A 72,089-nucleotide genomic window follows, 5' to 3' on the forward strand; every position below is an offset into this window, starting at 1 on the left:
TTTCCAAAACGGTTCCCTCTTAAAGGACTCTAGTAATGGGCAGAGACACATCTCCATGGAAACCACCTAATCAAGAGGTCACACGCACAATGTATGGGTCACATCTCCATGGAAACCATCTAATCAACAGGTCTCACTCTGAACAATAGGTCTGCCCCCACAAGATTGAACTAGGAAAAAGAACATGTCTCTTCTAGGGTACATGACAGTTTCAAACCAGCACAGAGTGCATGTGTTTTTCGAAATTTAAAAGATACTCCCTTCTGCTCTCTGCAAAGGGCATTTACACTCCCTTCAGCAATGTGTCTGTTTTCCCCCATATTCACTAATACTGGATGTTCCAGTTTTAAAAAATGTTTTCCAATCCACTGCTACTTGTGATGGGACTTACAGAGAAGCCTTCGTTCTTCTGGAGTCTTGTGGCCTAAGAACAGGAGGACGAACTCCTCCATTTTCTGACTTTACAGAAGGAAAACAAACCCAAAGTGGGTGGAACCACCGATTTACTTTGCAGCACAGTTCATGCAGCTGAGTATTGAGTCACTACAATTTTCTGAGCACTGCTTAGAACTTCCATCTAAATGAGTGCAATCCGATAATGGCAGCAGATGGACATTTGGCAGAAATGCTTAAAAATGGGCACTGAGTTTAGTGTAAGCCATGTCAGGAGAGCTGTGGTATTACATTCTCACTGATGGCTTTACTTAATAGCATTAAGAGGACAAACTTGAGAGCTGCATCCAAGCTGTAGGCTCATTGGAGGAGCAGATGGAATGGAGAGGAATTGAGTTCTGAAAATCAAAAGCGATGGAACAAAGGTTAAATTGTCCCTATAAATTTTTCTTAGGGATTTTGAAGATATCGCAGATGTTTGCTCATGCCTCAATGACCCATTATTTCTAACTTCTTCCTTTTCAAACAGATCTTGCATCTAAATCTTTCCTAAACTGAAAGTGATAAAGGTAGCAACTTGGCAATGTGTCATGTAGTTCTGGGAAAGGCTGTAGAAAGAGAAGTTCTGAAATTTTGCTCTTTTCATATTTACCTTTAGAGTTCAGCTACCTCATCTTCAGAGGCCTTGTGGGGGCATTTGGCTGATGTGACTGGGGTTGGGTTGGAATAGATTAGTTCATCATACTTCTGTTATCCAGGTACCATTATATAATTTTTGCCTTACTGCAAGACTTCATTTTAATATGTTAATATTTTACTATTTACTAATATGTTAATATTTACTAATATGTTAATATTTACTAATGATTTTTCTTTAAATCAATTTACAGCTAAATCTAAGATTTTCATAAAAATATTATATTTTGAAATTCTGGTTTTGAGAAATTTGCTTTATATATATACATGGAAGAGAGACAGAGAGAATTTTCTAACTCATATTGAAATACAAGCAACCATTAGCATGAACATCCATATATGTATATGTCAAACCATCTTGTTATCACTGTGCTCACTCGGCGCTTTGGGTGACAATGGCTTGGAGAGAAGGAAGGGAGAAAGGGAAAGAGAGCGGGAAGAAGCTGACGGCACCGACACCCGCCAGGCAGTGGTCCAAGTGCTTTCCCAGTTCTAACCTGTGAAGTGGCCGCTCTTATTGTTGCCATTTCACAGAAGGGGAAACTGAGGCGCAGTAAGATAGGTTACGTAACTTTGTAAGGGTCACAGAGCTCAACTTGAAACCGAGGCAAACCTTGCTCCAGAAGGTTTACTAACCAACGGGGGCTTTCTTGGTTCCTTGACTGTCACAGCGTCCCTGGGAAGTAGGTCTCATTGCACCACTATCCGAGGAGAAGTAAACTGAAGTTCACAATGGTTGGAGTTACTAAGAAATGGAGGAGCCGAGTGATCAACCCCAATCAGTCTGACTCTACAGTCCACAGGTCAGTGATGAAACCATGTAGAATGCTGTGTGCGTTTCATAAAGGGGATGTTTTTCAATTTGTAAGTACTGCCTTTTATCCTGAGATGGTGCTCTTTTCACATTTTTTTTTTCTTTTAAAATGAAATGATAGTAATAGAGAAATTGTACTCGTAATGGTCATGAGAGCAAGCTCAGGAATCAAGCTGTATCAGGTAGAATTAAATTCCAGCATGTGGCAAGTTATTTAAATGCTTCTAAACCTCAATTTTTTTTCATCTGTAAAATGAGGACAAAATCTCTACCCAGCTCATTACTTATATAAATAATAGAAATATACAAGTCAACATAAAAAATTCCCATTAAAAAATTTAAATAAGTATAATTCAGTGATAAATAAGTTACATATGGTTGAGTCCTGTAATTATTAAAAATAAAAGGAAAAATTCTAAGCTTTTCAAACTTAATTTAAATGATTATTTGCATTTCTTTTTATAAATCATTAATGTATTCATTGAAAAAGTAAATAAAGAATGAGATGTCTTGTTATTCTTTTTTATTTTTTATCTTGTTATTTTTAACGAATGATTACATATGTCTTTTAAACACTTCAGATTGACATGGCCTATCTCCAGAGTCTCTCTTTTGTTTTTTGACTTAATAGCAGGTATTTATTGGCTCAGGGGTTCAGAGGCCAGAAGGCCTACTTCCTCCCGCTAGCTTCCGGCCCCTGGCAAGCTTGGGGTTCCCTGGCTTTACCCTGTTATGGCTAATCGCACGGCGGCATCTTCCTTCTCTTCTGGGCGCTCCTGGCTCCCTGCTCCCCTGGCTCCTTGTGCACCAGTTTCCTTTGCTTGGAAGGGCTTCAGCCTCACTGGACTAAGGCCACCTTCAAAAGAGCTAATACATCTTCAAAGCTCCTATTTACAAGTGAGTTCACACCCCCAGGATCAGAGGTTGGGACCTGGACATGCCTTTTGTGGGGGACACGATTCAATCTCTAACAGGAAGCAGAGTAAAGAAGTGCAGGGCCCACCTCGCAGCAGCTGTCACCCTGGGCAGGGGCTGAGAGTGCCGTCTTCTTACCCACGTCCTCATGCGCCTTACTGACAGAACCCCTACGTGCGTAAGGGTGGCAGTGTGCACAGGTAAAAACTACTTTTCCAGCCTCCCTATGGATGGGGTGACAGCTGGGACGTAAGGGTGGGGATTCTAGGGAAGTTCTTTTAAGGGGGCTGACTCAGTTGGTAGCCTCCATTTTTCCAACCTTTTTCTCCTTCCTGGGATGTGAGATGATGGCTGGAGCTCTGGCAGCTAGAAGGGAAGCCAGAGAGTAGGATTTGCCAGTTCCTTAATTGTCCAGTTTTAAAGGCCAAATCTTAAAAATTATGCTTCCTGTATCAATGAAATGCTTGCCATTGCTAGGGAGCCTTATTTAAACTGGCTAGATCAATAAATGAATTTAATTGTCTCATGTAATTGAAAATTTGATACATTAGTTTTGGCTTCAGATGTGGCTTCAACCAGGAGCTCGGGTTTGAGTCCTCTCAGAAAGAATTCCACCTTTTCCTAGATGTGTGGCTTTAGCCAAGCAAGTAATTAAATGTTCTCTTTGCCTTAGATTCCTCATAGGTAAGATGGGGTTAAAATTAGTATCTACCTAATGGGAATATTGACGTGTCTGGCACATAGTAAATGCTCAATAAAAATTAGTCATCATTATTATTTGCTACTTATTGAAAAGCCACATGGGTTTTTTCTGAAACATTTTAAACTTTATTTCCATCTTACGTTTCAACATAAATTTTTTCTTTGCAGGCATCAGGAATTGAACCCAGGTCTCCAGCATGGCAGGTGAGAATTCTGCCACTGAGCCATGGTCACACCACCCCCACCATAAATTTTATATGATGATATCAGAGATGCTTTTCTCTCCAGCACATACACATGCCTCTGTGCAAACTCTTGATGCTGCCTGTTCTGCCTGTGGTGCCATCCCTCACTGAGAAAGAGTGTGACATTTGGACAGGCCACCTGGGTTTGAAGCGCAGCCTTCCTTCCTACTTTGCAGCAGCCGCGAAACTTCCACTGGGGATGCTGGGACACTTAGAGTTACAGGAACAAAGGGCCTGGCACAAAGGAGATGATCAACAATTGGCACAGTTGCCATCGCTCCTCCCGAGCTGGGTTCGGCAGGAGCAGACACGGGCAACCTGGGGTGTGGGCGCTTCACCCCCTCACACGCTGCTGAGAAAAGTCTCCTTCGGGAAGCAATGAGGTTTGGCAACAGCCTGAAGATGGCAAGTAGACCTGTCAAGTAATTTCTGAGGAAAAAGAAGTCCCATCCACAAGAGAGAGGTTTAAGAACACAAACTGGGTCGACCTCCTCAAACTATATGCCTTCATCATCATCATACCTGCCCTCAGATGTTAAACAACAAAGACAAAGCAATTGCAACTGAGACTAATGGTATGCGACTAGAGATGAGAAGAGCTAATTTCCTGGATCCATTTCCCTCTCATTCTGGGGATCTGCAAGCACATTTTCCTAGTCACAGATTTACATAAGCCAGAAGCCTCTTCATATTCTGGTGTGTGGGATTCCTAGGGTGGAGCAGGGGAGGAGCCAAATCATGGAAACTTCTAGAGCTATGACTTCCTTGCCTGCAGGAGAGGGAAAGTGAAACACCCCTGAAAGCTTCTTGCTGGTCCTTCAGTTTGAAAATGCTGAGCTACATAAATAAAAATAAATCCACCCTTAGCTATGTGAACCTGTAGAGCATCAAAGATTAGGAGAAAAGCAGAAAAGCTATTAGAGAGGAAAGATAAATTACGTAGAAATTATGACAATCAGATTCCAGCAGATTTTGCATCAGTAACACAAGATAACAGAAAAGATGGAGTAGAATTTTCCAAGTGCAGAGTGAAAGCATCTATCATCCTAGAATTATATAGAAAACCAAGCAACTGTTCAAGAGGGAAAGTAAGGTAATGATATTTTCAGATACACAAACAGTAAAGGAAGTCACAGCTCAAACATAATTGCCTAAAGAGATACAAATTAATAAAATTCATCATGAAGGGAACATGGATGGAAGACATAAGATGCAAGTAAGGAGAAACTTACATATACAGCCAATTGATTTTCTACCAAGACACCAAGCCAATTCAGTGAAAAAAGGAATTGGTGCTGGATCAACTGTAAATCTGTGAAAATAAACACTTAATCTCAATCCCTATCTAACACTATTCACAAAAATGAATTTGAGACTGATCATTGACTTAAATATGAAAACTAGAACCATAAAGTTTCTAGAAGAGTAGATATAAGAAATCTCCAGGATTTTGGAGTAGGTGAAGTTTTTTGAACTAGGTTCAAAAAGCACAACTCATAAAAGGGAAAAGATTGATGTCTGACTTCACCAAAATTAAATTGTCTTCCTATCAAAAGACATTATTAAGAAAACCAATAGGCAAATCACAGACTAGATTATATACCCAGAGCACTAAAAAGTATTGGGCATGCAATAAATACTCAATTAAATATTTGTTGAACAAATTTATAGACGAACTGGATGTTTTCTACCATAACACACTACTACTCCAACAGGCACAGCCAGCAGGGATGTAAAAAAAAAAAAAAAAAAGATGCAAGAAGAAACTGGGAACAAAGAAAAGGGTGAAATATGTAGGTAAATCTAATTAACTATTGAGAGCAAAACCTACGCACACATGTACATACAGACATACGCATACCTTTTTCTATTTAATAAAAAGGTGGAACTAAAACTCTGCAGAACAATTTATCAATTGAAGATGGGAATGGGGAGTTCTAATGGTTTAGAACATGCTGTTTCTTGACTTATTTGGAAGTAGGATAGAAATATTCAATAAATTTAGACTTTTTACCCCAACATAAAGTTCTATCCAACAAGTAGGCCAGTATTTATAAATGTGCTAAAATTTTAAGGTAAATAACTAAAAAATAGAAATAGAATTTTTAACTTTGCAATCAGCAAAGCACAAATTAATCACTATTCAAAACTGGCACACTGTCATTTTCAGAACATTCTCTTTGCCAGAGAAAGTCATAAACTGGCGCAGATTCGGGGATAAGTAAAGAAACTTGAATGGAGCAGCTGCAGGGTCACTTACCAAGGGAGGGGCAAAGAATTGAGCACAGTTTTGAAGTCAATCTATCACATGTAATGTCTTCTCTTACTTCTAATGCTTTTCACTTTTAATTTTATTTTGTCTGATAGTGACATAATATGCTTTATTTTTATTATTTGACTCCTATTGCTTTATCTGGTTTCATTTAAAATGCATTGCAAGTAAGGTGCATATAGCTGGATTTTAAAATCCAATTTGATAGTCTTTATCATTTATCTGGTGAGTTTGATTTATATGCATTTCCCCTGGCCACATATTAGGCCATAAAGAGGGTTTTAACAAATTCCAAAGAAATCACAGAGACAAAATTTCTGTCTAAAATCAACTTACTTTGAAATTTAAAAAATACACATACGTTTGGATAATTAAAAAACACATCTCAAAATTTATGCCATAAAATAATCATGATGAAATTAAAAAGTATTTAGAATTAACTCTTAAGGTTTTCCTACATACAAAAACACATGAGACAAAGTTAAACAGTACTTGGGAATGAATCTGTACTTTAAATACATTTATTTAAAAAGCCAGAACCATGTGAATTATGTCAATTTAAAAAGCCAGAGAGACAATAAATTGTAAAACTCGCAAGGAATAAATAAAGACACCATGAGAGGTAGCAGATAATCAGAAAGCAGATTCAGACATTCGAAGACTGCGAAATCCCCTTTATAAAGATGAAGTGGGTTACTAATAAAAAAAAGCTTATCTTAGAAAAATATAACAATGCCAGGTTTGCGTGTACCTAATTAGTATAGCTTCAAATGATATGAAGCAAATAGTTGAGGAAGTGTAAGAGGCGATCAATCAATGCACTATCATTGACTAACTTTTCTTTGGAGGTCAATCTAATGTAAGAAAAAGAAGAGGGTGTTTAAAATGGTGACAAAGAGACCCAATTATTATTGTTTGAAATGATATGATCATCTACATAGAAAATTCAACAAAATCTTCTGACAAATTATAAAAATGAAATAGGATTTTGTATGGTACTAGAAAGAAGCCACATAAATAAGAATTACACTCAAAGTCAATAACACACACCAGCATGACCAATTAGAAACTTATTAGGAAATAGAATATGTAGCAGGAAATAGAAAGAAAAGTTTGGATTTATAATTATTATAAGAAGGTATTTGAATTAAATTAATGCAAAGCATGAAAGTCCTTTATGGAAAAAGTTACAAAATATTGTTCAAGGACAAAAAAGAAATCTTATGCTGATCTGTTCCCCAAAAGCAACTTTGATAAATGTCTCCCAAATAATTTTATTTTGGGAAAGTAACGAATACAATCCAGCTCCTTAAGGAAGACAAATATAAAATCAGAAATTTGAATTGCCCTTTATAAAGAAAATCAGTTTTAATTAATGTAAAACGATAAAAATAGTCTTGTCATGAAAGTGTTTGGTTTATTCCATCTCTGGCCTTTACCATGTCCTAGTCTCTGCTGCTATAGAAATCCGAAAGGAATAAGCACGCAGTTTTCTTTAAGCGGCCTACTCGGTTTGAAACAAAGCTCTTAATAAGATTCACTGGACCCTGCTCTCCATAAGTTATAGATTTCTCTGAAAAATATAACAAAGATATTATAGAGTGTCCAAAAGTGTGGAAACACTGGGAAAAACTGCATTTGTTTTATATTCTCAGATTGATAATTTGATTCATCGCTTTACATTGAGAGATACTTCACAAGATTAAGTGTTTGAAGGTTGATAAAAATATATTGGGTATATTATTTTAAAAATATAATGATTATATTATTTAAGAACAAATTTATTTTATGTTTCCCAACTGTTCAGATACCTGTAAATGACATAACAGGATGAGGAGTCTATAATTAAATCTCAACATAAAGTTGGGACCTTGATATATGATGGAAGTGAAAACAGAGCGAGAACTACTTAATAAATATTTAATATGTAGGGTTGACACAATTAGCTTGTCAGAGGGAAAAAAATATAATCCTTCCTCACACTATTTATGGAAAATAAATTCTAGAAGTCTTAAAGCTTTTAATGTAAAATGCAAGACTTTACAACCTTTAAAATAAAATTGTAAGGTGCATAGATGGTTCAGTGGTAGAATGCTCACCTTCCATGCGGGAGACTCGGGTTTGTTTTCTGGACTATGCACGCCCCCCAAAAGAAATTATAGGAGAGTAAATTTTGAATTCATTGGGGTGAGCTATTCGGTAAAGGTGAAGTTCTGCTCTGGTGACAAATGAAACATCAGATGTCACAGGCCTAATGCAATGCAATATGTGTGTGTCACTCATGCCGCCATCCCTTGGGGCATTGATGATGTAGGCTTCCATGGGGTGACTTGGGGATTCAGGCTCTTTTCATATAGTTGCTCCCTTATCTTGCAGGGCCTTGGGTTCTTCTTTCTGGATTCTTTGTATTTACCTTACTAATGAGGGAAGAAAGGTCCTGGGGAATCATGTAGGAGGTTTTTGAGGTGAGGCCTGGGGTGGCAAACGTCACTTCCGCCCACACTCCTTAGCCAGCTGCAGAGTGGGGTGCTGGGAATTGTGGTCTAGAAGCATGCCAAGGAAGAGAGAGCATCAATTCTGTTAAACATTTAGCCAGACTCTACCCCAGGTAGAGAATGTTTTCTTAAGTAAGATGCAAAAATCTGAAATTATAAATAAATACTGTGGTAAATTTGACTATAGAAAAGTTAAGCTTATTAATGAGAAAAGCCACATAAGCGAAACTGAAATATAAACTAACAATGGCAACATGTGTAATAGACCAGAGGTGTAGTACACAGGAGACTCACACACACACGCATTCTGAGTCAATAAGAAACTGGCAGCACAATGGAAAGATTCACATAGTTTATGCACACGCATTCACAAAAGAAAATTGAATGTTATAAGTATAAGATGAGATGTTCAACATAACTAGTAATCATAGAGAAGCAAATTAAATAACAAAATAAGATTCTAGTTTACACCCAAAAGCTTGGCAAAATTTAAAAGATCTGAGACTATCAAGCGTTGGCAAAAGTGTGAGGAAGCAAAAACTTTCACATACTCTGAAGAGATTTTAAATTGCTACAACCACTTTGGAAAACAGTTTGGCAACATCTAGAAAAACTGGAATTGTACTTACCATAAGAAAATCCTTGCATTTTCACTTACAGACTTATCCCTTCATGAAACACGCACACCTGTTTACATAGAGAGTCATGTAAGTGGAGTGACTGAGGTAAAGATTTTAATAATGTTTACTAAGAAACGATCTCTCTTCATCAATAGGGGAATGGAAAAATGTATAGTCTTATTCATAGCAGCTAAAATGAATAAAATAGATCTGTATGCATCAGCATGGATAGATTTTAAAAATTTAATGTGGAGTAAAATAAGAAAGTCACAGGATTCGTAGAAGTATCATTGATGTAAATTATAAAAGCAAGCTATTCATATAGATGCTTGGAGTCATTTTTATAACAAAACGTGTGTATATATAGAGAGACCGGAGGGTTGCACATGAAATTCACGACATTTCATGAATGTGGCTGATTTTGGACATCAAGCACTGGAATAGGGAGGATGACATGGAGATTTCAGCTTTACCTATACATTTTTGGATCTTTCATTTCCTATAAAAGTAACTGAAGCTGGAAGCAAATATGATATCATCTGTTAATTCTGGGCGTTTATTGTATTTTATTATTCATTTTACTTTTATGCATTTGCAACTTGCAAAAAGAAATCCTCGCCTCACCCCCAACTACCATATGCTTCACCATGAGTTTTATTTGGTCTCTTGTTAGCGCTGAAATTATTTGATCCCTTTGAGAAAAACATGAACTGGGTGTGTTCACAACATATTAATAAACCGTTGCACACTCATGTCTTGAAAATTCCTCTGTTGGTAAACATTGTCCAAAGATCTTATCTTGAGCAAAGAAGAAAAAAGTAGAGAGTTAAATAAATGTGAAACATATGGACAAAAGAAAACTCCAAATTAGAATGACAGGAATATTCATTAGTTAGGCTTAAAGAAGAATAAAGAAGTAGTTGAAGTTTTCTTGCTCTTCTTGGAAGAAATGGCTCTCTTGGCATTGGAACTGAAACAGTCAGGTAAGGAGCTCTGAATTCTGCTTCTCCAAGTACCAGGTAAACTTGGGATTTTTTTTGGAATATGGAAACTCATATGTAGTCAAGGTTCAATTATAGCCCAAAAAGACTTTGGTGATTTAGATAAGAAAAGAATTGGATGCAGAAAATTACTGCTCAAGGAATTGATACAGCTGGGAGAACCAGCTCTAGTTTGGGTCTCCGAGAATGACTCCCAAAAAAGAACTGCAGGGAACTGTTATGCCTGCTTTAATCTAGAAGCTGGGTATCTTAATTTGGTTTCCCAAATGCAAAACTTGAGACAAGGACTTAGGTGCTGGTAGAAATTTGGGAAGTTATTCCAGAAAGCAAGAGTGAGACTGGGGAGAGGGCAAATCCATAAAACGTACATTAGGGAGCAGGGGACCACATGGGCAACTGGAGCTCAGTTCTTCTGGAGGTCCACTGAGAAACCAAATAGAATGCACATCAGAATTATTCCTCCAATAATGAGAGTTTATGGCATTTATCCACTGACACCTGGTCCCTGGAGGTTGAAGACTGGCTGCAGAAGTGTTAACATCCTTGTACTATGAGGTTTCATCTGTATGGGTTGAGTTGCCATCAATGACTTTGGTGAAAGTCCCGAAGCAGAGAAACAAAGAGACACCATAGCGGGTTCTTGATATGAGATGTGGTTAGCATGCACAGAACTCTCCACCAGAGCTGTCCCTAAAACTGGGTGGGCTGAGGGGATGTAACATAGGACACAGAAAGTATATGCTATTTTGCATAAGCAAATCTCTCTCCCAGCAGTTGGTTCCAAAATCACACTACTTTTATCTTGGACTGAAGTTCAAGAAAATGATGCTGCAACTCTTGGCTCCAGAGCCATGCCACTCTCTCCAGATCTGCTCCAGCAAAATGATGACTTATCCACTGCCTCCTCTTTCCTCACCTAACCCAGTTCTAAATTCATGTCATGAGGGAGCACAACTGGTAGGGGGAACCTGAGACATATCCAGAATCCTAGCTGCAAAGGAGTCTAGAAAGATGGTTTTTAGTTTTCCGGCCTCTGCAGTACTTGAAACGATCCTAGAAAGTTGGAACAGATGTTGAGCCAACTGGATTTAACTATTTCTGCCCCACATACAACTTGATGAGCCATCCCTTCCAGTTCTCTTGCTTTGTCATTTTGGTTCAGCCAGCTTCTTACCTTGAAGCTGTACTTGCTTATCAGCAGATCCTTTCCCTCCATATTGTCCTCGGTGAAGAAAGGAGAGAGAACAGTGTTTCAGGAACTATATTAGAAACCTGTTCAACATTTTTAGGATTCCCTGATTTGTCCTCTGGGCTTTTACCACAATCTTAACTATATAATAATTGAAAAATATTGATTTACTCTCTGCCTGTCTGCTGGATTAGCAATCCAAGGAAAACGGTACCATGTCCCTGACTTGTTCACTGTTAAGTCCCTAGCACCTAGCATATGCCTGACACTCATATATAGGTGTTTGGTATATACTCATTGAATAAATGAATGGAAAAAATGAATTTTAAAAGTTATATTTCCTTTGTTTGTATGGGGGTGTTTATCACTAATTAAGGAAGCAAACTTCTTAAAGCAACATTGCTCCTGAGAGTAAGGGCAGTGTTCTACCTTGCTAGCTGCTGGAATACAATATTCCAGAAATAGAATAGCTTTTAAAAAGGGGAATTTAATAAGTTGCTAGTTTGCAGTTCTAAGGCCAAGAAAATGTTCCAATTAAAACAAGTCTATAGAAATGTCCAATTTAAGGCATCTGGGGAAAGATTCCTTGGTTCAAGAAGACCGATGACGTTTAACATTTGGGGCGTCTGCTGGCTTTCTCGTGGCTCTACCAAAAGGGACTGTCTCCAAAATGTTTCCTCTTTTGAAGGATTCCAGTAAGCAACTCCACCTTCAATGGGTGGAGACACATTTTCATGGAAATAATCAAAATACTCCTAGCCAGCAATATTGCACAAAAATTAAAGGATGTGGCTTTTCTGGGGTCCACCACAGATTCGAACTGGCACAGGCAGTAAAAGAAAAACCTAGTCAGAGCGACTGTTTTTGTTTTCCAGCTGCCAAAACAAATACCCCACAGTGGGTGGGCTACAACAACAGGGATTTATTGATTCATTGCTTTGAGGCTAGAAGTCCAACACTAAAGTATCAGTGAGGTAATGCTATCTTCATGAAGACTGTAGCTGTCTGGGGCATCTTCGGTCCTTGGACTTTCCATCACATGGCAATGCACATGGCAGCATCTTCTTCTTTCTCTTCCAGGCACCATGACTTCCAGGTCTGGCTGCTTCTGTGGCTTCCCTTCCTGTGGCCTCCTCTGTAAGGCCTCCAGTAATAGGATTAAGACCCTTCCTGATTCAGATGAGCCAAAGATGAACTGAAGTAACCTCATCCAAAGGTCCTCTTTACAATGGGTTCATACCCACAGGTCAAGAATAAGGTCAAGAACATATTTTTTCTGGGGTACCTAACTCTAAGCCACCACAGTGACTAAATTATTTCACTGAGAGAATATGATATTTTTGGCTCCTGCTGTTAACTAAGGGCTGCTATTTCCAGTTCTGGGCTGGAACAGACATTAGTGAGCCAGGCAGGTGGTCACAGACAGTATTTTAGAAGAAAAGAAGGATAATTTCCCATTCTGTAGGTCTGGGGAATCTAAAAGCAATACACTATGTGCTATATGAAAATACCAAGAAAGAAAAAATGTCTTGCTTATGGGATCCTGTTGAAGGAAAATTTCAAAGTAACTGAACTTAAAGGAAAAAAATACAATCTTTGAGGTTCAGAGGTATATTGCACTAGATGCCTTCCAAGTTCATTCTTGTTTTAACTTCAGATTCTCTGAAAAATAACAAACCTTGAATATTAGAATTGAGGTTACCATTATGTAATAGCTGTTTTGGTTTGTTAAAGCTGCCAGAATGCAATATACCAGAAATGGAATGGCTTTTAAAAAAGGAGTTTATTAAGTTGCAAGTTTACAGTTCTAAGTAAAATGTCTAAGGCATCCAGGGAAAGGTACGATGACTCAAGAAAGGCTGATGGGTCCAGAACACCTCTGCCACCTGGGAAGGAATGTGGCTGGTGTCTGTTGGTTCTTTGACTTCTGGCTTCAAACAGCTTCCCCAGGGATGTTTGCTTTTTGCATCTTCAGATATCTGGGTCTCAGATTGGCTCTGTCAGCTCTGTTGGCTTTCTCAGCTTCTTGGGTCTCCTGGGGCTTCTGAATTTCCAAACATCTATGTCAGCGTCTGCGTCTGAATTTTCTCCAAAATGATTCCCCTTTTAAAGGACCCCAGTAAACTAATTACGACCCACCTGGAATAGGTGGAATCACATCTTCATCTAATCAAAAGGTTACACCCACAATTGGGCAGCCACATCACCACAGAAGTAATTAATCAAAAGGTTAGACTCACAGCTGAGTGTGTCACATCTCCATGGAAACAATCCAATCAAAGTGCCCACCCCAAACAATAGGTCTGCTCCATAAGATTGGATTAGAAAAGAGAACACAACTTTTCTGGGGACCATAACAATTTCAAACCAGCACAACAGCTAACATTTTCTGAGCTATTGCATGTTCCAAGAAATGTTTCATATGCATTCCCTCCTAGCACCCTTGGAATGATCTCATGAAGTCAGTATTATTATCTTTATTTTATAGAGAAGGACTCTGAGCCTTGCAGAGGTAGTAACCTATCCAAGGTCACTGTGTTGGTTAAGTTCATGTGTTAACTTGGCCAGATTTTGGTGTCCAGCTGTTTGATCAGGGAAACGCTGGCCTGATTGTACTGTGCAGACATTTCCTGGACTTTAATCATCAGTAAGTTGATTGCATCTATGGCTGATTACTTCTAAAATCAACTGAGGAGATTGCAATACAATGAGTTGAAGGCTTTAGAAGGAAAGGTGATGATTTCAGCAGTCAGAAGAGAGAATTTCCATCTCTACTTCAGCTGGCCAGCTTCTCTTGGGGGAATATATTGAAAATATTTATCTGAGTTCCTACCTTGTTGTTTGCCCGATGGGATTTGGACATGCCCATGCCCATGCCCAGAGTTGCATGAGACAATTCTTATACAAATCTCATAATTTGTATAAGAATACTTACAGATATTTCTTGCTGCTTCTGTTTCCCTAGAGAACCCTGAATAAGGTACACTCCCAAAAGTACAGCTTTGGTACTGGGAGTGGTTCTGAGAAACAATCTTCAGAATGAGATTTCTGAATTGGTTCTGGGGTTTTTGCCATTGGTTCTCTCATCTGATTAGACTCAAAAGCACTAATGACTCTATTTCCAATAATCCAAGTGGATTAGGTCACCAGTTCTGTGGATAGCAGTTAGCCTTTTTCTACAGTCACTCCTGACATTGCCTAATGGGCTCATAAACCAAGTGGCCATGGTAATAAGGATGGAGGTTATTCATGGGTTCAGCAACATGGTTTTCCACTCTCAAGGCTGACCTGGCTGTAGTTACTGCTAGGTGCCCCATCTGCCAGCAGCAGAGATTAACCCGAGTGTCCGATATGGCACCATTCTGTGAGGTAATCAGCCTGCTACTTGACAGCTGGTTGATTACATTGGACCACCTCCATCATGGAAGGGACAGCATTTTGTTCTACTTGGAATAAGCATTTACTCTGGATAGGGGTTTACCTTTCCTGCATATAATGCTTCTGCCAAAATGCCACCTGGACTTACAGAACAGAACGCCTTATCCACTGTCATGTTATTCTACACAGCATTGTTTCTGATCAAATTCCACAGCAACTGAATATGGAAATGGGTACATGCCTATGGAATTCACTGATCTTACCATGGTTCCCATCATCCTGAAGCTGCTGAATTGATAGAATGTTGGAATAGCCTTTTGGAGGGTCAATGACAGGGCCAACTAGGTGGAAATACCTTGCAGGCTGGGCAGTGTTCTTCAAGAGGCTGTGTATACTCTAAAGCAGCATCTACTCTATGGTGCTATTTCTCCCATAGCCAGGATTCATGGGTCCAGGAAACAAGGGGTGGAAATGGGAGTGGCATCACTCAGTATTACCCCTAGTGATCCACTGAAAAATTTTTTGGTTTGTGTCTATGCTGGTTTGAAAGGATGTATGTCCCCTAGAAAAGCCATGTTTTAATCTAAATTGCATTTCATATAGGCAGAATAATCCCTATTCAATAGTGTATGTTTGAAGCTATAATCAGATCATCTCCCTGAAGATGTGATTAAATCAAGAGTGGTTATTAAACTGGATTAGGTGACGACATGTCTCCACCCATTTGGGTGGGTCTTGATTAGTTTCTGAAGTCTTATAAAAGAGGAAACATTTTGGAGAATGAGAGATTTGGAGAGAGCAGAGCAGAACAACATAGCCACAAGAAGCAGAGTCCACGAGCCAGCGACTTTTGGAGATGGAGAAGGAAATTGCCTCCTGGGGAGCTTCATGAAACAGGAAGTCAAGAGAAGAAGCTAGCAGATGATGCCATGTTTGTCATGTGCCCTTCCAGATGAGAAAGGAACCCTGACCGTGTTCATCACATGTCCTTCCACTTGAGAAAGAAATGCTGAACTTCATCGGCCTTCTTGAACCAAGGTATCTTTCCCTGGATGCCTTAGATTGGAAATTTCTATAGACTTGTTTTAATTGGGACATTTTCTCGGCCTTAGAATTCTAAACTAGCAACTTATTAAAGTCCCCCTTTTAAAAAGCCTTTCTGTTTCTCGGATATTGCATTCTGGAAGCTAGCAAACTAGAACAGTGTCCCTGCAAATTTAAGCTCTGCTGGTCTGTGGGTCTTAGTTCCAAAAAGAGTACTTCCACCGGGAGATGCAACAATGATTCCAATGAACTGAAAGTTAAGACTGCCACCTAGCCCTTGTGGCTCCTCATGTTTCTGAATCAACAGGAAAGAAGGGAATTACTGTTCTGTCTGAGGTGATTGATCCTGACTGTCAAGGAGAAATAGGATTGAAACTACACAATGGAGGTAAAGAAGAGTTTGCCTGGAATACAAGTAGATCTCCTAGGACATCTCTTAGTACTACTATGTCCTGTGATTAGAGCCAATTGAAAACTGCAACACCCAATCCAGGCAGGACTACCAATGGCCCAGAAAATTCAGGAATGAAGGTTTGGGTCAACTTGCCAGGTAAGAAATGACAGCCAGCTAAGCTGCTTGCTGAGGGTAAAGGGAATATTGAATGGGTAATGGAAGAAAGTAATTATAAATATGAGCTATGGCCACATGATCAGTTACAGAAATGAGGAATGTAATGTTTATTGAGTTATAGGATATCAAGCATAGGAGTGAATATTACTCAAGGACTTGCACCTTATTCTGGGGAGAGGTACCGCATTTCTGGCTCTATGCAGGTCAGTTGAGTATTATTAGGCAAAAATATGACTTACTGTTTCATTTAGAGATTAAGTATGGTTTAAGGAGATGTGTGTGGCTGCCAAGTTGACAAAGGGTGGACTGTAATGGTCAACTTGGTCAGGTTTTGGTGTCCAGTAGTTTGGTCAGGCAAGCACTTGCTTAATTATTACTGTGAAGACATTTCCTGGACTTTAATCATGAGTAGGTTGATTGCATTTATGGCTGATTTCATCTACAATCAACTGAGGAGATACATTCAACAATGAGGAAAGTCTCATCCGATCTGTTGAAGGCTTTAGAGGAAGAAGTGGTGATTTCAGCAGTCAGGAGGGAGAATTTCCATGTTTTTTTCAGTCAACCAGTTTCTCCTAGGGAATCTATCAAAAACCTTCATTGGAGTTCCCAGCTTGTGGCCTGCCCTGTGGAATTTGGACTTGCCCATGCCCAGACTTGCATGAGACAATTCTTATAAAAATCTCATAATATTTACTGATATTTCCATAATTGCTTCTGTTTCTCTAGAGAACCAAGACTAATGCAGTTACACAGCTAACAAGTGAAGACTCCAGCCTCAGCCCACCTGAGTCCAGACTGCATCTTCTTAACCCTGCCTGGTGGAGTGAAGGTTGGCAGACCTGGGTTCAAACCAAAGACTTCCCTTTCCTTACTGATTGGGAAGCTAACACTGATTGAGCCTCCATTCGCTGAGGAGGAGATGGAGTTGACAACACTCTCCTCACAAGATGACTGTCAGAACTGGACACAATGACTGGAGAGCATCTTGTGGTTAGTAAGTACCCAGTAGAAGGCTGCTTTGTGAGGCCCGGTAGGTGAGGCAGTGGAAGGATAGGCTGAGCGGGATCTGGGGTGGCGGCCTGCTAAAGGAGCATGAGGTAGATTCTCAACTGGCTGGGGGTGAGCTTCTTGTCTTTCCCATAATCTGTCTCCCCAGAATTTGCAAAGGGGAGGCCATCTACTTGGAGCCACAACTCTTACCTCAAGGCATTGTGTAGGCCTCAACGACAGGTGTTATATGCACAAGTATTTTTTTATCTTGTACTTTGTGAAAATCATCTCGATCAAGATAATGAACATATTCATCACCCTCTCAATATTTTCCTCATATCCTTTGTGCCCTATCTTTCTGTCTCTCTTCCCTGACCCCTGGTGACCACTGATATGATTTCTGCCAATTTGGAATTTTTTTTCTAGAATTTTACGTAGCTGAGATAATACAGAATATATTCACTTTTGTCTGCCTTGTTTTCACTCTGCATAAATTATTTTAAGATTCATTCATATTGTTGGGAGATATCAATAGTTTATTCCTTTTTATAACTGATTATATTTCATTGTATAGATATATGACAATTTTTAATCCATTCACTTGATGTTTCTTTGGGTTGTTTCCAGATTTAGGCTATTACAAATGAAGTTATTTTTATACACTTTTGTTTCACTTGGGTAAATACCCAAGAATAGAATTGTTGATATGTAAATGTTTAACTTTTTAAGATACTGCCAAAGTATTTTCATCAGGATTGTTTGAAAGTTTTCCTCATATAGAGTTTGCCAATTCTTTGTTAAGTTATTCCCTAGTATTTACTCTTTGTTGCTATTTTAACAAAATATTACGGGATTTTCTGTAACATTTTACACTGCAACAGTTTACTGTTTGGGTATACAAAGACTATTAAATTATGTGTGCTAATTTTATAACTTGCTACATTACTGTATTATTTTATATTTTTGAATTAGTATTATCACTAATTCATATCATCTGAAATTAGAGAAAGTTTCACTTCTTTATTAATTCTAACAACTTTAGTTGATTTGCCTTATCTAATTGCATTGACCAATGATTCCAACATAACATGAAGCTTAGTGGAGACAGTGAACATGCTTGCCTTGTTCTGACTTTAGTGGAAGCCTCCAGAGTTTCCCCATAAGGTCAGATTCTGTAAAGAAGGTATTCAGCAATTGTTTTGTTTGTGAAAATTGGAATCAGGAATGCACGCTGAATTTTTTTTTGAGTTTGTAAATACAAATTTATTGGCAAGTTGGTGCGTAGAAAATTAAAATAAAAAAGAATTGACCATTAAAATGTTTAAATGCTCAATTAATCCTCTTAGCTTTACACAGGAAACAGTAATTTTCAATAATATCTTTCACTCACTTGGGGAAGTGTTTCAACTAAAGTGAACGGTTACTCTGGTAGTGTGGTAGCAAAATTAAATTCAAAATAGTCTTTTAATGGTATTAGAGGAAAGCTATTTCTGAATTGTATCTTTAAAATGTGATTTTCAATGAAGAGAAATGATAGCATGCTTTGTTACCAGGGGATTAACTAAGAAATTAGAGTTATTTGATAGTTTTAACAAATTCAAGAAAGTTATTTGATAGTTTTAACAAATTCAAGGTGCATATTGAGAAATGCATCTATCTTAAAGGCTACTGAAAATGTATAGAAAATAAGTAAGGAAATGTAAATGTAAAATAGCCAATGACTTTGTGATTCACAAATTCTAAGGTGTGTAGATCAAAGTATTTTACATGTATATAAAATCAGAATGAATAAAGACTGCAATAGTGATTCCATGTCGAATAATTCCAGTTAAAAATAAAATCGTATGGATTTATCTTGCTAAGGTTTTTTATTCCTTTTTTTAAAAAACTTTTTAATTATATAGCATAACATATATACAAAGCAAAGAAAGAAAAAAGCAATAGTTTTCAAAGCACTGTTCAACAAGAGGTTACAGGACAGATCCCAGAGTTTGTCATGGGCTACCATATGATCCTCTCATATTTTTCCTTCTAGCTGCTCCAGAATATAGGAGGCTAGAAGGCTTAAATATTTTTTTATCATCACAATTGATTTTTCCCCTTCTTTTTTTGTGAAAAATAACATACATACAAAAAGCAATAAATTTCAAAGCACAGCACCACAATTAGTTGTAGAACACATTTCAGAATTTGACGTAGGTTACAATTTCACAATTTTAGGTTTTTACTTCTTGCTGCTCTAAAATACTAGAGACTAAAAGAGATATCAATGCAATGATTCAGCATTCGTATTCTTTTCTTAAATCCTATCTTCTCTGTATAACTCCATCATTGCCTTTGATCTTTCCATCCCTCTCCTTAGGTGCGTTTGGGCTGTGGCCATTCTAAATTTTTCATATTGGAAGTGTCTGTCACCAATATGGGGTAGGAAGATGGAACTATCTGATGTTCTAGAGAGGCTGGGCCCTCTAGGTTTTAGGACTTATCTGGACCAGGGACCCATCTGGAGATTGTAGGTTTTTGGAGAGTTATTCTAGTGCATGGAACCCTTGTGGAATCTTATATATTGCCAAAGGTGCTCTTTAGGATTGGCTGGAATGCATGCTGAATTTTGTTGAAGATTTTTAAAGCATCTGTGGAGATAATCATATGTGTTTTCCTCTTTGCTCTGTTAATTTGACCAATTGTATTAATGAATTTCCTAACAGGAAATCAATTTAAATTGCTGGCATAAATACCATTAGGTAATTTGACTTCATATGAAAAATTTTTTGATTATGCTGAAAATAGAATTCTTATTTAGCAGTTTTCATTCTGCACTGCAGGATAGCAATCCTTTCTCTTGCCTCTTTAATTTTTCTTGGCAAGTCAGCTATCAAGTTGATCACTGTGCCTTTGAAGGCAAAGGATCATCTGGTGGGTTTTTGAAACTTTACCACTGGTTTTCAGCAGTTTTGCTATGATGCACCTGGGTATATACGTATATATCTATAAAAACATATTTATCCTATGTGTAGGTTAAAGAGTTTCTTAAATTTATGGCATGATACTCTCCAATAGCTTTGGAAAATTCTACCAATATTTTTTTGAAATATTTCTTTTGCCTTTTCTCTTCCATTTCTCATTTTGGGATTCAATTACACATACATTAGTCTTTTCTATTTTGCCCCATATGCCTCTTAGGTACTTTTCTATATTTCTACCTTAAAAACAATTCTTTGTGTTTTTCAATGTAACTGTTTTCTATTGATTCCAGTGCACTAATCCTCACCTTAACTGTTTCTAAAGCCATCTACTGAATTCTTAATTTTATTTAACTCACTTTAGTCTTAGAATTCCCACTTAGTGCCGTTTAAAATAGATTTTAATTCTCTGATATTTTCTATTTTTTCTGTCTATTTTCTAGAATTCTTTAATCTTGGGTATAGTAAAGTTTATATCTGATAACCTAAATATCTGGATAAGCTGGGGCTTTATTTGTGTAATTTTTCTCTCTCTCTTTTTAATTTATTTTTATTTCCTGGCATGCCTAGAAGTTTTTGATTGAATAATAGATATTGGATATAAAATGAAATACGCAGGGCCTGGGTTACACTATCTTTCTCTGGGTAAGATTAATTTCCTTGGGGCAGGCAGATGGAGGCTGTGAACCTCCCCCTGCTCCAGGTAAGACTGGGTTTCAGGTGCTGGGGTGCTCTTTCAGATCTGCTCTTAAGCTTAGCCTGTATCTCAGTGGAAGACCTGGCAGAGTTTCTCAGGTCCCTCCTCTTTGGTGGGACCTGGATTCTAATTTTTGCCTCCCCAGCACAGTCTTGCTAAACAGCTTTTAGATTTTTAGCCTTTTATCAGCTGCCTCTGCCTGGTTTGCTGGAGCCTAGACTTACATTTTCACTGCTTAGGACATAAGAAATGCATGCAGAATTTTGGGCTCATCTCTCCATAGTTCCGCATGCATTTCTTATGTCCTAAGCAGTGAAATATAAGGATATGATATTGCCTCTTATGACCCGGCTGCCTTCATAGCCCTAAACTCATTTTTTCATCTCTCTAGCCCAGGACAGATCCACAGGTTGGAGGCACTGCCCTCTGTTGACCTCTTTGCTCTACGCTGTGAACTGGCAAATGGTTTAAGGAAGAAAAGCCACCAGGTACAGGGCTCCCTTCCTGCCTCTCCCTTTTGATCGGAACCTTGGCCTCAGTGTCTTACCTTCCTTGGTTTCCTTCAACAGCTGCTTTTCTTTTGTCTGTATATTTTTAGTTGCTCATTTTGGGTAGGGTTAGTCTACTACAAGCTAGTCCATTATAGGTGGAGGTGGAGCTCCTCCACATTCCTTTAAACAGGGTCATTTTATATAAACTGATGATCTGTTTTAGCCTTGTTCTAAGCAATCATATTCACGAAATCACTGGCTTGATGTGCTAGCAAAATTTTCTTTTAGAAAACACATTGAAATACATGCATATTGAAAAACTCACCCACCTACTTTAAAAAATCATATCCTGTACCACAGGCATATGCACATCACATTTTGGGAATTTCTGCAGGAAGTATCCAAAAGACCATACGTAGGAACTTTCCTCGGTTATAGTAAAAGTATGCTGGGGTCTCTCAGACCCAGATTCCAGCTCTAGCTTTGTCGCTTACTTGCTGGGTCTAGACGAACGACTTTGGTGACCTCTCTGGGTGTTGTTTGGAGGCTCCTAAGACTGGCCTCCAGAACTCATGTCCTCCATGATGGTGGGACTGGGCCCGGGCTTCCTGAGCCTGATAACCTCAGCTGGCTCCCTGCATTCCTGGCCTCTCTCTACCTTATGCCCCTTGAAAGGCCACATTTCTCTTCCTGTAGTGAGCTTCACATTTTATGACATCTGGGCAGGATCTTGTCACCAAAATCTGGAGTCAGAATTGACTGGAGATGCTGGGCTGACCCTGGAAGGGCAGTACCTTGGGAGGGGGAGAAATCTCCTCCACTTCCTGAAAATATACCACTTTGGTAACTTGTTCTTTTGGGCTAAACTCAGGCTTCATTCAGATCAGCAAATATCTGCAAGCTCCTGCTCTGGGCAATGGGACAGGCTCCAGGAAGGGATGGGCCAAGTTACCTGGTGTTTCTAGCCCTGCTACTTGATCTTGGGCAGGTCTATTGACCTCTCTAGGCCTCCTCTCCTTTGGTTAATATCAGCTGTAATGCATGTTGAGCACACGGATGTTGTGCATGGCCCCTAGGGCTCTGTGAGAATACACAGGAAACCAATGGAAGTGGATACTCGTAGGGGTGGGAAGACAGGGGTAAACGGAGACAGTGTAGTAGGAGCGGTTCTCAATCTGTACTTTTTCATTTGTCTTGAATTTTGGACTAAGTGCAAAATTAACCCTCACTACTAATTGGCCAGGCAGTGAGTATGTGAGACACATCAGTCCCGACTCGGGTTGATTTTGAACTCTTTGCTGCTTTGTTGCTCTGCAAAGCCCCGTCTTTTACAGTTTCCCCTCCCTGTCACAGCACCGGGTACATAGCAGGTGCTCAGAAATGTTTGGTGAACTAATCTGAATACATGCAATCAGACACCTTTGTCTGTAGATGGGAGGAGGTCCAGAGGTTTACTTTTTTTTTTTTTTAACTTCTTTATTGTGTAGTATAACATATATACAAAGCAAAGAAAGAAAAAAGCAATAGTTTTCAAAGCACTCTTCAACAGTGGTTACTGTTTGTCATGGGCTACCATACGATCTTCTCAGATTCTTCCTTCTAGCTGCTCCAGAATATAGGAGGCTAGAAGGCTTACATATTATTTTTATTATTATAATCAACTTTCTTTCCTTCTTTTCTTTTGTGAAAAATAACATATATACAAAAAAAGCTGTAAATTTTAAGCACAGCACCACATTAGTTGTAGAACGGATTTCAGACTTTGACGTGGGTTACAATTTTACAATTTTAGGTTTTTACTTCTAGCTGCTCTAAAATACTGGACACTAAAAGAGATACCAATGTAATGATTCAGCAGTCATATTCTTTTTTAAAATCCTGTCTTATCTGTATAACTCCACCAGCACCTTTGATCTTTCCATCCCTCTCCTTAGGGGTGTTTGGGCTATGGCAATTCTCAATTTTTCATATTGGAAGTGTCTGTCACTAATATGGGGTAGGGAGATGGAACTGTCTGATGTTCTGGAGAGCCTGGGCTAGGTTTCAGGACTTATCTGCACCAGGGATCCATCTGGAGGTTGTAGGTTTCTAAAAAGTTACTCTAGAGCATGGAACCCTTGTGGAATCTTTCTGTTTGTTTGTTTGTTTTTGCATGGGCAGGCACCTAGAATTGAACCCAGGTATCCAGCATGGCAGGCGAGAACTCTGCGTGCTGAGCCACCGTGGCCCGCCCGACCCTTGTGGAATCTTATACATTGCCCTAGGTGTTCTTTTGGATTGGCTGGAATGGTCCTGGTTGGGGGTTGGCAGGTTATGGTAGGTAGCAAGGTCTACCTGAATCTTACATAACAGCAACCTCCAGAGTAGACTTGCGACTCTATTTGAACTCTCTCTGCCACTAATACTTTATTAGACTTCTTTCCCCCCTTCTGCTCAGGATGGAATTGTTGATCCCATGGTGCCAGGTCTGGATTCATCCCTGGGAGTCATCTCCCACATCGCCAGGGAGACTTTCACCCCTAGATGTCAAGTCCCACATAGGGGGTAGGGCAATTATATCACTTGCAAAGCTGGGCTTACAGAGAGTGAGGCCACATCTGAGAAAAAAAGAGGTCCTCCAGAAGTAACCCTTAGACATGCCTATAGGTACTCTTAGCTTTTCCGCTACCTACATAAGCTTCACAAAAGTAAGCCTCATGATCGAGGGCATGGCCTATTGATTTGGGTATTCCTAAAGTTTGTCCCAGTATCAGATGATTCCCTGATGGTAAGGTTTAATAGTTCCATATTCTTTCTCCCATCCCTCAGGGGACTTTGCTAATACTTTCTGATTATCTGCTTAATATACTCTAGGATGTATACAGGCATTACAATAACCTATACAGGATTAAAGGGCATCTTTCTTATTCTGGGTTCCCTGTGTTTCAGTTGTTCAAATGAGCTATACAGATAGGTTGAATTAGATTATGCGCTACAGAAAACTTCAGTTCCAGACCAAATAAACCTTTCTTCCATTGGTCTCAAAGAGTATGTGTGGTTCTAAAATATAGACACTGTCTTCCTTACCCCTGTGTTTTGAATCACTTTAACTCTAACCTGTTTGGCTTCATTCTTATCTCTAAATATCAGGTTATATATATAAAACAACCTCTCAAAATCTAGAAATAATAATCACCACTCTGGACTTGTGTGTCTGCTCTAAAAGCTCACAATCTAGGCCCCTATTTTCTTATAAGCATTTTCTAAAGGTGACCATACCATTCTTGTTCTTTTGTTATTGACTTATTTTGTCTCACCAAATGTCCCACATTTTTATTTACATAGTTGTATGCCTTATGACTAAGTTCCTTTTTATAGCAGCACAACCTTCGTTCATAAGTATACACCATCATTCACCAATCTACTTCTCCATCAGTGCGTCCTTCACCCACCTGCATTCATTGGGCATCATGTAGAGGGCCCAAAGTCCATAGTCCATCAACATTCTCAATTTTAGATAATTTCATTGTTCCCAAGAGACAGAAAACCAATAAACATACCCTCTCCAAATAAGGAATCTAAACCTCCTCTTAACTCTTGTCCCTCCCCCCACTATTTACCTCTGCTGTTGCGGTGGTAGTGCTGATGGTTTCCTTTTGAATATAGCTCATAGCATGCAATAGCAGTTTTCCCCCTGTACCCTGGACTTAAACACTCTTTGTACAAGAATGATATCTTTGAAGTAATTCTTGCAAGAACTAATTCATATTTCAAGTATTAATCAGTGGGACATGTAGGTCTATACAACCACTTTCCTTCTTCAATATGGTAATATTACTTCTAGACCCATGTTCTAGTTTGCTAGCTGCCGGAATGCAACACATCAGAGACGGATTGGCTTTTAATAAAAGGGGATTTATTTTGTTGGTTCTTCAGAGGAAAGGCAGCTAACTTTCCACTGAGGCTCTTTTCTTACGTGGAAGGCACAGGATGGTCTCTGCTGGTCTTCTCTCCAGGCCCCTGGGTTCCAACAACTTTCCCCGGGGTGATTTCTTTCTCCACCTCCAAGGGCCCGGGCTGAGCTGCAAGTGCTGAGATGAGGAATGCCAAGCTGCTAGACTGTGCTACATTGCATTCTCTCATTTAAGCACAAGCCAATTAAGTTAAACGTCACTCATTGCAGCAGACACGCCTCCTGGCCGACTGCGGATGTAATTAGCAACAGATGAGATTCACCTACCATTGGCTCATGTCCACAGCAACAGAACTAGGTACTTTCACCTGGCCAAGTTGACAACTGAATCTAACTACCACAACCCACTAGAGAACCACCTTCACTCCTATCTGTTCCCTTGCATTGGAGTTCAACTCCAGAGGTTTACTTTTTAAACCATCTTAAGGCATCCATTTTCCTTCTTTGCCTGGTGTTTTAGTTTGTTAAAGCTCTCGGAATGTGATATACTAGAAATGAAATGGCTTTTAAAAAGGGAATTTATTAAGTTGCGAATTTATGGTTCTAAGGCTATAAAAACGTCTGAACTAAGGCATCCAGAGAAAGATAGCTTGACCAAGAAAGCCTGATGGGTCTGGAACCTCTGTCAGCTGGGAAGGCACATGCTTTCCTTCTGTGTCTCCAAAGGTCTCTGGCTGTGTGGGCTCTGTCTTTTTCCAAGAGGGTGGTCTCTTAAAGGGCTCCAGTAAGCAACCTCACCTTGAATGAGTGGAGACACATCTCCATGGAAACTACCTGATCAAAAGGTACCACCCACAACTGGGTGGGTCACCTCTCCATGTAAACAATAAAAAAGAACCCATCCAGCCATAATGAATGAGGATTAATGAACACGACTTTCCTGGGGTATACAGCAGTTTCAGCCCGGCACACCTGGACTCTCTCAAGTCCCAGGACCTCTGTTTGAGGTGTTGGATGGGGCCTCTGGATGTGTGAACACATGTGCCAGGCATCAGGGACTGACAGGATAGAGCATGTAGTTGGATCTCCAGGGTTAAGCACCACCTCTGCAGGCTCAAGAACTTGATTCTGTCAGTTCATCCAGGTGAGACCAGGTGCCGGGGCCTGGCCCCTGCCACTCAAATTGCCAAGAGCCTGATCAGTGCACCAACGTGCCGAGTTAATACTTTCCTCTGGGACATTTACGTGACTTGGGAACTGGGGTAGGGAGTTTGATAGAACATTTCCTCCTGGCAGAACTGTCTCCTCAAGACACCAAATTGCTGATTAGAAGGAACCTAAAATTGAACAGAGAGATATTTATTAAGGATACATGCCTTAGGACAATATGTGGACAAAGTTTTCCTTCTCTGCTTCAGAGACATCTTCTTTCATTAGTTCGTGTATCTACTTATTCCACATTTTTGAGCTTGCCCTGTGCTAGGAACTGGGAATGAGGAATGAATATATTCCAGTCTCTGTTCTTCAGAAGGTACCAATTTAGTGTAGAAAGTGGACAAATAAAAAATAGCACATTTTGCATTTCCTTGTTCTCAAGATGCTACTGAATTTAAGATACACTGCTAATTTCATAACAGCTTATGAAGATAGATAAAAAATCCTAAATTAAGGGCACACATCACTTTGAAGACACATGCCGATTTCAGAAATATTTCAGTGCAGAAAATATGTGCATCTTAGAACCTTGGAAACAGGGTTCCCTGCCATAGCATGTGATGTGTTCTGGGATGGAAGCATGAACTGGTAAAGGAAGCTATGGGGGGCAGCCCACCCCTTAGAGTGTTTCTCCAGTAACACTTAGGGGTCATAGTACGGAGTGACCATTTTTGTTTCTGTTTTCAAGGTTTCTGCCCAAAGTTGTGGGATCCCGTGTGGAAATCGAGCACTCTCCCACTGCATAGTGCTGGCGGGACGCGGACAAACGCTGTCTCTCCTCAGCCCCTTTCTAACACCCATTGTCTAATATCAGACACAGCCAGAGCAAAATCAAAGAGGTTGCTTAGAATGTTGTATGGTAGAGCATCCGGACGCTCTCCAGGTCAGTCTGAACCTCCAGCTGTGGGCCTTCGAGCCAGTGAAAGGAGGACAGCTGCTCCACCTCACAGGTCTGTCCAAGCACACGTAAGAAAAGCATCTAGTGCTTGGTGTTTTTGAAATTATCGCATTTATATATAATAAAATTTTCAATTTTTACCGTTTTAAGTGCACAGTTCAGAGGCATTAATTACATTTACAATGTTGTCTCATCATCACCATCTTCCATTACCAAAACGTTTTCATCACCCCAGACAGAAACCCTGTATCCATTAAGCAACAGCTTCCCATTCTTCCCTCTTCCCAGATCTCTGTGGGGACTTTGGATCTACTTTCTGTGTCTTTGAATTTGCTTGTTCTAGGTATGCCATATAAGTGGGATCTGTAATATTTGCCCTTCTGGGTCTGGCTTATTTCACTTAGCATAATGTTTTCAAGGTTCATCCACTCCTTTTTTTGCTTGTTTTGTTTATGGTGGGGGTCACATTTCATTCTTTTTCCATGTAGCTATCCTGTTACTGCAGCACCATTGGTTGAATTTGTCTTTGGGTGGGGCAGGGGGAAGGAAGTGCATGGTCCGGGAATCAAACCTGGTTCTCCTTCATGGCAGGCAATAATTCTACCACTGAGCCACTCTGATACCCCCCATCCATTCCTTTTTATGACTGAATAATTGTCCTGCTTTAAGCCCTAATAAGTGTTTCCTCCACTCCTCCCTATGCCATGTGCTCATTCCCTGGCAAGGTTCTTTTGTTAGTTGCTTTCAGCCAAGGCATGAGAAGATCCTCCCTTCTCTGCGTGGAGAGCGTGTAGCACTTTGAGGCAAGGATCCCAGCAAAATACCATGTTGACAAGACTCTGTCAAAATTATATCTTTGACAGTAACTCCATGTTCTGTTGGCCACACTGACTCACCAAAGAAGAAGCGGGGGGTGTTTGGATTGTCTCACTAGAGACAGCGATTCAAGGGAGAGCTCTCTGTTGGGTGCTCTGGTCACACAGTGACTGTTTTTGATGCATGAGCTGCCTCTGGAAGGCTGGGGCTGCTGGGCTGCACTTGGGGGTAGCCTGAGAGCTGCCAGAAGATTACCCACCTTTGGAAGGGGTTGGGTTTGCAAAGCGGGAATTCCTGGCCCTTGGACACCATGTCCTCAGGAATGCATTTTGCAAGCAAGGGAAGTGAGGCAAGAGAAAGATAGCCTGCTGCCCGGGGGTCTCTAAGCAGAGGAAGGGATGGAGCCAGCTCTAGCCTCTGCAGGTGTCAGGAGTTAGTAGTGGACTGCCAACCTCCACCTGCCCTGCCGACCAAATGAGCCCATCCAGTAGCTCTGGGCAGATGTGCATTGGAGGACATCTTGAAAACTGGGAGAGTAATTCCATTTTTTTTGGTTAAGATAAACCTTTGTTCAGATGTAATGAGAGGCCAAGAAGTATCCAGTCACTCCTTTTGTAGAAAAGAAGAAACTTTTTACTGCATATTGGTGTTTCTAACGTATATGTTGAATGAATTGAACTTTTGCTTTTTTGTTTCAGGAACAGAGGGGCAAATCTGTAAAGCAAAATCTGTAAAGAACAGAGGGGCAAATCATACATTTGCTCTGCTCTGCTCTCCAGGATAGTTGGGAATCAGACTCTTAGAACCCCTGGGGTGGAAGGGGTTTTGGGGACACTCAGCTCAGACCTCCATTCCATAGAGGAAGTTAATAATTGTCTGGATCCCTCTAGGAAGGGAAAGTTCCCTGCTTGCAAAGACAACTCATTCTGTTGTTGAATGAGAATGGTGTAAAAGTTTTTATTCACCCACTTATTCAAACACATAATAGGTCCTCTCTGCACAAGGCACTCTTTAAGGTTTTAGGCATGGAGGGCATGTCAGTGAGCAAAATGGAAAAAAATCCATTCCTTCATGAGGCTTTTTATTTTAGCAGAGGAGTCATGCAATAAACAATAAATAAGTAATTGCATGTCGGGATGTGATAAATGGTAAGTTAGGGAAATGAGGGTATAATAGTAAAAGGGACAGCAGGTGGGCCTCTTTGAGAAAGTAATATTTAAGCAAAGCTATGTATCTATTTGAGGGATAGACATTGCGTGAGATGGGGGTAGATAGTGCAAAGGTCCTGAGGCAGATGTTCACCTGTTGTGTTCAAGAAATATCAAGGGATCCAGTGTGGCCAGAGCAGAGTGAACAAGAGGGAGAGGAAGAGCTAAATTAGGGAGGAACGTGGTGCAGGCTGGGGCCTACTTTGTAAGCCATCCTAGGGATTTCAAGTTTTACCCTGGTCAAAATAGGAAGCTATTGGAAGGCTTTAAGCAGAGGCATGACATGACTGACTGACTTTTTCACAAGATTCCTCTGCGTACTTTTTAAAAAATTATAATACAGGGAATAAGAACAGAAGGGGGAGACGAGTCTGGAAGCCATTGCAACAATCTAAGTGGGCGTTGGTGGTGATTTGGACAAACATGGTCATGGTAGGGATAGAGAAAGTGATTCTGGATTCTGTATTTTGATGGTGGAGCCACAATGATTTGCTCAAGGATTGAAATGTGGAGTGCAAGAGGAAGAGAGAATTTGATACCTTCCAGATGACTTAAGCTACTGAAAAAGTGAAGTTATCTTTAATGGACATGAGAAAAACCAGTGAGATCAAAACTTATCTGAGGGGGGAGTTTAATCTTGGATTCCTTACAATTCACCTCTCTATGACTTTTTACTGCTGGCAAATTCTATCCTAGGACTGTACCCAGAAAATGTCCCACCCTCTGTTTATATCCTTATTCTTAAGAATCAGTTGGTTTGTCTCTTCTCTCTGAATCTTCATTTCTCCAGTAAAGCATTTCCAACCTCCTTTAGTTGTTTCTTATTCATTCATATATTTATTCACTTGCTCATTTATACCTCTGATAACCCATGTGTTTATTCAAATCCAGCATTTATTGAACCTACTATGTCTTGGAATACCAGCCACCCTGGTACTTGAGGATTCCGCAGAGTGATGGGAGAGCTTACAGGCCTACGCAATCCAAGATTCCACAGTCATTTAACCAGAGGTGATGATACAAGGGCATGACTCTTTGGGAGTCATTTCTGAGTGTGTCCACAACAAAGATACATGATTAAGGAAATTTAAAATAATTACTTAAAAAAATCTTTAATAGGAGAGGCTTTGCTGTATTTTATTTCAATACAGTCTGTTGGAGAGAGCTGAGTTTCAAACATGAGAATGATTTTAATTTAGAGGGGCTAAAGGTAGCTATCAAGGTAGAAGTCATAGATAAAGGAAGCCAGAGAACTAAGAGCCAGGAATGATGGGCAAGGAGGTATGGATTGTGTCTTGGACAATTTTGTCAAACAGCTGCTTGTATTTCTGACTATATCATTTATCCACTGATGCATAACACATGAACATAAATGCTATGACTTAAGATAACCACAAACAACTATTGCTCATGAGCCTAGGCTTCAGTTGGATGGCTCTGGCTTCAGCTTGGCTTCCTCAGGTGTCCGTGAGCTCCTGCTCCTTCTGAGGGCTGGCTGGGGCTCCTCAGTTCTCCTCCATGTGGTCTCTCATCCTCCAGCAACCTGGCCGGGGCTGTTCACATGTCACAGGTTTCCAGGGGAGAGGAAACACATAATGGCCTCTTGAAGCCTAGATGTGGAGTGCTACCTCATTGCTTCCACCACATTCTTTTGGCTGAAGGAAGTCACAAGGCCAGCCTGGTCAAAGGGTGGTAAGTAGATGACCCTTTGTGATGGAAGGTGCAATAAAGTGAGGTTGAAAAGTGCATGGATTCAGGGAGGAGAGAAGGATTGTGGCCATTCTGCCACCAACCACAGTGACTCACCTGTACGTGTGTGGTTGAGGTTGACTGACTTTGAGGAACATGGTACAGGAAGGAAAGCTAGGTAAAAAAGGTTGTGCAACTTTATTAAATAAAACTTACTGGTTAATTTATTGAAGATATTATCATGCTTCTCCTACAGTCTTCTTTAGGTCCCTAGACTAAGCTGGGAAAGGCAGTGGAGACATGGAGGCAGATTTCACCCACCCCAGCTGGTCTGACAGTTTTCCTCCCGTTGTCAGGTGTTTGTCCTTCAGGACACAGATGCCCATCAAAGTCTGTGAACTAGTGCAGGCTGGAGGTGAGCAAGGTTTCAAAGAATTGGGACAGCAGAGCAAGAGACGATACAGAGATTCAAACTCAGGTTGGAAAATGGATCATTAGATGAGATGACATCTGAACAATTTGAAGGCTAAATGTTTGTAAGCAGCCATCAATCCCCATACTGTTTTCCCTGTCTGTGGCTTGTTACATTTTCTTTGGCTTGGGATACCTGTGTGCTCCTGTGTGATCCTAGATAATAACATGGCAATCAACAATGAGACTTCCTTGAAGAAGTGTCTTAAGTCCTTAAGATAGAGCCTGACCCATAGTAAGCTCTCAACCAATGAGAGCCTTTAGGTTACTCTTTCTGTTTTTTTTCCATTTAGTTTTGAGTCTGCCTATTGGATGTTCTGAAATTTTATCCTCTTCTCATCAAGATGCTCCATCCCCATGAGAACTGCCCGTCAGGTGAGTGGGAGCCCAGCTTGAGGGAACAGCTGGGAGGGGGTGGAACGGAGGTGGAGGAGTAAGAAGCAATCTGCATCGTTCCTAAAAATGGCTCTCATGGGAGAAAATTACTAATCGCTGCCATTATTCTGCATCTGGTGTTCATTATTCCAGGTGAAGGACACTATAAATGGAACATCAAGTTCTTAATATAGAGTATTGGAGGGGAGAGTTGTTCACTTTATTAGTCACTATTCATGGTGTTGAAAAGAGTGAGAAGTGTAGATATTAAAGGAAATAGCTAAGTCAGAAGTGCTGGGTGACTCGACTTTTGAACACCACAGCCCTATATTTAAAGCAGTTGGGTCCTTCAGGGTTTAGTGTTTAGTAGTACTTGGTATGTTCTAATATGAGAGAAGGGAAGTCTAGAAGGAATGAGACCAAGTAACCAGGATGGATTTTGCTGTAGATGTCTAACTGGTATCCTGCCTGCATTTTTTTGCCCTCTGTCCATTCACCACATGGACGGTGATCCAGACTGATCACCTTATGATCAGACGTTGACATTCCTCTCCTAGGAATCCTTTGCAGATTTCCATTGCATTGGGTGAAATCACACTCCTTCCCTAGGACTTGAGAGAACTGTCTGTACCTGCACCTTCAGACAAGGCCTGTCTCCTCTTTGCTCACTAAGTTTGGGCCATGTGGGTCTCCTTTCACCTCCTGGGACAAGATAACATTGTTCCTGCCTCTGCAATGCCCTTTCTTGTAACTAACTTCTTATCCTTTAGGTTTCAGTTTAAACCATCTCCCTAAAGAGGTCTTCCCTGGACCCCATTTTCAAAGTTGGTCTTGTTACTTTAAATCTCAGTAGCTAGTGTTTTTTACTCCTGAATAGTAATTACATCAATGGATGATTACTTTGTTTTTAAAATTGTACAGTGTCTTTCCCCCCCACCATACTAAGAAGCAATCTAAGATGAAAAAAGTAGTATTTGCCTTGTTATTACCTTAGAACAGGGACTTAACGTCCAGATCCTGATACTGCCGGTTCCTAGTTGTGTATCCAAGCTCAGGGCAAGTCACACAACCTCCTGGAGTTTCAATGTCTTCACCTGTACAAGGGGCAGCCTGGCTTGAGAGTAGTAAGCTCTTAATTAGAACCTGATGAAAACAAAAAAATCAAAAAAAGGAAAGAAAGCACACACACACAAAAGTATTTGTTATAAAGTAACTTGGACTTAGGTAAGAGATAAGTAGATTTCCTGTAAGAAAGTCTTTTCTGTTGCAGAACTGTCCCCAATCCCTAGACCTAACACTAGGGAAATCCAGGAGGAGCCCAAACACCAGTGTTGAGTCACTTCACTGGCTGGAATACACAGTGATACATTATCTGTTTCTCAGCATATTTGAACCTTACAATTATGTACCTCATTCATTTTTTTATTCATTTATCCACACTAACAGCATTTTTTGCATTTTTTTTATGTGCTAGATATTGTGCAACTAGTGAATAAATAGACTTGCCCTGGAGAAGTTGATCATTTATCTGAAGAGAAAACTGTGATACTGTAGAATGAGCACTGAAAGAAGTTTGAACTAAGGGCTGCTGGAACAGAAGACAGACAGATCAATCCTATTCATTAAAAGAACTGGGCCTCCTCACGAATTCTGACTGGTAATAGTTGTGTGAGAAGGGTGAAATCCATGCTACTGCATTGCCAAGAGACTCAACTCTGGATTTCTCCAGTTGCTGGGAATGTGGGCTGCTGAAAGCTGAGATCAGTGTTCTCTTTAGATTGACCTTAGCCTCATCCTAGTCTATATGTTTACCCCTGGGGCAGCCTGCATCCAGTGATGAAGATATTACAAAGGCTGGGTGCACTCACCTCAATCTGAGACAACTTTGAAGGCTCATCCCAACTTCAGATTGCAGAACAAGTGACTCAGCCATTTGGGTCATAAAGTCTGGCAGATCAGATGTTATTAGAAGTTTCTGCCATGAGAGAAAAAAATGTTTAGAGTTTATGTTAAATTGCAATAGGAGAATCACAATGTAGTGGTTTGGAGCAAGGCTGTGTCGACTATAACGAATAACTACTCACTATGAAAAGCATGAGACATCAAGTGACCCTGTGGTCACAATTTCCCATCATGAACCGGGTCTTGTCAGATCCAAGGACTCATAAGGGCAAATCTATTGTTAAATAAAAGTGGGATCCAGCTCGAGCAGATATAGTGGGCAGACATAAGTCACATAAACACGTGTCACAGACCTCATGTCATCTACCACTGTTGCACTGATCTCTCCCTCAGCTCATATCTATAGCAACATGGGGTCCTTTATGACCAGATCATAGAGAGGGAAAGTATTGACCTGGTTCAGATGGATCATTTCAGTATGTAGGTGCAAGTCCAAATTAGAATGTTTCTGCAGTATGGCCAAACTTGGGGGTTTGCTGAAAGACAGTGCAGGGGAAAGCCTTCTAATGGTCAGAGCTTCAGGAAGTATTCCTGGTCATCCATTCCATGTGAAAAAAGAAGTGATCCAAAGTAAGGATATACACTGATTCATGGGAAGTGGCCAATAGTATGGTTGGTTGACCAGGAGACTGGAAGTAGAATGATTGGAAGATTAGGGATAAGGAGTTCTGGGACAGAAGTGTGGATGGACATATGAGAGTGGCACCAGATAGTGGAGGTTTTGTAGTGAGTGTTAATGCCTACCAGAGAATCTCCACTGTGAAAGAAGAATTAAGTAACCGAGCAGATAAGATGACTTGACCAAATGATAGCAGTTAACTCTGTCATTGGACATATCAGTGCTGGCCATATAGGCTCATTAAATAAATAGCCACTATAGCAGGTGTGGAATCTATGCTTGGGCTCAACAGTAAGGAACTTCCTCATCAAGACTGATTTAGTTTTTACTACTGCTAAATATCCAAACTTCCCTCAATGGAAACCAACACTGTGTTTCCAATATGGCACCAACCACCCAGTGAGTGGCAAGTTGACTATGTTGGAAGGGATAGTGATTTATCTTGACTGGAGTTGACATGTTTTCTGGATATGTGGAAAAGCAAATGAGCCTTTCCCACCATTATGGTGAAGGTCAGCACCACTGTCTGAAAGCTTACAAAGGGATTAATCTACAGTCTAAGATACTGCATAATATTAACAGACCAAAGGATCCACTTTACAGCAGTGAACACATAGCCTTAGGATCCACTACTCTTTTCACTCAGAGGCTGATGGCCTCAGACAGTGATGAAATGGCGTTTTGAAAGTATCAACATGGGAAAATGTCCAGTGAGAACTGAGCATCATTCTCCATGATCCACCGTAAATCCACGATCACAATATGGTGCTGTGCCTCCAGTAGGCAACATGAACGAGAACAGGAATCAAGGGGTAGAAGTAGGAACAGACATATTTAACATCACTTCCAGTGAGCCACTTGGGATATTTGTCCTTCCCTGCCTGTAACTTTAGGCTCTGTGTGCTTATCAGTACCAATTTCCAGAGGGATAGTACTTTCACCAGGGGACAGAAAAAGCCCTTTTGAACTTTAACTTGACATCATCTGTTTAAGTTATGGTCTCTCCAGGTTTTCCATGCCAAGGGGTCAGTAAGCAAGGAAAGGCTTCACTTTACTATCAGAGATTTTCATCATTAGGATGAGATAGGGCAGTGTTGTAAGTGGAGACAGGGAAGAATATGGCATACAGTTGATCCTCAAGGACATATCCTGGCATTTCCAGTTTAAATGATAAAAGCAAAGGTTCAGCAACCACAGCCTGTAAAGGGCAAGGTGATTAGGGCTTCAGACCCCTTAGTGGGCGATACACTGAGACCGGCATAGGTGTTAGCCAAGGATAAGGTAAATCTGAAATGAGTAGAAGAGGAGAGTGATGATGGGTGTTTGTGGCTAGTCTGGGTACCAGCAGCAGTAGGGGCATGGCTTACCCAACACTGATCTTCCCTTTATTTCACCAGGAAATGAGACCAACAAGAATCCTGAACTTGTTACAAATTGGGATAGGCTTATTATAGGAAGCAGATGAGCCCAAGAAGCACAAGGGGTGAGCTGTAGTGGGTGCTTCAGGATTGAGGTCCTTATCCTGCTAGCCACCAGGAGCGTTGGCTGTTGACGGTCAAAGCTGGAGACTGATCTCAGCTGAGGAGCACTGTTATGTCCAGGCTTCCACCCGCGCTTCAGGCTGGCCAACATATCATGATTGGTCAGTGAGGGATTCACTGGCCCAAACCTTGTGACTAGCTTGTAGGATCCATTTCAGGGTCACAGTTTCCTGTGGGATTTCTCTAGGCCTCTCTTCCAGCTATATCTCAATTCATTTCTCCCTTGTCCAACCTGCTTCCCACACTTCCTTACTGGGGTTGTTCCTGAGAGCTTTCTCTGATAATCTCAGGCATGAAAATTTCCATTTCAGGGTCATATCCAGTGAATTCAACCCAAGATAAAGGTCACCCATCAGAGGACAGTGACTAGTCCTTTCCTAGCTCAGAATGAGAAGACAATGGACAACTAAAGGAGATGACAAGGAACTTCTTGAAAGTAAGTAGAATTAAAAACAATAGGAATGGGGGTGCCAGGGTAGTTCAGTGGTAGAATTCTCACCTACCATGCATGAGACCGGGTTTGATTCCCGGCCCACGCACTTTCCAAAACAAACAAAAAACCAAGCAAACAAAAATTCAACAAATGGTGCTGGAAAAAAGGGATGCTCACATGGAAAAGGAATGAAATGTGATCCCCGCCATACAGCATACAAAAACAAAAACAACAACAACCAAACAAACAAACAACAATAGGAAGTGTTAGTGTTCCAGGGGGAAAAATATCCAACCCCTCCTTTCCTCCTATCTCTTCATTAGAATGCTATTTAGGATCCCTCATCCATGCTTCCTGCTAGGGTCAGCAGGGCTTTAATGTAGGAGAACTGGATTTAAATCTGAGTTTAACCATTTACTGACTGTTCTAGTTTGCTAGCTGCCGGAATGCAACACACCAGAGACGGACTAGCTTTTAATAAAAGGGGATTTATTTTGTTAGTTCTTCAGAGGAAAGGCAGCTAACTTTCCACTGAGGTTCTTTCTTACGTGGAAGGCACAGGATTGTCTCTGCTGGTCTTCTCTCCAGGCCCGTGGGTTCCAACAACTTTCCCCGGGGTGACTTCTTTCTGCATCTCCAAAGGCCTGGGCTGAGCTGCGAGGGCTGAGATGAGGAATGCCAAGCTGCTTAGCTGTGCTACGTTGTGCTCTCTCATTTAAGCACCAGCCAATTAAGTCAAACGTCATTCATTGCAGCAGGCACGCCTCCTAACCGACTGCAGATGTAATTAGCAACAGATGAGGTTCACGTACCATTGGCTCATGTCCACAGCAACAAAACTAGGTATGCTCACCTGGTCAAGTTGACAACTGAATCTAACTAACACACTGAGTAATCTTGAGGGAGTTTTTCCCTCTTTTGTTCCAATTTTTTATCTGTAAAGTGGGAATAATAACCTTTCTCACAGGAAGCCATGAGGATTGAATGTGAATGTGTATGAGTGTGCCCTTTTTTTTTTTTTTAAGGTTAAAAAAATTTATTTCACAGTTGAGTTTAAAATCACAAAGACACTTGGCACTATTCACAATAGCCCAGAGATGGAAACAATCCAGGTGCTCATCAACAGATGAGTGGATAAACAAAATGTGGTATATACATATGATGGAATATTATGCAGCATTTAGACAAAATGATGTCCTGAAACATATAACAACATGGATGAACTTTAAGGACATAATACTGAGTGAAATAAGTCAGACACAAAAGGATAGATACTGCATGATTCCATTATTATGACTCTGATAAAACTGCCAGTGTTTTGGAATAGCTAGAAGGAAAAATCTGTGTTGAGGGCATGGTAGCCCATGACAAACTCTGAGAACTGTTCTGTAGCTGCTTGTTGAAGTGTACTTTGAAAATTATTGCTTTATTCTCTTTGTATATATATGTTAAATTTTGCAACTAAAAATGATTAAAAAAATTATAGACAGTTAAGGTAATATCAGATGAAGTAAATTCCTGACATAAAAAATTTGAAAATATTTAGTAACATAGCTCACTATTACGGCAAAGTTGATACTTGTAAGAACTTTTTACTTGATATTTTGAGAATGTACACAGTTTTGATCACTAATAATATGCTATTTAAGACACTGTTTAATATTTAGAATTCAAGTAACTCTGATATCTGCATTTATAGATTTTTTCCATCCTTGTTTTAATCTTAAATTGGTTTATGAAACATACTGTACAAACATGCTTTACCATGATTACTTTGATTTTTTTTTAATATGCCTATGGATAAGCTAAGATATCTTTTTTAGGTGGTTAAGAGTTCCATATGTTAATTGTAAGAATATTTGTATCATCGTATTTTCCTGAAATAAGGAAAAATTTAGTAACATAGGTCATTATTATAGTAATGCAGCTATTTGTAAGAATTTTCTACTTGATATTTTGAGAACATTCACAGTTTTGACAGCCAATCCAATGGTATCTAAGTTAGTTTATAATACCTAGAATTTAAGAACTTTGCTATCTAAAATGTAGATTTTTTCCTTGTTGCCTTAATTTTAAATTGGTTTATGAGAATTACTGTGCAAACACAGGCTTTACAATGATTATATGGATACTTTATTTAAATATGCCTATGCTTAAGCTAACTAAGATATCCATTGTTGGTGGTGCTAAGTATGTTGTTTGCTTTCTTAAACAAAAAATACATGAAAAATAAAAAAATTAAAAAAAACCTTAAAAAACCCACAGAGACTAGATTATTCATATAAAAACAGTAGTACAGATACCCTATACTTTCTAGAAAATTATTATATAGTCCCTCTCAAAGTAATAAAGCACTCCAATATATGGTTTCAATTAAATTATCTGGAAAAAACCCACTTCTAGGCTGATCTTTAAAACATACCATTCCACACCTCTGCATCATTTGGTTCAAATCGTACATTATTGTCATTCCGTTTCATGTTCCTGCATCGTTACACTCTTGATAATACACATGTGTCTGGTTTATCACTTAATGCTCCATTGGCTCATCAGCCTTTGCTGAGGCTCATCAGAAGGTTAAGCAGGCTGTGCCTTCCTCTGTGGTCTTTCTTCAAGACCTCCAGGAATGGAGATGCATCATCATCATCATCATCATCATAGTTCGTAAACTCCAAGTCTTTACCAACAATTCCAATGGAAATATTCTTTGTGGTTAAATCCTGCTCTCAGGAAGTCTCTCTTAAGACACTCAGACCCACGTTTAGCCAGTTCATTCAAATTACACTCCATAAAGTCAGACATATGTCTCTCCAAGTAAGTACGGGCTGATTAAGAACAGGCTCCAATGGACATAGCCCTGCAGTCAAAATAGTTAGCAGAAGGACAGGTCTGGAAAATATGAGGGCCCATATCATCATAACCAGCAATGGGCAGCACCACGCCACATGGTCTTTGACCATATCTTTGTGTTGGTATCTGGATCTTGATTCCAATTAGAGATACAAGACAAGACATGGGAAGACGGCTGTCAAATACAAATCTGGAATCCAAACACTCCTGGCACATGAAATTACATAACAGTCTAGCATCAGCAGTGAGCCCGCAATTGAGATACCAATATGGTTGATGGCTGCAAGCTCAGATTGTGCCCTCTTAATTGCAACCTATACTGCATGGGTTTTTGAGTTCAGACCAACTGTGGCTGAAACTTGCTTGACAGTTTCTATTGCATATTCAATCTGATGAATCCTGCCCTGAGCGCTCCAAACAGTGACATCATTGTCATACCGGTTGGGAAACGTCTTTCCTGAGCAGGACTGGCTGCAGCCTCCTGCAAAGCTGCAGATCAAGGTGGGATGCCAAACCTACTGCTCTACTTGAGAGTGCCTTTTAATGGCTCCCTAGTAAATGCTGGTTGACTCTGAATGTTGAAAAACAATCTCAAGAGTCAGCTTCCTTGCTAAATGCTTCTGAAAAATTCTGATTCACACTGATCTCTTTCCTTTTTGATTATCCACATCACAAAGCTTGTGTGTTTTCATTTAATTTTTTTTTTTTTTTTTGCATGGGCAGGCATCGGGAATCGAACCCAGGTCTCCAGCATGGCAGGCGAGAACTATGCCGCTGTGCCACCAATTGCCTGCCCCTCATTTAAATTTTTATCATATGTGTTTTGTATTTCAAGCCCCTGCCTTCATTTTATTTTGTTATGATTGCATCCAAGGTTTCCTTTGCCTAAAGAAGTCCATAGCTCAGCTGTTGGTATAGAATAGCACTTCCATAACTATTTCTAGACACAAATTGAACCCACCTAAACCTTAGTAGTTGAAGCCAATAGAAGAGAATTAATCTAAAATTTCTTAGAAATATGATATGTCTTATGTTTCTTTAGGTAAATCTTATTCACTTTCTTGGGTTTCAATCTGACCCTGTCCATGAAAAAGGATTTTTTTTTACTTTCTCACATCTGGGTTTTAAGTAGAATATGCTGTTATGAGAAGAAACCCTAGCCCCTATCCTCATGCTTCCATTAGATAATGTCAGTTCTACTCCCCCACAGGGAGTTGTATTTATGAAACATTCTCAGATTTTTTCCTTACTATCCTTACTGGTATTTTCCCATGGGAGGCAGAGCAAGCAGCTGATATGATTGGGAGGATGCTGATAGCCTGACATCCATTGGTATTTGCTATCTAGGGTAATACTGAAATGAGGGCAGCAGGTATCATTTGCATGTTTTAAAAATTCTCCTTGAAAATTTCCTGGGCTGTTCCACATTGGCGAGGCTTGGTAATTGGGAATGCCTCCCAGTACTGTCTCTCAGTAAATTGAACTAAGTCCATTTCCCCGCCCCCAGCTTTGGAACAGCAAATATATTTGTTTGATCATCATGTAAAGCATTTGACTTGCATTCTGTGCACATGTTGTACAGAAATACCTATTAGTAAATTCAAGAATCTATTCAGTGAGGCCAGAAGTTCACTCTACTGAGTGGTAGAGGAATGGACACCCATTGAGGGAACAGTCAACTGGAGTCCTCCACCTCTGGGGATGTCTTCTCATTGACAGGTATGAAGTGGTGGGATTTCTCACCTTCATTCTTTGTTGATGCCTGATAATTAAATGTCTATAAGTTAAATGAAGTGGGATTCTAGCATACCTGGCAAAGTGTAAGCACTTAACAAATGCTAGCTACTTTAATAATTTCTTCTTCACAGGCCACTGTCAAAATGATACTCAGCCCTGAAGAAGGTAGAAGTGTCTGACTCTATCTGTTCTCCATGTGAGTGACTGTTAATGAGTCTCTTTGCAGAGATCGTCAAAGAGACATAACAGATAATGGTGAAATTGAGTTTCACGTTGTTGAATATATTTCCATAGGAAACAGAATAGTCCTGCATTAAAACCAGCTCCAGGGAAGGATCACTTTTTCTTTCTCTGGTCCAGAAGTGCTATTGATGGGCTGGAGATTGGATATGGGTAATCAAAATGGGAGGGAAGATAAAATTCTATAAAGGGGACTTATGGCTGTATAATAAATTTAAATACTTCAGTATCTATAATTTCTTACATGAAGTCCAAACTATCTAGAAAATAAATGAATCCATCAAGGAAAAATTTCCAGAACATTTTGCTTTGATTGCTTGTTTGTTTAGCTTCAAATACATTTGGGGGTCTGTTGTAAAGAAGTTTAATAAAGAATGTGACGAAAAGATTGAGTCACTGCCTCTGTGGGTGACCCAGAATCTCTATGTATGCTTTTCGAACTTATGAAATGAAGAAATTGATCATATCTAAGAATATACAGAGCTAGATCAATGCTTAGCCAGTTATGATTTCTTTTTCAAGCATTCTGCACTTGAGAGAAATGAATAAATACTTTACCCTCTGTCATTCTAACAGCATCTTGTTCTCTATTTCCTTCCTTTTTGTGACCTCAAGCTAATTATCCACCCCCAGAATCACATTCATGTTGGATTATTGTTTTTAATCCATCAGGGGATAGCATCAGGGGATATTAGGGGTGGAAGAGAGAATTTTGGCCAGTATCCTAATTTTGTAGTTACATCAGTTGAGGTCTAAAGAGGTTAGATGGCGGCTCAAATCTAGTAAGGAAGTCAGAATTCAAAACTAGGACTCTTGTTTCATGCCATTGTGTAGCTTATGCTGCATCAATAAAACAAGGTTAGGAAGTATAGAACCTAGAATAAAACAAATTTCTGAATTGTAGTACCCAGATAGTGTTCCTCTATCCTAGAGAAATAGTGGTAAAGACTAGCAAAGACTAGCTGGAAGGGTGCACTAGAAAGGTGACTGAGGAACTTCTATCCAGCTTCGCACGCTTCTGATTTCTTGATTCTTCCACACAACTTCATGATTGCAGCGTCAAATCTTCATTTTTGGGTGCAAGCCATGAGGCCATCTGTGAGTGACAGGTTTTTGGCATGTCTGCAGCCCAAGTTCAGGGCTGGCCTAAAACATCTACAGCTTTGTTGCCAGAGGGACCCATGTAATTTGGGGTGGGGGATGAAAAGTTACAGCCATGCCAGGTAAAAGCCACAGACTAGATGGCAAATGGACAGGGAAATAGAAGCTTTGCTAGCCTGAGGTCATGGTCCAATGTAGAGAGACCTTGGAAAAGATGAAGCGACGGCAAGCTCTGTGCTCTGTGCACATCTGTGGTCTCTGGAAACACCTACATTCGGGGGAATTCCCTGAGAGCCCTGGGGAAAGTCAAAATCATGGGAGAATGAAGACCTGATGAGCTTTAAACATGTTCCTCAGATACGCACAGATCCACAGACAAAGGGGTATGCTCTACACAACCTGTGCCAAAATCATGGGCTCATCACTAAGCTATGCAGATGCAGGTGCAACTCCTAAGCTATGCAGATCCAGGCTAAAAAAATAAAAAATGACAAGAAAAATCCTGGACAATTCAAGTAATCATTTTAAAGAATTTGACGTATCTCTCCCTTGGTCTAAAACCTTCATGACTTCCCCATTGCTGATAGCCTCTTGCTCAACTTTTTCACTAGGCTGACTCAACTTCCTCCATGAAGCTACCCAGGAAACACACTCTTCTAACCCGAACCCTTTCTCAAAGTGTTGCTAAAGGTCTTAGCGCTCACAGCACATATCACACTGAATTGAAACAAGTATGGTGTTTCTGTTTTCACACTAGCTCTACAAGATCTTCTATTAAAAGAATGTTTATCTTTATGTCCATCCATCTACTTATGCATTGACTCACCAAATATCTTTTTAAAAATTTCATATATTTTCACACACCATACAACTTTTCCGAAGTATACAATCAATGGTTCACAATTTCATCGCGTAGCTGTGTATTCATTACAGTGATCATTTTTAGAACATTTGCATTACTCCAGAAAAATAAATAAAAAGAAAAAAGAAAAATACCCGTACATTCTGTACTCCTTATTGACCACTAGTATTGCAATCTACCCAATTTTAAGAGTTACAATAGAAATGTTAACTAAGACAGTGCAGTATTATGATACATATCCAGTGTTTCTGGAGTCATGTCTCACTTAGTGGGGAGGGTAGTGAGTTTATTTGCAGAGTGGTCATAAAAAGACAGGCCACATTTGAGCAACAAAAGAGGCCCTCTAGGGATGACTTTTAGGCATAATTACATGCAGGCTTAGCTTTGCTGTTGGAAAAATAAGTTTCATAAGAGCGAGCCTCAAGATCAAGGAGTTGGTTTACTAAATTGGGAGTCCCTAATGCCTGAGAGAATATCAGGAATTCCCCAGGAGGGGAAGTTGAATGGTTCAACCTTCTTCCCTAGTCTCAAAGGTATCTTTGAAAATGCATTTTTATTTTCTGTCCAAAGTACTCTGAAATTTATCCAGGTATTACATTAACTTGTGCAGAGTAATAAGACCTCATCCCCTATTCTTGCTTCCATGCAATTAGGTGTTTAAAGACCCTGACCAGACAGGTTTCATTAGATACTGTGCTTGAGATAATTTAAATTTTGGACCAAATAAGCATCTCTTCCTTTGGTCTCCCACAGAGACTGAAGTTTTAAAACACAAACAATATCATCCTTTACCCTGAATTCTGATTTGCCTAGTCCTAGCCAAGTCCATTACATTTGTATCTCCACCTGGAGTCTGATCTCCTTTTTAGCTTCTTTAATAGGTGCTGTATGGAGTAATGCTGACTTTCAGACTGCAGAACCATAATTCTGAGTCTCAGGTGTCTCACAGTTACCCAATGCTCCAGGGAGCTGCCAAGTTAAACACAAAGAGCACAGCATCTCAGAATTTAGAAATATCAGTTAAAACTCATAAATAGATGTGACAGCTGTAAGAACTTACATTCCATGAAACATTACATGGAGCCTTATTGGAGCATTCTGTACTCCTTAATCATCGATTACCCAGTCTCTGTCCACTTTCCCCTGATAACCTATGCACTCAAATTCAATTCTCAGAGTTTGCTCTCATAGTTAACCCATATCAATGAGACCATCCATCCTTTGTCCGTCTTTTTTCCAGTTTATTTCAGTCAATATAATATGCTCAGTGTTCATTCTAGTTGTATGCCACATGACTTCGTTCCTTCCTGTACCGCTCATTATTCCATCATATATACACACCACATTTTGCCCTTCCATCGATCAGTCAATGTACCCTTAGGCCACCTCCATCCTTGAAAATCATGAAAAATGTTGCCCTAAACACCTGTGTAAATGCTTATTCATGCTTCTGTTTTTAGTTCTTCCAAGTCTTTGTCTAATAACAGGGTTGCAGGATCATGTGGCAACTCCATATTTAGCCTCCTGTGGAACTAACCACTGCATTCCAGAAGGGCTGCCCATTCTCCTTCTCTATGGTGTAACCACACAGTATGATCACATAGTTACGCACTCACCATCACAGTATATATGAGAACATTTGCATTTCTTCCACAAAGAGAGAAAGGAGAAAAAGAAAAAGATCAAGAAGGAAAAGAGAAACAACAAGAATCCTATGCCCCTCCCTTATCCCCCCTCTTACTGACATTTAGCTTTGGTTTATTACCTTTGTTACGATGGATGAAAGAACACTGTGGCGTTCCTGTCAACCCCACACCCTAGTTTGCATTACTTGTATTTTTTCCATGTATCATGACATTAGTGTTTTTTAAATTGTGAAATATAACATATATACAAAAAGCAATAAGTTTCCAAGTACATTTTAATAAGTAGCTATAGAACAGATTTTAAAGTTTGGTATGAGTTACAGTTTCATGATTTTTCCTTTCTTCTCCTAGCTGCTCCAAGACACTGGAGACCAAAAAAGAAATCAATGTATTGATTCAGCAGTCATACTCATTTGTTAAATCTCATCTTCTCTGTTATACTCTTCCTTCTCTTTTCCTTTTGTGAAAAATAACATACACAAAAAAGTAATAAATTTCAAAGTATATCACAACAATTAGTTGTAGCACATATTTCTGAGTTTGCTATGGGTTACAATTCCACAATTTTAGGTTTTTACTTCTAGTTGCTCTAAGGTACTGGAGACAAAAGGACATATCGATATAATGACTCACACTCATTAATCAAACCCTACCTCTCTGTATAACTGCACTATCAGTTTTGATCTTTCTCCCCCTTTAGAGGTATTTAGGCTGTGCCCATTCTAACTTTTTCAGTTGGAAGGGGCTGTTGATAATATGGGACAGGGAGATGGAACTAGCTGATATTCTGGAGAGGCTGGTCCTTCTGCATTTCAAGACTTATTTGGTCAGGGACCCATCTGGAGGTTGTAAGTTTCTGGAAAGTCACCCTAGTGCCTGGAAACTTTGTAGCATCTTATATAATGCCCTAGGTATTCTTTAGGATTAACAGGAATGGTTTTGGTTGGGGTTTGGCAAGTCATAATAGGTAGTAATGTCTAACTGAAGCTTGCATAAGAGTGACCTCCAGAGTAGCCTCTCGACTCTATTTGAACCCTCTCAGCCACTGCTACCTTATTAGTTACACTTCTTTCCCCTTTTTGTTCAGGATGGCATTGTTGCTCCCACAGTACCAGGGCCAGACTCATCCCTGGGAATCATCTCCCATGTCACCAGGGAGACTTTCACCCCTGGATGTCATGTCCCACATAGCGGGCAGGGCAATGACTTCGTTTACAGAGTTGGGCTTGGAGAAAGAAAGAGAGACCACATCTGAGCAACAAAAGAAGTCCTCTGGAGGTGACTCTTAGGCCCACCTATGGGTAGGCTAAGCTTCTCCATGACATACATGAGCTTCACAAGAGCAAGCCTCAAGATCAGGGATGGGCCTACTGTTTTTTATTTTATTTTATTTCATTTGTATGTTGTATGGTGGAGGTCACATTTCATTCTTTTTCCACGTGAGTATCCCCCTAGTGCAGCACCATTTTTTGAATTTTTTTGCTTTGTTTGTTTGCTTGTTTGTTTGTTTTTGGGAAGTGCATGGGTCGGCAATCGAACCCGGGTCTCCCGCAAGGCAGGCAGGAATTCTACCACTGAATTACCCTCGTACCTCCAGGCATATTGATTTGGGTGCCCCTAATGTTTGATACAGTATCAGGGGTTTCCCCGTTGGTAAAGCTTAATAGTTCCATATTTTTTCTCCCATCCTTGAAGGGAGTTTGCCAATACTTTTTGATGATCTGCTTAATATACTCTGGGATACGTCCAGGCATTACATTAAACTATACAGGATTAAAGGCTCCCTGGGCTTGGGTTGTTCAGATGACCTATCCAGACAGGTTGAGCTGAATCATGTGCCACAGAAAATCCAGGTTCTGGAAAAAACACACCTTTCTTCCTTTGGTCTCAAGGAATAGGTGAGGTTCTAAAATATACAAAATGTCTTCCTTATCCCTGCATTCTGAATTACCTTAATCCCAAACTGGTTTATTTCATTCTTATCTCTAAATACAATGTTATACATATTTAAAACAACCTCTCAAAATCCAGAGATAACAGTTACCACTCCGGACTAAATGTGACCTCTATAAGAGCTTACAAAACCCAATTTTCTTATAAGTATTTTCTAAATGAGATCAAGCAATATTTACTCTTTTGTTTCTGGCTTATATTGCCTCACCAAATGTCCCACAGCTTCATTCACATCATTGCATGCCTCACAACTTCGTTTCTTTTTGTAGCAGCACAATGTTCAAGCACATGTATATCCCATCGTTTGCCAGTCTTCTTCTCAGTCAGTGCATCTTTCAGCCACCTTCATCTACTGGCGGCTCATGTATGGCGGCCAAAGTTAACGTCCATCAACTACAGCATTTTTAGCACTTTGCAATGGTGACATTCAATTGTTCTCCCTCAAGTAAAAACTTTCTTATATTTATACGTTTAATCACCATCATTATCCACTCTAGGTTTTGTTAAATTACACAACCCCAGTTTTTGTCTTCTGTCTTTCCTTCTGATGTCATACATGCCCCCAGCCTTCCTCTTTCACCCACACTCACCTTCAGCTTTGTTCATTATACTTTAATATTGTGCCACCATCACACATTGTTGTGCTATCCATTTCTGGATCTTTGCAATCAACCCAGTTGAGCATTCTGTACTTCTTCAGGACCAAGTGCCCAAACTCTATCCTCTTTCTATCCCCTGATAACCTGTGTTCTGAACTTTACTTCTCAGAATTTGTTCATATGTTTCGTTCATATAAGTGAGACAACACAGTATTTGTCCTTCTGTTTTTTGGCTTATTTTGCTCAATATAAGGTTAATCCATGTTGCTACGTGCCCCATGACTTTATTCTATTTGACAGCTGCATAATATTCCATCACATGTATATACCACAGTTTGCTTGCTCACTTGTCCATTGATGGACATTTGGGCTGTTTTCACCTCTTGGCAAACGTGAATAATGCCACTCTATACATTGATAAGCAAAAGTTCATTTGTGTCCTTGCCTTCAGTTCCTCTGAATATATACCAAGTAATAGGATTGCTGGATCATAAGGCAATTCTGTATTTAGATTCCTGAGGAACTGCTAAACTGTTTTTCAGAGTGTTTTTTCTGGAGAGTATCTGAAAAAAACCTTCATTCCCTTGCACTACTGGTCTCCCTGGCAGATGGCGCTGCTCAGTAACTTGATCCCCCCCTTAGACCCTCCCTCGTAGGGTTCCTGGGCCCTCCCTTCGCTGGCTAAAATCTGGGTCAAGGTGGGTTTGTGTCCCCTACTTCATTGTGGCATAGGACTCTCCTTGCTAACACAATTTTCAAACCCCGGACAGGGATCAGTCTGCTTGCTGCTGTTTCCTTTAGGGGTGGGGAAAGGCTTTTGAACCCAGGGCTGAAAAAGCAGACCCTGCCCCTGTTTTCTCAGACTCTTTATCCCTCTCTGACCTTGCAATGCCTTCGCTTGTCTCCCGGGTCTCCAAACAGTGGGGGCCTATCTCTCTGCTGTGAGAGAATTTATATTTCGTGTCCCTGACGGGAGGAATCCCAGCTGCAGTTTCTCTGCCCTTAACCTGCTGTGTTGAGAGGGAGGGCGGGGAGGGGAGAGGACTGGTCAGTCTGGTATGGAAGTTTCCTACTTGAAATTTTTCTCTCACTTCAATTCAGCATTTGTAGGGTCTTTCTTCAGTTTATGTCTTCTTGCAGAATTCTGAAAAATTCAGAATTGTCCTTTTTACCCCTGGATCTATGGGAAAAGATTTTCAGGAGCTGTTTATCCTGCCACGTTGATGATGTCAACCAACCCACCGAGTATTTGTTAGCACTGTTCTTGGATTTGAGATGAATTAGATGTTGCCTCTAAACCCCAAGGATGTCCAGCTTAATGGAGGAGAGCCATGCAGACAACTGGTTACCGTATGAAACGACATGCATCGTACAGAGAGCGGACATTTGTACAAAGGGCTGTGGAAACAGAAGAGTGAATGAATGCCATCTAGGGGAAGGAAGGAGGTCTTCTCCGAGAAGGTGGTATTTGGACTGGATCTTAAAGGATGAGCAGAAGTTCCCCAGGCAGAGAAGTGGGGGGAGTGGGGGCAGTGGGGGAGGGAAGCCATTCCAGGAAGGGGCCATAGCCTGTACGAAGGTGCAAAAGCCACCAGCTTCGCTGGACTGTTGTGACCAAGACACGGAGCACGTGGAGAAGGGTGATGGGGATGGGACTGGAAGGCGGGCTGGGCTGGGCTTGGAAAGCCTTAGCGCCTGCTGAGGAATTGGGGTTTCATCTTATAGGACGTGAAGAGCCCCTATAGGTAGGTGAGCTGGTGACTGAGCACTGAACACCTTTGAAAATTATTAGAAAGAAAATGGGTCTTGAACTCTGCAAACAGTTTCAAAAGAGAAGTTTAAGTATTGTTTTGGGCAGTGGAAACATCATTAGAATTGGAAACTAAATTAGTCCATAAACCAGTCAATGACTGAAGGTCAGAATGTTATGGAAACCTGCCTGCTGCTCACTCCTGTTTCCCTCTATTCCCCACCCCCGAGAAGAGGCATGTGGGCTCTCTCTTTCATGCCCCCTGTGTCTCCTACCACCTTCTCAGTAGGTTTTGCAGCATTTCTCCCATCATAGTGTCCAGTCAGGAGGGCAGGCCTCGGAACCAAACTGTCTGGGTTCAAATCTAGCCTCACCACTTATTTGGACAAATTTCTTAACCTCTTCGGGCCTCACTTTATACATCTGTAAAGTGGGAGATAGTTGTAGTTTCTGTCCCATAGGTTGTGGTGAGGATACCATGAATTAATAAGTCCTTAGGTCAGAATTTAGAAATTGTTCTACAGATGTTAGCTTAGTGAGGCTTTAAGGATGTTCCAGATAGTAATTTGAATCAAATTCCATCAGGGTTTAAAACTTGGTAAAGGTGACATTGGGAAAATAATTCAGAACGATTTTGTCCCAGAGGCTCCCTTTCCTCTAGAGAACAGTTTGGTCAAAATCCATGAGTATTAGCCACAGAAGTCAACAATAGCCTTCACCTCACTCCTCATTAAATACTAAGACCTGAGTAGAGTAGAATGCATTGAAAAATATTAATGCTTTAAAGTCATTGATATGTGAATGTTAAGTTTGAGAGTTTTTTGAATGATATTTCTGTCTTAAACATTTTTCTTTTATTAATATTTGCTTCCTGGCTCATCGTCCAGCTCTGTATTTATTAGTAATAGCAGCTATATAAATGAGGACTCTTGATTACAAATGACAGTAATACCACTCAGATGTGCTCAGGTTAAAAAGGGATTTTACTATATTATATCACCAAAAAGGCTAGAGGTAAATCTAGTTCGGAACAGCCAGACCCAGGGGGCACAAATACATGGCCATGGCGCTCTCTCTGTCCCTCTCTCGTCTCATCTTTCCCCTGAATGTTGACTTAATTTTCCATCTGTCTATCCAGGAAAAGGCTGCTGGCAATTTTAGGTTTACATAGGCAGAGCCTCCAATCCCAAGGGAGTCAGGCCTTCTCTTCCCCATGCCCTATGTCAGCTCTGGAGAACCTGTGATTGGCTGTGCTGGGATCACAGTGCGCTTCTGAACTGATTCCTAAGGCTGGGACGATGAGGTTGAAACTAAGCCTGGCCTTTTCCACTCTGGTCCCATGATGGTGGTGGGGAGATGGCTGTGAAGGAGGCCAGGGCGCCATGCCTGACAACCCCGCAGGACAGCATGGAGGAGGGCAAGCCTCCACACGTGCAAAGAAGGGGACTGAAAAGTTATGTTCCATAGAAAGAGAATATGGCAACTGTAGAACCCATAGCTTCTGTAGATGGGCCATCTATATCTTGATTTGTGCTTTATACAAAAGAACTCAGGCATTGTGACACCCCTAAGGCAGTTTTTCTCACTTCTGATTTAGAAATGGAAAAGTGAGATTAAAAGAAGATGACTTTTGAGTAGCTGATCAGCTGGGACACAAACTCAAGTCGCTGTGGTACCATATGTATTTCTTCTTACCTTTCAAAAGAAATTCCTGAAGGTTTTAAGCAGAGAAGCAACAAGACAAAATACACAAGAAGGGTCCTCCTGTAGCAGAACGAAGATAGGTTGGAGGTGGGCAAGATTGGAGGCAAGAGCTTGAACCAGGGCACAATTGCCTCGTAGCAAGAAGAGGTGAGAGATCTGGATTTGAGAAATTGGAGCTTGCGTTGATAGGACCTGGTGGTATTTTGGATATCATGATACGGCGGATGACAGACCTAAGACTCATTCTCAGATTTTCAACTTGGGTGATTAGGTGGCTTTTGATGCCCTACTTTAATTCATTACATCCAAGATGACATCATTTATAAGATGATTCATTACTTTATGTGTAACAAAGAAAGAAAAAAACATGCTGCTAATTAAACCTGACATCGGTCATACAATGCATCTCAATTTCAGCACTGCTCAAATGTGTGAATCTCAGAGTGGGCAAGATATGATATGAGCAGGAGCAAATGGATGTGGGCTGGGGACACCTGGGTCGCAGATTTGAGGTATGTGTGGGACCAAGAGGTGGAGATGTCAAGTAAGTGGTTTGAAGCTCAGGAGAGAACCCTGGAGTGTGGGCTCACATTCAGGTGTTGCCCGTCCACTGGTGGTACTTGGGACCAGGGTGTGATGTGGTGGCCCCAGGAGACTGTGTAGAGTGATTTCTCAACCTTGGCACTATTGACTTTTGGTCCAGGTAATTCTGTATTTTGGGGGGCTGGACTGTGCATTGTAGATTGTTTGGCAACACCCTAACCTATTCCCTAGACACCAGTAGCAACCCCAGTTGTAACAACTCAAAATGCCTATAGACATTGCCAAATGTCCCTTGGGGGCAAAATTGCTCCCCCAGCCACATTGAGAACCACTGGTATAGAGGGAGGCAAGAGGAAGAAATCCAGGGTTCACTAATATTTAAGATATGCTTAATGAACAGAGAAATCAAGAAGGGAAATTGGTATTGATGAAAGAACAGCATGCATGGGTTTGATTTCCCCTAATTTTTCCTCTGTTCATTTTACATGTTATGAGTTCTTTGGGTTTCCTTATGTGCCAATAAAGATCAGACACTGAGTTCTCATTTTAGTTGGTAGTATGGGCTCTGTGGCCAGATTTTCAGGAAACAAACCTTGAGCCTGGTCACTTCCCTCAATTCTCCATCTGTACAATGGGGAGTATGTGGTTATTGTGGGTTTTAATTGAGTTACTACCTGCAAAGTGCTCAAAAAAGTTCCCAGCGCACAACAAGCATTTAGTAGAAGTAAGTGGTTTTGCAGGACTCTGTACCTGGGTGCTAGGCTCACCCCTGCCCCAAAGTGGGAGAGACATATCCATTCAAGATGGGGCTGCCCTCCACAAGCTGCCCTGGCCTGCTGCCCGCTAGTGCCCTGGCAAGTCCTCTCGCCCCCAGCACCTTGTCCACTTCTTGCTGGTCTTGGCCACTAGAAGACTCATTTGTCTTCTACTGCTCTGAGATTCTCCCTACCGGCAATTCAAATGCAACCCTCAAAACAGGCGGGTTCCTTTCTTCTCTGCCCTCTTTTACAAATATTTATTGAAAGAAGGCAAATCTAGAAGGGGAAGCCATTTAAAATGTTCCTACACATGAATGTATTAAGAGTTGTTATAAATGCCATGAAGGCAAAGTGCTTCCAATATCACTAAAAATTCCAGCCGATCCCCTGCTGCACACAGAACTATAATCAAGTGACACCATGGCCTCTCAGGGATGGCTTGTTGGGGAACAAAAGTGCTCATGGTGTCCAATGGGCAAAGCAATGGCCTTTTATAAACCTCTGCCAGTGAATTTCAGAGGATGCATGTCATGGAGAAGGGGGAGCCCTGAAGGCCTATTGCCTGGTCCGCATTCTGGTGCCCCCACTTACTATCCTTGGGGCCTAGGTTAAGCTCCCCAACCTTATCTGTTGAATTGGGATGATAATTTTATCCATTTAACAGGACGGTTGAGAGGACTAAATGTGATAACCCATGAAAAGTGCTGAAACACCACCTAGTAAATAATCAGGGCCCAGTGAATGCTGGGCAACCAGAAGGTTCTTAGACCACATGGCCAAGAGTGGTTGGGAGGGGGTGGCAGCAGGTAACAAGGTAAACATCAGAAATAGGATTGCATTTCTCAGCAGGCCCCATGGGAAAAGGGCTTCTCAAACAGGCGATGTGTCAAAGGCAGGAGAGTGTGATGGGCCAGAAGACAAGGGAGGAGAGGCCATGGATACGCAGGCCAGGTTGGCCATGTCCAGTGCAGCATGAGGGTCAACAGGACTTTGTACTTAGGAAGAAGCAAAGAAAAAAGTCAGCCGGCAGAGCCCAGCAGTGAGATGGTGGAGAAAATGAGGCTGTCAGCTTTGTCGAGAAGCATATCAGAGGAAGGAATGAAAGAGACTCAAGCCAGTCACTTACAAGGACAGCAGCCATAGGGATGGGGAAAGGAGGACACCTTTCAGTCAAATTTAGTAGGAAATAGGAAGGTCTGAGGAGTTTGGAAATAAGGAGTCCCCCCACCCCAGCAAGGTTTCCCTGGGGGAACGCTCTCAGGGCTGCTGGCCAGAAGGGAGAAGGAGTTGGGGGGGGGGGGGATGTGCTGCAGAGAAGAGAGCACAGGAGGCAGCCAGAGTGGGAAAGCTGGAGGGGCCAGGAGGGTTCAAAGCCTTAAAAGACAAGAGAAGAGGAGAGCAGCGAAGACTGGGAGCCTGGGTCTCAGCATGGCAGGGTCCTGGGGTGGAGGATTCAACTGTCTTTGTGACCCCAGCTCTTAGCACACACCCATGCGTGCCAGATGTCTGTAAGTGTTGGCTGCGGCATGAAAACCAGTAGAACGCGATGGGCAATGAAGGTCTTATTATCCCCCTTTTGCAGATGGTCAGAGGCGCTTAGTGTTCTGCTTAAGGTCCCACAACCAGACAGTGGGAGGAGCAAGCCTGGAACTTGGGCCTGCAGGAACCTTGCCCGGGTTCTCCTCTTTTAGCACACTGCCATTCTCTCAGGATCTACCTTCTGGCACTCCCTGATTCAGAGCCAACCTGCCGTCCTCCTGATAGGCTTGTGGGGAGAAGAAAGGATTCCATACAAAAGGGAACCCCGATTCAAATTCTACTTTTGCATCTGCAAGCTGTGTGGTCTAGGAAAGTCTCTTACCTCTTTATATTTCATTGTCTCCTGTCAGCTGGGAATGGATTCAGCCTCCAGGCAGCTGTATAGAGAGACCCAGCTAGAAGGCAAGCCTCACTCTTACCTGCTTTGTCCTTCAGCACCAGCGCCTGGGACAGCGCCTTGGGCTGGGGTTGGGCTGCTCCTGTTGAATGAAGGTGAAGGAAGTGCACTACTCTTTGGGCTGCTGTTCCCCAGAACGACCGCCAGATGGCAGCAAAGGAAAGCGGGTCCCCAGCGACAGGGCGTCGCCGTCCTCGGGCCAAGGACTGGCCGTTCCAGATGGTGGGTCTCCCTGCGTTGGGAAATGGGGGGTATTCGCTGCTCGCTGAGCATCCACAGCTGTGCGGAGTCCAATCGCTGACCCTCTCTGAGTTGTCCTGGCGCTGCCTTGAGGTGAAGGGCCAGCACGTCCGGTGAGGCTGATTTCTAGGGGAGCTGCGTGAACACCCCCAAAGAAGGTCCTGGGACCTTGTGCCTGAAGCTGTCCACCCGGGGATGGGGTCGGGGTCTGGGAGGAGGGACTGGGCTATCTCCTGGGGTTGGGGGGTCCCAAGGCATCACGGGGTACTTGGACAGCAGTGGGCTGGCGACCTTCACCCCCGTTTCCTCACTCGTGGGCCTAATTACGGCTGGTTCCTGCAGGTGTCATTCCAGAACTTTCTCCTCGGATGTGACTTCCCGACTCCCCTACTCCCCTATGGAAGGAGCCCCCATCGTCTGTCTCTCTTCTCCAAAGCCTTTCCCATTACCAGGAGTAATTTTATTTCTTCATTTCCTAACTCGCGTTGCCTGTTTGTGGGCCAGGATATCCAGGACGCTGCGGGCCTGGGTCCCGGGGGCGGGGAGGGCCGGGCACGCACGAAGCCTCGAGGGAGATGATGGTGCGGAGCCAGGCAAGTCTGTCCCCACCGTCGCTCAGGGCATGCGGCTTTCCTGCGTGGCATGGATCACAGACTCACTTGGAGAACACTGTTTAACGTCCAGCCTTGCCCCGAGCGGTCGTGCCTTGTCTTTTCAGCAGGTGTCTGTCCCTGGTCGCGTGTGCAGTGCCCGCTGCGAGGAGATCAATAAAGGCCTGGGGGGGGGGGGTGATGAGACAGGGAGGTGGCATAGGCAGGGCTGGGAGGAAGTCTAGCCTTCTCTCAGGGCCTCCCCCCCTCCACAGCTGGCCCCGGGGGCTCGGTGGGGCTGGGCCTGGTTAGGGGTGACTGCACACAGCGTTCACCCCGGGCCCACTGAGCCGGCATGAGCCCCTCACATGGGGTGTCTCTCGAGCCCCTCTTTACATGTGTGGGAAGCCCAGGCCCCGAGAGGGTAAGTACCTCCCGAGGCCCTGCAGCTTAGAGGCATGGAGGCAGCCTGCAAACCTGGGACGCCCCTGCCTCTGGGAGGGCAGGAGTGACCTGAGATGGCGGAGACAAGCATGAGAATTCTGACTTCTCTTGGTTCTTTTTACTCTGCCTCTTAACCTCGTGTCAAACTGTCGACCTCCAAAGAGGTTTGACATCGTCTCGTCTCACAGGCATTTGCAGCACGCGCCCTGTCCTCCTTATAATTGGCCACCACACCATCCTTGGGACTGCCCTCCTCTCATTCCCCTCTCTCCCTCGGGCTCCTTGTTTGCGCTCTGAGGAAGGGCCTTGCCCCCGTCCTTCCTCGGGGTTGATTCCACTGTGAAGGTGAACACGTACCCCAGGCTTCCCTGTCCCCTGCGGGCCGTCCCCTGCCTCCCCTCCGGGAGCTTAGCCCTGGGTGACAGACCCGCCTCCCTGCCTGCGCCCTGGATTTGAAGCTAATGGCGTTTCCTCTGCAGACGCTGGAGACGTGCCAAACGCAAGCCGCCCTCATGGTGAGGGGCAGAGAAGATAAGTTAGAATGAGGGGAGGCCAGAGCGAATCTGAGGAGCAGGAGAAGAGCTGCAATCTGAGACTGAGGCTTGAGCTTAAAGGGGCTGTGGGATCTTTTAGAAACAAAGAAAATCAACTCAGAGCAAAGCTAAGGGTAACAACCCTGGGGGGTTCTGGCCAGGGGACATCTTGGGAATCCAAGATTTTATCTAAATGGGACCAGTTTGCACTTGGCTCTGAGGTGGGGGGAGGCACCCGAGGTCTCTAAAGGTCCTGGGGGCTGAGGGCGGTGCCCACTTTTCACAGCCCTCCCCGCTTCTCCCAGCACTCTCCCTTTGGAGATCCTTGGATCCATTTGCTGTTGGAGGGGAGGGTTGTGGTGAAAGGAAGCCTGCTGTCCCTCTTCCCGACCCCTCCCAGCTGTGCCTCCCCCCGAGGGAGGAGGAGGCCCTGCATAAGTCAGAGTTCAAGATCTTCGCTTGGCAGAGTTATTGGACCGTAGTGCAGGAGCCCACTCTCTGCTCTGTTCTTGAACTTTCTGTTCCTCTTTATGTGGCAGATTTGGTAAACTAAGTCAGAGCCCACCCCACCAGTCCCTTCAGCTTGAGGACTGGCCATCTCCTTCTTGTCACTCTGCTCTGGTATGCTGGTTCTAAGGTTTCTACTGGATAGAGAAATAGGAGGCTCCACAGAAGCCAATAGGAGTGCCTATTGGTGTGTGTGTGTGTATAGAACTTTCCCAGCATGTCCTTGGGTCGAAGGTGAAATGGGAAGGATGAGATAAGGCACTCCTGGGTTCTTGGCCCTAAAAGCATCAAGTCTCTCTTTAAATACCTAATACATTGGCATAGTCTTAGCAGCTCAAGCTGACCCATTAGAATATAAGAGACACAAAGACAGGTGTTTTGGTATGCTTTGTTTACTGCTGTATCCTCACCACCTACAGGAGAGTAAATGTTCTTTGAAAGAATGATTTAATATATGCCAAAGTGTCAAGCTTTGGGACTGAAGTGTCGCTTGGGTAGGGTGACTCTATGGTGCTTCACACATGTGATACAGAGCATTGTTAGATACTGGTCTACCTTGGGAATAAGGCAGGCATGGCCCCTTCTCCTGCAGTGACAGGCTAGTGGGGACATCATCAACTGAATAAGTGAGGGTGACATGGCATGTATTGAGCCAGGAGAAGCCCAGTGTGCATGAGAGAATAGCATGCATGGGGGTCAAGTGTGCATGGGAGCCCAGTGTGCATAAGAGCACAGCATGCATGGGGGCCCAATGTGCATGGGAGCGCAGAGTGCTAAGGGGCCAAGCATGAAAGAAAGCTAACCTATTGTTTCAGTTTGCTAAAGCTGCCAGAATGCAATATATCAGAAATGGGTTTGCTTTTATAAAGGGGACTTATTAAGTTACAAGTTTACAGTACTAAGGCCATAAAAATGTCCAAACATTCTATGTATCCAAGGAAAGATACCTTGACTCAAGAAAAAAGGCTGAAGACCTCTGTTAGCTGGGAAGGCACATAGTGTCTTTTGGCTTCTGGTTTCAAGCAGCTTTCCCAGGGTGCATTTTCTTTCTGCATCTCCAAACATCTCTGTCTGTCTTTGCTCTGAGCTTTTTACAAAATGGTCCCTTCTTAAAGGACTCCAGTAAGTGGATTTAGATCCACTTTGGATGGGCAGATACATCTTCATGGAAACCACCTAATCCAAAGGTCCCACCCAATTGTGGGTCTCCATGGCAGCAATTTAATAAAAAAGCACTCACACAGCAATAGGTCTGCCCACAAGTGTGGACTAGGAAAAAGAACACGGCTTTTCTGGGATACACACAGCCTCAAACCAACTCACTGAGTCTCAGCTGGCAGGCAAGGAGAGCACCCTGAGGAGATAACTTGTAATGGGAGACCTGTCCTCTCGGAGTCGGCCAGGAGAGGAAGAGGTAGGAGCAGCCCAGGGAAGGAGCGATAGAACCATCATGGGATGTTTGAGGAAATAAAGTCGTTTCTGTTGGGCTGGAGCAGGGAGGGAGGAAATGAGGTGGCTGGAGAGGAGGACAGGGCCAAGTCTGTTAGGACTGTTGCGGGAGGATGGACAGAGTCTTCTGAGCAAGAGGAGAGAGGAAGACAGCAGGCAGGGCCCCAGCGCATCTCCATCTTCCTTCCTGGTATTGGCTCACACCTTCATTCATTTGGCAAGTAGTTTTGAAGACGGCTGTGTGGTGGCCACTGTGTTAGGCTGCTTGTTAGAGACCAGCATGAAATGCAGCTCCGATCTCACGGAGTGCAGCTCCAGGGGGGACGTCGATTAGCTGTTGCTGTTTGGACCTCACATGCCCTTCCTTCACTGCAACATTTGTATATGGGGCTGGGATGTTCTTGGCAGTGATGCTGGGCAGGGCCCCTCTTCCTGATTCCCCATTTGCACCCAATAACCTATACACGAAGAGGAAGCCCTTGGGGAAGCAGGACCTGGCCCTGAGGCACTCGCTCCTGTTGAAAGAAGGGTTGTGGAAACCAGCCACGTGGTTCAGGTGGTGGCTGACCAGGAGGAGCCACAGGAGTCCCGAGGGTCCCTGAGATGATGCACCGGGACGGTGTAGTGCAGTGGCCCTCACTCAGCTGACAGGCATCAAGCCTTGAAGATGCTGCTCATGAAGGTGAAGTGATTTTGGTTGATTCTTGTTTCCATTTACCTTGATGCTGTGGTTAATGCTGTGGCTCCTGGGGACACCCCCGGGTCTGTGTGATTTGAAAGAACAGTGCCCTTTGTGTATCTCTTAAGAATGTGTTCATCTGTAAGTAAAAGAAAAAGCTAACTGTAAAAGCCTAAACAGATAGCTGTTTTCGCCTCACGCTAAGAAGTTATGTAGGGCAGCTACTCACTTTTGTTCGGTGGCTCAGTGGTGGCATGGCTGCTGACAAGGCCACATTTCTGGGTTCCCCAGTGTCATTGCAGGATGGCAGCTGCAGCTCCAGCCATTGCATCCACGTCTGAAGCAGGAAGAAGTGGGAAAGGTTGGTGCTGGCCACATCTACCCGTTTTATCAAAAAGGGAGAATCTTCCTAAGAAGTTACCCCAATAGACTCCCACCTAAATCTTATTGATCAAATTACATGGGATAAAATAGCCTATAGTTTGCCATAGTTTGCCAATTGTGTGTGAAAATTCCAAGTACATATACTTTAACAGATTTGTGGACTTGCCCAATAATTTGGGCTGATAATCGATGCTCTATCAAACTATTTTTCAAATATACTTTGGCTTAGTTTTGTTTTATCTTATGAGCCATTAAAGTATTTACATTGATATTAAAAAAAATTCATGGGAGCTGAGTAAAGTGGGAAAAAGATTTTTAGGCCAGGTGTCAACAGACTTTTCCTTAAAGAGCCAGACAGTGAATATTTTAAGATTTTGTTGTATTTTAGAATATTTGAGGATTTTACATTGGTACTTATATAAACATTAATATGTAACCGCTAAAAAATGTGAAACGCATTCTTAGTTTGTTGCCCATGCAAAACCAGTGATGGGGCAGATTTGGCTGTGGTTGGCTGGATTAGCTCAATCGTGTAGGAACACCAGGACTTGGCACACTGTCACTCTGAATTAAAATGACCATGATGAAAAGGGATAATCGATGTTGGGTGGACAGCCACAGGGTTTGTTCCAGGCAGGAAGGAGGCACTCTGGGGTCCAGGCAACTCTGCTGTGGGTGAGCCCGTGACTCAGACAGTAGCAGGAGACAGGCTGACGAGATCCTGCCTTATGGATGGAAGTAGGCCAAATCTGGAGGTGCTGGAGGCTCCGACCGCTCCCGTGGCAGGGGCAGCAGTGCCTCTACAGTTCCACGAGTGACTTGAACCCTGGCAGTGTTAGCTGCAGGCTCCTGGCTCTGGCGGTGGCCATGATGACATGGTCAGTTGGGGAAACCGAGTCAGGCCCACATGGCCTGGATGCTGCCATGGGGCCTGGTGCTTTTGGAACCCATTGGTCAGGCAGGAGCAGTGAATTACAGACAAAATCGGTGAGTGGAGACACACCAACACAACTGGGCGTGCTGGGAGATATTTCAGGATGGTGGGCTCCCTGGAAAAGTCACAGATCCCTGCTGTTCAAGCAAAAAGGGCTCCTTGCCTTGCATATTCAGGTATTAATGTGAAATACGACCTCATCTGTACTCAGCAGGTGGTGAAGGCACAGACAAATCAGTGATTCATTTGGGGTAAATGTCTAACAGCCCATGCCTGGGGGTGAGAGGCAGTGGCCCCGAGATGCCGATGCAGTGGAGGAATGATAGAAAGGGTCGGGGGGCATGCCCTGGACGGCTGGCTTCGGCTGTCAACTTGGCACCACCATTGTCCTATTCTAAGGTCCCCTCTGTGTTTCCCAGAACCTCCGTCCCCATGAAGTTCTGGGCTTGAGTTTGCTAAGGAAAGTCACCTGCTCAAGAGTTGGAAGATGGAAGAGAAGGAGAGGATGGTGCCCGGAGGCAGCCACAGCCACCCGGGGGGGAGGTGTGAGTGCCGCAGCGGCAGCCGGGCAAGCCCCGTGCTCCCTGCGCCCTGGGGCTTCGGGCTGAGCTCTGCACAGGGGCTTCCTGGTCCCCCCGTCTTCTCTTCCCCGGCTCTCCACAGGCCGTGTGAGTCCCCAGGATTAGCTTCCAGATTTGAGTTCCTGGTGAAGGAAACATCCTGAGCCTCCGCGTCCCCCTCTGTGTGGGAACAGTATCCGCAGCCCCCACCCCGCCGCGTGGTTTGTAGGCGTGATGTGAGATATTTACACAGAGGCCCCATCATGGCATTTGGTGATAAATATCGACACCTTGCTCACCACCTCTGTGCTTCAGAAATAGCTGATGAGTGAATGAAGCGGCTAAATAAAGGCCCGGCAGCATGCTGGGCCCCGGGGTTGGCGTGCCCTTTCAGGGGCGACACGCCAGGCCGCTCCCGCGCTCAGGTGAAGCGTGAGTGGATGGCAAGAGGCAGGTGTGATTTGGGTTAGGGAGTAAGGCAGTGTGTGGTTGTGGTTGTGTGGTCTCCCCTGCTATAATGGGGTGTTGCGAGCCTAGCAGAGGCGCCCCACAGCCTCCACCACTGTCCGCAGCTCCTCAGCTGGCCGCACGCCCTGGAGGTCTCAGGCTGAGCCGAGGGCCCCAACCCACTCCGTGATGGTCGCCACGGCCCTTGGGGGCAAAGCTCAGGGCTGCTGGGGGCGTCTCACACGATGGCCCTTAAGCCCTGGGAATATATACAGGGGAGACTAATCCGCAGTCCCCCCTCCAGTTCTGCCTTTCAGCCCCCGTGGGCCCTGCTGGCCCTGAGAAGCTACCTGGCCTCTCATGTGGACCGATGGGCACCCCACCACACCCCTAAAAAAAGAGACAAAGGAAGATACTTTTAGCTCCCATTTACTGAGTCCTTAAACCGTGCAAGGCACACTGCTGACTGCCTTTACACAACTCTCCTCATCAAACCTGCGGTGAGAGTGAGAGAGCCTCAGGCTCCTGCCCCAGGTGACTCAGCCAAGTAAGCGGCAGGGTTTGGGTTCCAACCCACCAGCGTGAGCCCCAGCTCCTGGCTCTGAACCGCCCGGCTGGAGCCCACGTGGCCTGGTGGCGGCCATGTGCTTCAGGGCTCCAACTTCTTCGAGGCTTCTGTGTGCCCCAGGAGGCCCCTAGCCTGGGCCGGCCAGGAACTGCAGGGTTAGATGGACTGCCCCTCCGGCCAGCTGGGCCCTGCGACGGACACTGTACGTTAGGGAACAAAACCTCCAAAGCCAGCGGGTGCCGAGGCTTTAACTGAGGGTCTCCAGCCCACGGCAGGACTCTGGCTTCTAAAGGGCAGCCCCTCCCAGGTATAGTCTGGTGCTGCCATGGGGAGGTACGAGCTCGGCGTTATTGGCTTTTTCCACATTTCTAAGAGAAGCCAGACATCCAGGTTTTTATGCTTTTAATGTTGTAAATGCCAAACACCTATCCAATAAAAAAAACTGTGTGACAAAAAAGAATCTCTGAAATGATGGTCTATTAGTCTGCTCAATCAGGCATTTAATGATGTAACATGTTTATTCATTGTCTGTCCACTGCTAGGCACTGGGGAGCTGATGAAGAACAAGACAAGGAAGATGGACAATGAAATGAACCAAAGCAGCTGGGGGGTCTGGGTTGCAACGGGCAGCCGGATGTGCTGGTTTCCCTACAGCCAAGACACAGCATTTGGGCTCCTCCTAGTTGTGCTTCTCAGAAAACGGAGTGTTACCGAGGTTATTACTGTTCACAAGGTTTGCAGAAGGGGATGTGTTCTCAATCTGGAAATGGAAACCGGGCAAGGCATTCTTTTGATTCAAACTCTTGAGGTCTCTGATGGTGAGCAGAGTGAAGTCCACGCTCCCTGGCGTGGCATCCAAGGCTGAAGAGGCCTGAACACTGCCCACCTCTCCAGGCCCCTCACAGGCCCTCCCCCCTTCCCTCTTCTTGTCCTCCATGCTTTGACTCTATCTTCTTGGGAGTCTGAACGTTTTGAAGGTTGAGTCCGTGTTTTGGTCACCCCCATAGGGTCAGACTTTGGAAGAAGGTCAGATACTTGGACACCCAACTTGAGGAGGAAATTGCAAGGGAGAACAGCATTCTCCGACACTGGGTATGGTGGTAGAAAGAATCTGGCAGAACAAGATTGTTCAGACAACCGTTTACCCATTCACCCATTTATTCACCCAACAAAGATGAACTGAGCCCCTATCGTGGACTGGGCTTGTGACCCCTAAGACAGACCCAGGGCTGCCCTCATGGAGCACACAGGCTAGGGCGAGAGAGATGATGTATAAGCAAATAAATGCATCATCACAAATGGTGATGGGTGTGATCAAGGAAACAAACAGGGCGGAGTGACAATCACGTGTGATCTACTTACACAGGGTGGAGAGGAGGGCCTCTCTGGGGAGGGGACACTCAACTGAGCCCTGAAAGATAGAAGGGACAGTTGGTCAAAGAGTGGGGACAGGGCATTTTTGGCAGAGGGAATAGCAGTGCAAAGGCCCTGAGCTTGGTGAGCTCTTGATGCCTGTGAGAAAGAGGACAGTGAGGGCGGCTGGAGCAGAGTGAGCAAGGGACACTGTGGGAGATCACATTGTGATGGGAAGGAACTGTGAGTTGTAAGCAGGGGAGGAACATGGCTTTGTGAGCACGTTAATCCCTCTGGCTGCTGTGTGGAGAATGGTGGAGGAAGAGCAGCTTCACACTTGCCAAGGAGGAATGAGACCAGTACGGAGAAAAGGTGAACGTGACGAAGGACGAGAGGGATATGCTGCAGATTAATAGAAGCGGGGATTTGAGGAATGGTTGGCTGAGAGCTTGGGATTAAGGAAGAAGGCGGAATTGTGGACTTAATAACCAGGAGAATAACTTTTATGGCACTTCAGTTGACTCAAGTTTTGTGTAATCTTTTAGATAAAACCTAGCTGCAAATGATGAACGCACCAAATAATGGAGGTTTACACAAGATAGAATGATATTTCTATATCTTCTAGAAAGAGGTCTGTAAATAGCCTGGGACTGGCAGACCGCTCTAGGGGAGGCTCCACCTTACGGTCTGTGGTAGTTTTAAAATACATCTACACTGGTGCTTCTCTCTCCAAAAGGTGGAGCCCAGTTACCCTCCCCCTGAGGGCAGTTTGGATTTGCATCTAAAGCATAGGATATGGTCAGAGTGTTTAAGTTATGAAAAGGTCATTCATTTTCCTCCTTATCCGCTCTTGGATCACTCGCTTTGGGGAAAGCCACGGGGTGAGGACACTCAAGCAGTTTTATGGAGAGACCCACAAAGTGAGGCCCCAGTCTCTCTTGCCTACAGTGAGCGAGAAGCTGAGGCCTCCTCTCAGGAGCTGTGAGGGCGCCATCTTGGAAGCAGATTCTCCAGGTCCAGCCAATCTTCAGCTGACTGTAGCCTTTGCCCACTTCTAGTCTGAAACTCCATGAGAGACCCCGGGCCAGCTAAGGCTGTTCTGAAATCCTGACTCGTAGAAATGATGACCCAATAAATGCTTTCTATTTTGAACCACTAACTTTTGAGATAATTTTTTATGCAGTAATAGGCAATTAGTTCATAGAGCAAGATGACAGCAGGCAGAGGAACTCCTGTAACTTAAGGGAATCCCTAGAAGGTGCTATGGGACACTTTTCCTCCCATCCTTTTGGGCAGAACTTGGTCATGTGGCCACAGCCAGCTGCAAGGGAGGCTGGGAAGGCTGCCTCCCATCTCGGGGCCTCTGTCACCATGGAAGATGGGGACAAAGGATAGCCTCCAATACAACTTGGGAGTGTTTATGTTTTGTCTACAAAGAGTCTTTGCTAATATGAAGAAAACATTCCTTCATCTACTTAATGGGGGCATTTGTACATTTTTACCAGATGAGATTGAAATGGTCCAATGCAAAGGTCTTGCTTTATTTCAAGAGAAGAAATATCCTTTTCTTCCAGAAGATGGCAGTAGAATTAGTGCTAAGGGTTTGCCGCTAATGCCTTCCATTTGCTGTGAACACAGCACTCCAGGGTTTGGGTTTTTGTTTCTGCATTGGTTCTTAGCCCAGGCTCAGATTTATGGCAATCGTGCTCTGGCACACCCATAGTAAGCTTAAATGAGAGAAAGACAAGTCATAAAAGGTTTTGCCAGAGCAGGGAAGACAGGGCAAGGAAGTCCTCTCTGGAAAGGATGAAATTGTTGCAGGTCAAGGAGGGAGGAGAGGGGATGGGAGAGGAGGAGGAGGAGGAGGAGGAGGAGGAAGCAGGGAAGTGGCGGGAAGTGGAGTCAGCAGGGTGGACAGTCTCTTCCTGGAGGACCCTGAGATAATGAGATTGGAGCCGGCTGCCAAGCCGGCTTTCCTTGGGGGCGGGTTTGGGAGGAGAGGCTGAGCATGCTCGGAACAGCTTCCCCAGCCCCCCTTCAGGTCTGTCACCTAAGGAGAGGGGACCTTCTTGCCTTCCTCATCTTGATAAGCTGGGATGGGTGCAATCTGCCTTCGAAAGGGGGAATTTTGCTTATGGGGAAGTAAAATCAAGTTGGGGTTCCTACCGGCGTGTCCTTATGACTCCTGAGCCAAACCATGCCTCTCAGTTTCTATTTGTAACAAAGCTAAAATTTTACTCTCTTCCTGCCTCCAAGGTCTTACTTCTCAATTTGTTCCTAAAGCAGCAGAAAAAGACGGTGAGGTCATTTCTGTGCCCTACCAAACTCTAGGACTAACCCCCATTTTATTAAAAAAAAAAAAACAAACATCTCCTGCTCTGTTTAAACACTTTATATATCTTATTTAATTTTCACAACACACCTAGGGGGTGGATACTATCATTATCCCCATTATACAGATGAAGGAAAAGATGCAAAGAAAGGTTAGGTAGCATGCTCAAAGTTACACAGCTAGTAAGTGAGTTCTAATCCAGTCCACCTGGCCTGGAAGGCCACACACTTAAACACTCGAAGACATTGTCTCCTTGGGATGCCAGGCATGCCGGCTTCAAGTCAGCTGGTTATTATTTGAAGAGAAACCAGCCTGTTCCCTGCAGGATCTTAATCAGGGGTAAATCAGGTGAGGGGGGTTATGGTGGTCATGAGTCAAGACCAGGAGGAGGAAGGTGGAGGGCAGGAGATGGTTTGGCATCCAACACAATGTGCCTAAGCCACACTGGGACGTAGGACTTGTTGCCCTGGCCAGGGTAATGGCAAGCTAGAGGGAGAGACCACGGGTCCTCTGCAGAGACTGGGCTTGAGTGACTCATAGGCCAGCCAACTGGCCTTGCTCTAGGAGCAGGTGGACATTTGGTTCTCCAGTTCAGGATAGAGGTCTGGGTTTAACTGAGATGTGAGAGTCGCCGGCAGAGTTGGTGGTGGTTAAAGGTGTGGGAGGAAGTGTGATTGATGGGGCTGAGGGTGGGGTGAAGGGACGTGGCCACCGCCTAGGGCAGAGAAGCCAGAAAACTCCCCGGGGAGGTGTGACTGAGGCCTGGAGGTATAAGCAGCTCCAGCAGGGAGGCGAGCTATGAAAATTGAGAAGGGCGAGCATTCCCTGAAAGCAGGAGTGTTGACTGGGTCAAGTTCTCCGGAAAGCTCAAAATTTATGACTGTATCTCCATCATGGATCTTTCTCCTAAACTTCAGACTCACACCCCGAGGTATGCAAAGGGCATTTCCACCTTACCTGCCCCAAAGCAAATTTCTAAACTCTCCCCAAACTGGCTCATCCCTCCGACTTCCAAATCTCCTTAAATGGCCCCCATTCTTCCTGCTCCTCACGCCCCAAACCTTGGATCACCTTGGCCTCTTGTCTTCCACATCTGCCTCAAGCCCATCGTCAGCTCTTGTCCACTCAGTGTTGGGATGGCCAGACCCCTCCAGAGGCTGAGCCCTGCTTGCCACCTCCACGCCGTCACCTGGTCCAGGTACGGTGGTCTCTGTGCACTGATCTCCCCACTCAGGGCCCGGACTCTGCCCCTTCGCAGTGGCCCAGAGGGCCGTGCTGACCCTCCGGTCCTAGTGGCTACCCATCCCGGCTGGAGGAAAAGCCAAAGCCTCGCTGTGGCTCCAGGCCCCCCTCGCATCATCGTGGCCACATGCGCTTCCTTGTCCTTTCTTTTTTCTTTTTTCAAAATAAGGGCATTGTGTTACTTTTATGATCAGAAAAAGAAAAAAATAAGGTGAAAAACATTCCGGAAAACCATCTTTGTTAATGTTCCAAAGTTAGATTGTGGTGGCAGTTGCACAATTCTGTGGATATACCAGGAAAACCCTTTGACATGTGCACTTGGAGGGAATTTTTGAATTTTTTGATGGATGAATTATATCTCAGTAAAGTTGGTTCTTTTTAAAATAATGAAACAAAGTGAAAACCTTCTGACTTCCAATGCATACCCGAGACTTTCCCGCAGCGCTGGGTTGCTTGTCCCGTGGAGGGAGAGCGCTCGTGGCAGCGTGCTTGGTGCAACAGCTTTGGAAATCTTATCATCGGGACGCTTTTAATATGCATTGAAAAGCCATGTGCACTAAGTATTCATCATGCCTACAAAATATTTTATGTTTTATAATCAAATGCTTTGCATGCTTAAGGTAAAAAAAACCAATGCAGAAGTAGGAAATCATTGGGTGTTTTTGTTCTTTCTGCTTCTTCTTCTTTCACTTGCTCTTTAAACCCATTAGGATCTTTCTGTGTAAGTAGCAGAGGCCCAGGTTAAACTGGGTTAAGCCAAAGGGGAGTCCCTGGCATGCGGCGATCAAGGCCGGTGGTAGGCAGTCCTCAGGCTGGCTTCCTCTCAGGCTCAGATGGGGCCATCGCTCTCCCGTTTCTCTTTCTGTTTCTTGGCTCCTTTCCCCCTGGATTGCCCCAATTCCCAGGCCCAGCAGCTGGAGAATTTGACCTGGCATGCTGAGCTGAAGTCTCTCGTTGGCTCTGACCTTGTCATGCACCCGTGTGCTACCCAGTGACTGCAGCCAGGGAAAAGCAGCACTGGCTCATGCGGAAGGGACCCCGGGCTTCCCCTTGTACTCCACTCGAAGCGCATGGGTTGGGAAGGGGGAGTGGGGGCTTATCAGAGGAAAATCAGGATGCTACTACTTACTTGTCTGGGTGGCAAATGCATGACTTTCCTTCTCTCCATATGCAGGTGGGTGAGTTGTTTTGGCTTGGCCACTCAGGGATCGGTTTTAAATCTCACTATTTGCCCAGTTTCCTCCTCTCTCAAGTCTTTGTTGAGAAAAATTTTAACAACCCGAGAACAGGTCACCCAAACAAGAAGAGATGGATTACTTTCAACCAGGAAGACACTGACTGCTGCAGAAACTTGAGATGTGTAGTGGAGACAGTCTCAGCTTGTGGTGTCTTCTGAGGATGCCCAGGGCCTCCCTTGCTGTCTCTACACATGCCCTCGGGGGGGGAGGTTTTGCTGAGGGTGGTGTCCATAGTGAGGTGCTCCAAGGGTCTGAAATGAGGGCAACCCCAGCAGTTTCTTTGTCTGGGCTAGTGTGGGCTAATTTCTGCAGAAGGTGGGGCTGTCACCGAAAAGGATCTTTTGTCAATTGTCCACTGGTTGCTCCAGGCATGTGCTGCAACTGCCCTTCCAGTTGTCCATAGTCTCATTTGGGGATGGTGAAGGTGACCAACAGGAAAGACGGAGGCTGCCTGCTGCTATTTGCAAAAACATAGGTGTTAAAAAGGGGTACAGGTGGTAAGGAGGTAAGATAGCCAACAGGAAAGACTTTTTGAGGAATGATTTCTCTCTCTGGATTAGGAACCAGGGCATGTCCCTGGTTATAGTGGAAGCATGAGTGCCATAATAGCCCTTCCGAATGGCAATACCCAGCTGCGTGCGTGTGTGTGTGTGCATGCGTGCACGTGTGTGCATGTGTATTGGGGGGTAGGGAGAAGGGGCACTGCTAAGCCTTTGAAATGGACCTTGCTGAATTCCTCAATCAAATGGGTAGGATGGGGTCCCTGAGGAGTGCGTTGGAGTTGACAATGTATCGCTTTGCTGGGTTATCTCTAAAACTGCATAATGCAAAAGAAGGACTAGGTCCCTAATGAGATAACTTGTGGGCTTTCAATTTTTGGGGCTACGAAGGTAGTATAGGTTGTAGTGAAGGCAGTGAAACATTTATCACACAGCTGGAATCATTTGCCCCCTGAAGGGAACTGTATTTGTTTGGGAAAATACCTCGTATCAGTAAGCACTTTGCAGTTGAAGGTGAGATGTTGGCTGGAGCGCACGGAAGCCAACCAATGACCTGTGAGGACTGGCTCCGCCTTTCTGACCTCTCGCACGTCACACTCATGCTCTCGACTACATATTGTCCTGCCCCAGGACCTTTGAACCTGCTGTGTTCCTAGCCCAGAATGCTCTTCTATATGATGTCGCTGGCTCACTTTATTCCTTCAAGTTTTGCTTAAACATCACCTTCTCAGGAGATCGTCCCCAACCAGCTTAAGAAAATAGCCCAGCCCTGGCACACAAGAGGATCCCTGGCATAGAGTAGAAACTCAGTAACTATTCATTGAATGAATGGAGGAAAGTTTAAGCTGCTTTGCATGAGAAAATTATAGGATTTTGATTTTCCTCTTGGAAGAGAAAGGGAGAGAAAATCAAAGAGGGGCATAGAAGGGAGGGGGTGGAGTGAGCAGGTTGATGAAGTCAGTTTGGGGATGATGGGGAAGTGCAGGTGAGGAGCTGTTGAATGACCCTGTAAGAACAGAGACCCTTAGATTTAATTTAAAGGTATGTTGATACTTCAGTGTTAACCACTCCTCTATCTTTTCTGTCAATCTTCTGTAAAGCCTAATGCACCATTAGTGCTTTGTGCAAGGTTTAGGAGGCGAAAGAGAGAAGAGGCAGACCAAGAACTCTTAGGGTGAGCGCATTTATTCCTGTGCTCCTGGGCAGAGCTCACAGAACTCCAGGTAGGGAGTTGCGAGCTCACCGCTGGGTCCTGGTGCGGGCGGTTTTTAAGCAAGGGGGTTAGGTGACGTCTAGAAGGGGCGGCACATTTTACACAGCTCAAATCGTGGTGACCTTTCCTGTTCCCCCGACCTAACACTCTGCACTGGTGGTGGTGTGTGTGTGTGTGTGTGTGTGTGTGTGTGAGTTGAGGAAGGCACTGAGTTTTGTATTTGCATCAAAGCTGTGTGTAACAGAGATGGAATTTGAAGAAGTTGGGACCAGAAGCAGGGGTTGCCTTGAGAGGGTAAGGACCCCAACTCGCGCCACCTTGGGGGTTGGTAGACAGCGTGGGGCTTCCGCAGGAGTTTCAGCCTGTCAGATGATCAGATTCTCAGATTCCAAGGGCAGGGAGGGTCTAACTGACACCGCAGTTATAGGCTGTTATAGGTCAGAGCGAATGCAGTGAAATGAAAGGGTACAGGACAAGGAATCAGATTCCCTGCACTCTGACCCTTAATTCCACTTCTGGCTGTTGAATTTTGGCTACACCTTTACCCGCTCTCTGGCCCTTAGTTTTCTCATATGTCAAATCAAAACTCTGGACACATATAATCTTAATGCTCTTCTTAGGGCCAACATTCTATGACCATTTTTAAAATTTGTTTTTCTGAGCCCCAATTTCCTGCAAAATAGAAATGTTTTTCTCAGAATGATCTGTCAGACCTGAAATCATGTTTGGAAAAGGATTTTGCAGGCTGCAAAGCACGGTGAAAATGTTGGTTCTCCTTAGCTGTTTTGTTATGATAATGTCAAGATGTGGCCGAGTAAGAAGGGTGCATTTGAAATGACTATTTCCAAACGGAAGCTAACTGCATTTGGGTCAAGCTTTCTGTTTTGTGAAAGGCAGAGGCAGACGCTGGGAGTCCATGCACTCACGATGCTTTGGAGGCTTCTGAAAGGAATGCAGATAGGATCTCCTCAAGGTCGGAAGGGTGGCTGGTGGCTGGGAGTGTGAGGTCGATATGCAATTGATAATTCAAATGGGCATACGGTGTTATCCTGTGGGGTACCCCGCCCCAGGAACTCATCAATAAAATATTGGGTTTGGTTGTTTGGGGTCCACAGCTCTCGTGAGAGCAACATCCTTACTTGGAGGTGCTGATTGGCATGGGGTCTGGAGTGTCCGCACATCCTAGGGGTCTAGAATATGAGGGAAATGAGGGAGGGAAATGAGTCTCCAAAAGGGCAGGATGCGGCCTGGGATCTGGGTCAGCCGTGGCCGTTGCAGCCTTGGGTAAACTCTCTCTCTTCCATGGGGCATAGGGTGCGCCAGGTAAGACATCTAGGGTCCCTGTCCCTAGGCCTCCACCTCCATCCACTGTGCTATGGGCATCCAGCCCCTTTGGCTCAGGACTGAACTTCCAAGGGACAAGTGAGACCTGTCATTAGGGGAAACCTTTGTCAGCCCTAGGAGCAAACTCTGCACACTCTACTTTTGTGGCATGATCGCCTTTTCGTTATTAAAGCCACATGTATTTGCAAAAGAAAAATTTTGCAAACAGACAAGTGAAAAAAAAAAGATCTAAAGACAAGTGGTCTTAGAAATGGTGCTTCAGTTTCATCATCTATAAAATGGAGATGAAAACATAGTAATTACTTCCAATTGAAAGCAGTGACATGCACATCTACTGAAAACGGAAGGGACCAGGGAAGCCAGGTGACCTGCCAAGGCTTATGGGACTGTGGATCCACAGGCAGAAGCTCCCTGGCCTGGTCCTTGGGCAAATGCTGCAGACACCCTTGCCTATGCCCTAAGCAGGGTCTGTTTGTCTGGAGGGAAGCGTGCACTGCCTGCACAGGTTCCATGTGGGACCTGCACGGGACTCGGGAGATATTACATCAGGAATACAGAGCAGCTGAGAAAGCCTTTCTTTAGGTCTAAACACACTGAGGCTAAGCCAGCTCCTATTCTGTTCCTCTCTCTTTTTTTAATGTGTCTCCCTACATATATGCATTTATACAGCTAGATATACACACATCCAGAGGCAGGTATGTGGTAAGTACCTCATAGGGAATTTTTTCAAAATGTTTGATTTTGGGGGGTTGGGGGGTAGGGACTGTTGCATGAGCTGAGAATTGAACCTGGCTCTCCCATGGGGTAGGCAAGAATTCTACCACTGAGCTGCTTGTATCCCCTTTGTGTTTCTCTTTGTAGTTCACCATTTTGGGTGCTGTTTATATTTGGCCTTTCTAAAACCTCACAAGCAGAGTTCAGAGTTGCTGGCTGGAATACCATGTCAAGCTTCTTTTTGAGTTGTACCAGGTCCCAGAACTGGCTTGTTCATTTGTGAATGGACAGAAAGTAGGTAAACAGAAAACATACCTCTGATTCCGGAGAGCCTGTCTCCTTCGCTGTCCCCTTCTATACTCACATAGGACCCAAGAAGAGGTTTATTTCTTTAGCTCTTCAGCCACAGCTCAGTTTCCTCATTCTGTCTCTTGCCACCCTTTTCCTCTTAGCAGGAAAGGCTTCTGGCCAGCTGGGGCAGATGAAGCGGTCTGACTCAGGGGACAAGGACTGAGAGCTTCAGGGCTGGGCATGCTGGAGC

The 72,089-nt window shown here is 43.3% G+C and overlaps 1 pseudogene; it reads right to left on the minus strand.

The window, feature by feature from the left end:
• Positions 1–39,128: 39,128 nt before the first annotated feature.
• Positions 39,129–40,721, minus strand: LOC143686891 (proteasome subunit alpha type-1 pseudogene; annotated as a pseudogene).
• Between the last annotated feature and the right edge of the window lie 31,368 nt (positions 40,722–72,089).

This window comes from Tamandua tetradactyla, chromosome 6 (assembly GCF_023851605.1).
Source record: "Tamandua tetradactyla isolate mTamTet1 chromosome 6, mTamTet1.pri, whole genome shotgun sequence".
NCBI lineage: Eukaryota > Metazoa > Chordata > Mammalia > Pilosa > Myrmecophagidae > Tamandua > Tamandua tetradactyla.